This window comes from Carex rostrata, chromosome 27 (assembly GCF_964058835.1).
Source record: "Carex rostrata chromosome 27, lpCarRost1.2, whole genome shotgun sequence".
In the NCBI taxonomy this organism is placed as follows: Eukaryota; Viridiplantae; Streptophyta; class Magnoliopsida; order Poales; family Cyperaceae; genus Carex; species Carex rostrata.
Window position 1 is genome coordinate 3,718,995 of NC_135944.1, and position 72,089 is coordinate 3,791,083.

At 35.2% G+C, this 72,089-nt stretch overlaps 3 protein-coding genes, 1 long non-coding RNA gene and 1 pseudogene across 4 annotated transcripts; all 5 read right to left on the reverse strand.

Moving 5' to 3' along the window:
• Nucleotides 1–4,261: 4,261 nt before the first annotated feature.
• On the reverse strand, nucleotides 4,262–5,316 carry LOC144544976 (monoterpene synthase 8, chloroplastic pseudogene; annotated as a pseudogene).
• Nucleotides 5,317–8,681: 3,365 nt separating this feature from the next.
• Nucleotides 8,682–12,779, reverse strand: LOC144545066 (monoterpene synthase 8, chloroplastic-like). Its single transcript, XM_078293621.1, has 7 exons — nucleotides 12,509–12,779; nucleotides 12,065–12,335; nucleotides 11,138–11,519; nucleotides 10,523–10,741; nucleotides 10,291–10,429; nucleotides 9,392–9,640; nucleotides 8,682–9,134 (listed from the first exon to the last, which is right to left on the reverse strand). Exons 1-7 carry the CDS (start codon nucleotides 12,695–12,697, stop codon nucleotides 8,841–8,843), a joined length of 1,743 nt encoding a protein of 580 aa, XP_078149747.1. The 5' UTR covers nucleotides 12,698–12,779; the 3' UTR covers nucleotides 8,682–8,840.
• A 23,370-nt stretch (nucleotides 12,780–36,149) lies between these two features.
• LOC144545067 (monoterpene synthase 8, chloroplastic-like) lies at nucleotides 36,150–39,964 on the reverse strand. Its single transcript, XM_078293622.1, has 7 exons — nucleotides 39,811–39,964; nucleotides 39,373–39,643; nucleotides 38,438–38,819; nucleotides 37,799–38,017; nucleotides 37,560–37,698; nucleotides 36,831–37,079; nucleotides 36,150–36,568 (listed from the first exon to the last, which is right to left on the reverse strand). The coding sequence occupies exons 2-7, from the start codon at nucleotides 39,629–39,631 to the stop codon at nucleotides 36,275–36,277; spliced, it is 1,542 nt and encodes a 513-aa protein (XP_078149748.1). The 5' UTR covers nucleotides 39,632–39,643; nucleotides 39,811–39,964; the 3' UTR covers nucleotides 36,150–36,274.
• An 11,413-nt stretch (nucleotides 39,965–51,377) lies between these two features.
• On the reverse strand, nucleotides 51,378–53,908 carry LOC144544978 (transcription factor bHLH14-like). The gene is made up of 2 exons (XM_078293536.1): nucleotides 53,342–53,908; nucleotides 51,378–52,103 (listed from the first exon to the last, which is right to left on the reverse strand). The coding sequence occupies exons 1-2, from the start codon at nucleotides 53,906–53,908 to the stop codon at nucleotides 51,378–51,380; spliced, it is 1,293 nt and encodes a 430-aa protein (XP_078149662.1).
• Nucleotides 53,909–55,531: 1,623 nt separating this feature from the next.
• On the reverse strand, nucleotides 55,532–57,724 carry LOC144545219 (uncharacterized). The gene is made up of 6 exons (XR_013508430.1): nucleotides 57,482–57,724; nucleotides 57,208–57,342; nucleotides 56,837–56,897; nucleotides 56,627–56,721; nucleotides 56,004–56,106; nucleotides 55,532–55,911 (listed from the first exon to the last, which is right to left on the reverse strand). It is a non-coding gene; the product is annotated as an uncharacterized LOC144545219 (long non-coding RNA).
• Between the last annotated feature and the right edge of the window lie 14,365 nt (nucleotides 57,725–72,089).

Consider the following 72,089-nt stretch of genomic DNA (forward strand, 5'->3'; position numbering starts at 1 on the left):
TTAGAAATTACAACCGATTCGATAGACAAATATGTAATTTGGTAGGTCACTCGAGAGGAGACGGAAAGGGAGTTATGAAGGCGATTCGAATCTAGACCCGTTTAGAAAACAAGAATCCGAATCTGATTTCTACCTACCCCTGGCTCAAATCCTGGCTATGCCACTGTATGCAGTTGAGAAGAGTCTTAATGATTGTCATCTTCATATATTATGGAGAGAGCGATGCAATTAAATTTTTAGAGATAATTTTTGTTCTATTTTTCAGTTAGCTGATCATGTTGTACAAGAGATGCAATTTTTATTTTATCTTTGCTAAATACTCATTGAGCAATACCTTACTTTTAGACTCTAGAATGTATCTTATTTTTAATTAATCAATAAAATATAAGATTAGAGGCTTGACTCCTATCTTATTTAAAAAAAAAAAAAAGCTTAGCTGAACGTTGTGTGGAAATGACCAACCTAAAAACTATTTAAGTCTATATACATGCAAGGATTAGCCTTTAAATCACCGTGGGCAATAATTAAGTGAGGATCTTTTTTACTGAGTAGGGTTAAAATGTTATATTGGTTTTGTGCTCCATCATGCTCTAACATCATTATCTCTATTTTTAAAGTTTAAACAGTCGACTCAAACTGCTCAATATGATCTTTATATTAAAATGTGCTTGGATACAAAAATTTATATTTTTTGATTTTGTTGCTACGTTTTAAGATATGTATAAAATCATTATTTTTAGAAGATTTTGGATCATTCATAAATAGTAATTTTGTACCTCTCTAAACAATTACTATAAAATTATAAAATTTATATAATTTGTTATCCAAACACATGTTAGGATGAAGATCATGTTGAACGGTTCAGATCGATTATTTAGATTTTGGAAATAGAGATAATAATGTTGGAGTAATTAGATAAACAGTATTAGTAGTGGAAGGGTTGCCATTTGACGGCCAGTTTAATAAAAAGAAATGAATGGAAGGTGAAGAGAGAAGACAAAGAGTTCATCTTTTCTGCACTCTAAATGATGACACTCTAAAACACTTGCACAGAAGGTATGACTCACTCAATAACAAATAAAAGATAAAACTTATTTTTCCGGGGACGGAGTTAAGGGAACATATCCCGAAAAAGAACATAAACCGTTTTAGCGTTGTGTGCGTAACTCCATTGACAACACCAATTACTCTTATGATATATTTATTGGAAATTTCGGAAGGATACAATGAAACAAAGAGAAGAAATTTGCTGCTGAAATTAACTTCTATTGCTTGATCAAATTCGATTACAACATGCTGAATTTATAACACAACAAAAAAACTAAATTTGGAACATCTAAATTTAGTTCCTCACTACCTATCCTCCTATTACAAACATGACCTACATGACTAATTATAGAACCCACTAACCACCTGCATGCTCCATGACTAATTATAGCACTCCAAATATAAAGATATGAATTTAGACCAACTTTCAACAGAATTCTAAATGTGAAAAGCTAATTTTGGATCAACTTTCAACACTCCCCCTTGATTCAAAATTGGTTTACTCCAAGCTTCAATATCATCTTCTTCCTCAGTAGTCTTGATATTTGCATCCTTATTGGTTTGCAGATTTGAATCAGACGAACTGGGCATCATTTTTGGCCCTACATAGGTGACTATGCTAACAGGCAGGATTGTCACTTTCTCTTGTTGTGAGGGATGGCATCCTTCACTCCTGTCAATAACAGCTTGCTCTTGGTTTCTTTCATCAACCTCGATAGTTACCTTCTCTTGCTTGATAACAATATCTTCTGTGATCACCTTTTGAAAAATATCTCCCGTAATACTCTTCATCTCCAGAAAACCTCTTCCATTTCCAAAGGAACCAGACACTTGACTTGGCATATCACCTCCTCTTTTCATGATTACCTCTGCTTGGGTTAACAGGTCTGGAGTCAATCCACTGCCATCCGGTGCTGGAATTCTTACTTCTCTCTTCTTATCAATATTCCTTCCTTTTGTAAACTCTTTTTTTTCTTCGACTACATGATGTTCCTCCTCTGTGATTGTAGGCTCTTGCTCAGGATTGACTTCTACAATATGTAGTCTCATCATGGAAAATCTCTTTTCTTCTTTCTCTGCCTCCATCTGTACAGGCTGGTCGAAACATGATTATGCCATCCTCAGCACTTGTGTATCAGTAATGGTAACCAGATCCCTATCATAATCTTTGTACTTGATCAGCACAGATTTTAATGAAGGAAACATCTTCGTCACAATATCTCTCAACACCTTGAAACTACATTTTTCTGGCATCTGAGCCAGCCGTATATCTTGGTTGTACACTAGCTTCAACGGCCTCTGACGAATGAGCCCTACATTCTCCACCTTGAGGGCTTTTTCATCAAACAAAATATTTCTACTCACCATGATTTTGCTACTTTCTGGATTGCTGCCACCATTATCTCTTGTGTGCACTGCTACTATGCCCTTGTTGCTTGCATCAATCTTGCTCTTGGTGTATGCCATGAAGAGTGCCGGTTGCTCATTTTCTTTTACAGCATAGCTTGCTTGATTCTCCTCTCTTTGCTTCTTGTAGCACTCAGATTGGTAGTGCCCAAACTTGTTGCAGTAGTAGCATTGGATGTTCTTCTTAGCTTCATGGCACTCAGATTGATAGTGCCCAAACTTGTTGCAATAATAGCACTGGATGTCCTTCTTGGATTCATCATATGATTGACTATTTTCGGCAGTGTTGCTTCTGCCTCTTCCTCTTCCTCTGTTGAAATTGCCTCTGCCTCTGTTTCTTGACATCTCCCCCTGCATGTAGAATGCCTTGTCATTGCCTTTATCTTTTGCCTTTGACATCCTTGCTTCATGAGTCTGCAGTGATCCCATGAGTTCATCAAAGGTGTAGGTTGCTAGATCTTTGGACTCTTCGATTGCTGCAACTACATGATCAAACTTGGGTGTTAGGCTCCTTAACACTTTCGCCACCACCATCTTCTCTTCCATGGTGTCTCCAAATGCTCGAATTTGGTTGACCACCCCTTGTACTCTTGAGAGGAAAATATGCACGGATTCCTCCTTGTTCATCTGCAATGTTTCGAAGTCCCTGCGTAGGCCTTGAAGCTTTATTGCCATGACTCGAGTACTCCCTTGAAATGCTGTTTTTAGGGTTGTCCATGCCTCCTTTGCGTTGGTAGCTGCTGCAATTTTCGAGAAGATGGTGTCATGCACTGCTTGTTGGATGAAGAATAGTGCCTTCGCATCTCGCTTCGCTGTTTCTGTTGGTGTGGGATCTGCGTTCGGTGCTCCCATCTCCACCAATTCCCATAGACCTTGCGACTTGAGCAAAGTTCGTATCTTGATGCTCCAGAACTCGTAGTTGCCTCCCTTGAACAGCAGAATCGACGGATTCGAAATGCTCATGTTCTCTGCCATGGTCGGATCTGCCCTGATCTCTAACCTTCGGCTCTGATACCAATTTGATGGAAATTTCGGAAGGATACAATGAAACAAAGAGAAGAAATTTGCTGCTGAAATTAACTTCTATTGCTTGATCAAATTCGATTACAACATGCTGAATTTATAACACAACAAAAAGACTAAATCTAGAACATCTAAATTTAGTACCTCACTACCTATCCTCCTATTACAAACAGGACCTGCATGACTAATTATAGAACCCACTAACCACCTGCACGCTCCATGACAAATTATAGCACTCCAAATATAAAGAGATGAATTTAGACCAACTTTCAACATAATTCTAAATGTGAAAAGCTAATTTTGGATCAACTTTCAACAATTTTTTTGTTGACAAAGGTATAACCCAACCTATCAATAAGTTTCTCGTCACATGTAATGTTAGTTATTGGTTAACTTCATTTTTCTAAAAGGTAACAGTACAATGGAACAATTATATCTTCTTAGACGAGACCACTTGTAAACATGAATTTTAGTATTTTGATATATCATTTAGACAAAATCAAGTACTATCTTGCAAAATCTTTTTACATATGTTCTACTAAGAAAGTGAACAAGATCAACTTCACACATTTTTTTACAAAAGCCTATTATCATTCAAAAGGAAATTAAAACAACATGCCAACATGGGGATACACAAGTTGAAAGTAAATTACAGCAATGAAAGAAAGAAGAAAGAAGATATAACATGCACATTTTAATGAACTGGCTCAAGCAAGATTGAGATTATTAAATTCTTGGTATGAGTGTCGGCCTTGTCATATCGATCGCCATGTTGGTAAATCCGTTAATGTGACATGCGTGAAACATTGAAAGCAACATTATAAACAATGTACTTCTCAAAATCAGAATTGCCTACAACTTCACCATTAAGTGATGTCCAGTTTTTCGAAATCATTTCCTTTATTTCTTGGAGAGCAACAGATTCTGTCCTGCATATAACATTGAATGGATTTGTCGTTATCCCCTCGCTCTAGCTCATCCTAAAATTACATCAGTGACATATAATACAATTAAATTGTTTGAAATGTGGTGTATAATACAAGAAATTGTTAATATTGATTGCAACCTCATTTTCAAAAAAATTTTCAGGTTGTCTGAGTCATTTTGAAAGAATAGGAACTAATTAATCATCTAGTTGGGTATGTGACTCCAAATTAAATTTATATGGGCAACACCAAAAAAATTCATTATTATTTCCTTGTTCGTCTATCCATATTATTTTTAAATATATCTATGCACTTACAGTTGATGTTGCTAAGTCGTCATAAAGCCGTAGGTTCATGCATGAATATCGAACAATGTCAGGATAACCAGATGAGAAATGCTCCAGATCTTTGGCAGTAACATAATGGGTTATACAGTAGGCATAGGAAAAGGCTATATGGCCTGAATTTGAGACCCATGCGTTCTCTAGGTATTCCTTCAATGTTGGTGCATATCCATTGTGATACCACCTTGCTTCCACTATGTATGCTTTGCATAGATCTTTCCACTGCCAAATTTAATCCCACAATAATCAAATGTACAATAAAAACAAAAGATTTTACCACCACTGATGATTAATGCTGGTAAATATATGTCTTAGTCAACCACTACTACAGAATAAGAGATTGCACACGGACATAAACAGGGAAGCTACACAGATTTTCTATCATGTGGAGTGTGAGGGTGTACAAATTCCTGAATAAATACACACAGATATTTACCCGCATACGATTATTGAGAGCTACATGGATTATTACATAAACAACCATGCATGATTTCAATTTTTACACGGCTGCTTATATAATAATCCGTGTATAATTACTATTCTACACGGATTATTACATAAGAAGCCATGTACAAATCCTAGCCAGTGGCGCTCTCCATAACCGAGCTACACGTATTATTACATAAATAGCCGTGTATGATTACTCTCTCTACACGGATGTTTCGCTTAATATCCATGTACAATTACTATTTCTACACAGATTATTACATAAACAACCGTGTACAATTCCTGGAGAACTACATGGAGTTTTACATAAACAGTCGTATATGATCACTCTTTCTACACGTTCTTCTAGCTAAATATCTGTGTAGAATAACTATTTCTACACGGATTATTACATAAACAGCCGTGTAGCTCTCTTATATTTTTATTTGCTCTTTAAATACCTATCTACATGGACTTTTGTTAAATATCCGTGTATAATGGTCTTATTTTTTTTTTCAATTTTTATTTATTTTTGGCTAGCCTCCAGTTTGCTAGCCATTTAAAATCAGGTCAATTCAAAAATGGAGAATTTTCAAAATGAGAATACCAAAACCCCTAAACAAAATTATACAAAATTCATGTACACTAAATTATACAAAAATTATACAAAATTCATGTACACTAAATTATACAAAATTATACAAATCCATATTTTGGTTTACAAAAGTCATGTTGAAACCACATTGCCCATATACATCTAAAATAATCTATCTGCTCATTGGAGTAACTCCTTTGCTTTGATGTATACTACAAAAATTCAAAATATATAAGTTACAAAAATAAAATACAGCAACTACATCTCTGTTTTGCTTTATAAAAATAAATATTGTAATTATAACAATGCAACTAATAAAACAAATTTAGTAGAATAAAATATTAGAGGAAATCAATATTAATTATATGGACAAGTCAAGGCAAAATATTTATTTTTTTGGCTAGCCTCCATTTTTGCTAGCCAGTATTTCTATGTTTTCAGATAGTAAAATAGAGAATTTCCAAAACAGAGTAAGATGAAAATATCAATTGTTAACAATAAAATGAAAAGTGCCAGTAGGGTTTACAGAGGATAATATGAAGATACATGTTTACATAGGGTAATATGAAGATACATGTTTTAATAGTAAGGTTTGTCAAAATCTTCCTTGTTCTCCTCTAGATCTTGCTAAGTTTAGTTTAGTATCATCAGTAGGGAACTAACCAAAAGACTACTTAGGTTAATATAACTAAACAAAAGTCTGATTAATTAATTAGACTTTTGTTTAGTTACATTAACCTGAGTAGCTAGTCTTGTGTCGATCTGTTGATAATACTAAACTAAACACTTCCAAGATCTCAAATCCATCCTCCAAAAACATGTATCGTCATATTACCCTCCAAAAACACTTCTTGGCAGAAATCAGACCAATTAATTGGGGAAATGAAGCAATTCGCATGGGAATTCGAGATGTAGGTTATCAATTATAATGGACCACTCATCTTCAAAAACAGTAGCTCATCTTGATAGATTTGCGATCTGAAATAATTGATAAACCTAAATCTCCACCCAATTGTTAACTGTGAGAGAGAGAGTATAAATTGATCAAAACGGCGCTGGAAGGAGAAGGCATTTTATATAACCAAAACCATAAAATAACCTTTCTACACGGCTCTTTATTAAACGTCCGTGTAGCTCTCTCAAGACTTTCTACACTGTTAATTAAACAAAAAACCATATACAATTTCCACCTTTCTGCACGGCTCTTTATTAAACTTCCGTGTAGCTCTCACAACCTTTCTACACTGTTATTTAAATAAACATCTGTGTACAATTCCTACCTTTCTTCACGGTTCTTTAATTAAATATCCGTGTAGCTCTCTCAAGGCTTTCTACACTGTTATTTAAACAATAAGCCGTGTACATTTTCTACACTGATTCTTTAATAATTATCCATGTAAAGATCCCACAAATATTTCAAGCTTAAAAAAAAAAAAAAAATTCTACACGGTTTTTATATAAAATTGTCAAATCCATGTACAATATGCAGTGTACAATGACAATTTCTATAGTAGTGAACCTTAATTTTCATTATATATTTTGAGAGACTTAATTTCATGTACACCCTTAAAAAATACCGAAATTACATATCCCCTCCAAAACTCATAATATCATATTTACCCTTCAAAATGGTACAAGGTAACTGTAAAGCCATGTGAAGCCATGTGATGTAAAGCCATGTGAAGCACACGTGAAATGGTACATGGTAACTGTAAAGCCATGTGATCTATATGTGGACATGACTTATTAGCAGGACTAGATATGGACATGATTGATAACAGCTTTAGCAAGGATTAGCCTTTAAATCACCGTGACCAATGATTAAGTGAGCATCTTTTTATTGAGTAGGGTTAAAATGTCTTATTTGTTTTGTGCTGCATTATATATACTCCAACATCATTATCTCTATTTTAAAAGTTTAAACAGTCGATTCGAACAGCTCAATATGATCTTCATATTAAAATGTGATTTGATACAAAATTTTAAATTTTTGAACTTTTTTTCGGCTAGTTTTTAGATAGGTACAAAATCATTATGTTTATAAGATTCTGGTCCATTCAAAAATAGCAATTTTGTACCTCTCTAAAGAATTAGTAAAAATTTATAAAATTTATAAAAGATGTTATCCAAGCACATTTTAGTACAAAGATTATGTTGAACGGTTTGGTTCGATTATTTAGATTTTGAAAATGGAGATATTGATGTTGGAGCATGATAGGGCACAAAACTAACGGGGCATTTTAATCGTACTCCTTTTTATTTAAGATAAATGGTATTAGTGGTGGAAGGGTTGCCACTTAAGGGGAGTTAAAGCCGAGTCTGAAGTCTACAGTAACATATCTCTCCTTATTTAAGGACTTAATTTGGTGAGCATCTGGGTGGGTTAACGTTAGATTGCAGGCGAGGTTAAATCTTTTATGGCAGAATTAAGACTGTGCTTCAGAATTATCTCATTTAATAAAAAGAAATTAATGGAAAGTGAAGAGAAAAAACAAAAAGTTCATCTTCTATGCACTCTAAATGATGACACTCTAAATCACTTGTGCATAAGGTATGACTCACTCAATACAAGATAAAAGAGATAAACTTATTGTCTTCAAGATGCCCAAGTTTTTACTGTTTCCGGGGACGGAATTAAGGGAAGTTATCCCAAAGAGAACATAAGCCGTTTTAGGGTTGTGTGTAACCCCATTGAAAACACCAATTACTCCTATAATTTTTTTTTTTGTTGACAAAGAGGTAACCCAACCTATCAATAAGTTTGTGGTCACTTGTATTTTTAGTTATTGGTTAACTTCATTTTTCTAAAAGGTAACAGTACAATGGAATAATTATATCTTCTTAGACGAGATCACTTGTAAACATGAATTTTAGTAGTTTGATATATTATTTAAACAAAATCAAGTACTAGTTTGCAAAATCTTTATACATATACTCTAATAAGAAAGTGAACAAGATTGAGCTTCACACATTTTCTTACAAAAGCCTATTATCATTCTGAAGGAAATTAAAACAACATGCCAACATGGCAAAGAAGAAAGAAAGAAGAAACTAGATAAAACATGCATCATTTTAATGAACTGGCTCAAGCAAGATTGAGGTAATTAAATTCTTGGTATCAGTGCCGGCCTTGCCATATCCATCGCCATGTTGGTAAATCCGTTGTGACATGCGTGAAACATTGAAAGCAACATTATAAACAATGTACTTCTCAAAATCAGAATTGCCTACAACTTCACCATTAAGTGATGTCCAGTTTTTCAAAATCATTTCCTTTATTTCTTGGCGAGCAACAGATTCTGTAACACCATTGTCCCGCATATAACATTGAATGGATTTGTCGTTATCCCCTCGCTCTAGCTCATCCTAAAATTAGATCAGTGACATGTAATGCAATTAAATTGTTTGAAATGCGATGTATAATACAAGAAATTGTTAATATTGATTGCAACCTCATTTTCAAAAATCTTTTCAGGTTGTCTGAGTCATTTTGAAAGAATAGGAACTAATTAATCATCTAGTTGGGTATGTGACTCCAAATTAAATTTATATGGGCAACACCAAAAAAATTCATTATTATTTCCTTGTTCTATCCATATTGTTTTAAATATATATGCACTTACAGTTGATGTTGCTAAGTCGTCATAAAGCCGTAGGTTCATGCATGAATATCGAACAATGTCAGGATAACCAGATGAGAAGTGCTCCAGATCTTTGGCAGTAATATAATGGTTTATACAGTAGGCATAGGAAAAAGCTATATGGCCTGAAATTGAGACCCATGCGTTCTCTAGGTATTCCTCCAATGTTGGTGCATATCCATTGTGATACCACCTTGCTTCCACTATGTATGCTTTGCATAGATCTTTCCACTGCCAAATTTAATCCAACAATAATTAAATGTACAATAAAAACAAAATATTTTACCACCACTGATTCCATGATTAATGCTGGTATATATGTCTTAGTCAACCTTCATTTTCATTATATATTTAGGGAGACTTAATTTCATGTACACCCTTAAAAAATACCAAAATTACATATCCCCCCTCCACAACTCATAATATCATATTTACCCTTCAAAATTTCAAAAACTCACAAATCTAATCAATTGTTACCTTTTATATTAGAACTCATTTTAAATTTATGAAGTATCCATTTTATCTTTTAATAAAAAATAAAAATAGGCAGCATGTTTAAGAGGATTGTTCAATCTTCTAATTGGCGGGTGTGAGGGAAAATGGCTCATTTCCTTACTTGTGGCGTCAAACAAGGGTATGTCCAAATGCTACTGTGTATGCCTCCAAAGTATAGAAATAAATCATTTTCTCATAGAAACCAACCAATTCGAAGATTGAACATTTTTTTTTTACATGAACTACATATTTTTAAATTTGTGAGCTTTTGAAATTTAGAACGTTTTGTAAGGCATCATGAAGTTCCCCTTATTTTTTTGATGATTGGATGGTCATCAAATTATGCAAAAGAAACTGTGATTTGGATTAATTATTTAATTAATTACCGCTCGCCTAAGATACGGAATAACATTAAGCCCTTTTTCTTTCAAGACTTCACTACCGCGGTCTTCGACCATATTAAATAGAGCTAAAATGCACATCCGAAAGTTTTCGGGAAGCCCCTCTGCAGCAGTGACATCCCAACTTCAAAAGAAAATGATAATTAAGAATTGAAATATATATAGTCTATATATTACTCAGAATTAATCAAGATATATATACCCATAAATCACTTACTGTTGAATTGCGTTAGTAAAGATCTCAAGTTCATCCAATGACCCATAAACATCATAGATATCATCAATTGTTGTAATCATACAGTTTGCCTGTGTCACTGCTATTCTATAACTTGAATGCTCTGGCTCAAATGCGAAGCCTACACTCCAGATGTAGTTCTCAACGAGCCTGTCGCGAATAAATGGTAGTTTTTCGTGAAGCCCCAAGTCAGTCCACCATCTGAACAATTAAAAGAATATATAGAAGTGAGAAGAAATTTAAAAATATTCGTACAAAGAATTAAGTGATGACTATTACATAACACTATATAACCAAAGCCGAATTTCTAACGATTTTAGCTGTTATTGCTAAATAAGTTGGTAAATAAATCGATCTAATTTCTTACGGTTATGGAGTGTGAAATATTTTGTAGAAGATTGCTCCTCTTCTAGCGGTTTTTAAATTAAAAGATAATCATAGTTTCTCTATCGGCTCCATCACAAATGGTAGGAAAACTCTTATTGCTATCGCCCATTTTTTGACCGTTCTGTACTATATAGTGTAATAAATTTGAATAATCGAAATGTCATTTCCTTTATTGTTAAATTAATGTATTTATAATTAATTGATATTTACCTTGACACTTGCTTTAGCTCTTTCTTGTACAATTTTTGAGTTAAATTAAAATCCAAAACAGCCAGTTCCAACAGTGCAGGTCTAATCTGCTCATCTATCTTGTATTGCTCAATAAACCAGCGAGTGTGAAGACTTTGCATTCTCCAATTCAGAGGGAGCTCAAGTGCATGGGCAACTTGTTCTTTCATCCTTGAATTATCATACTTAGAGCTTTCCAAAAAAATTGTTAGGTGTTTAGTTGTCAAGTGCCGGGTCATCTCCAACACCTGTTCTCCTTCTTTTGCAAAAAAAGAAACTTGGTACAAACACATCATCTCTTTAATGTCTGAATATAGCTTTTCTTTGTAGTTTCCTTTGTCGTCCATGTAACTTTTGAATATATCTGCTCAAAGTTTTTGAAAAAAAAAAATACCGAGAACCAGCATTTAGTCAGTAACTAAGACAATACATATAGTACAGGAAATTCTAAGTTTGAAACCCGACTGCGAATCTATTGTGAATTTTTTAAATTAACAGACTTGACTTCCATATTAGTTTATCTTAATTAAAAAGATTTTTTTGAATACTAAAATTATGTAAAAAGAATTGACTTCCATCTTAGTTTATCTTAATTAAAAGTTTTTTTTTTTAAAACTGTTCACCTATCCTCAAGTATAAACTCATTTTGTTCCCAACTAATTTTCATTCTAGCCTTCAAACCTCTCCCATGAAGAATATTATTTTTTAGCCACTAGACCAAAGGTTGTTTCTCCATATTTTGCAACTGTAACAACAACTCGTATAATGAAAAAGTAACTAAAAACTTAATGTGTTTCCAAAGCTGATAATTCATTTGAAGTTGAATCACTAATTGTGAAAGTAAAATATACACCAGTTGACAACTAAATGTAATCTTTGGAATATATAAAGATACAAAAATTAATATACCTTCCTGTACACTAAATCCATGCATCCTCAACAATCTGAAAAGAAGTGATACTTCATAAAGATTATCAAGCATTGCAAATTGAGAAATTTGATCCATTGATTCATGTATGTTGGTAATCACGTAGTTTATCTCGTCCTTGAAATGATATGCCACTCCGAGCTGTTGCAAGGCATCAACAAGCTCTAATTTATCCCTGACCAACTCTTCCTTGTGTATCATTTGACTCACCTCTTTCTTGAGTTTAAATACTCTTTCCATGTTTTTGCCCTCCTTCATGAACATAAACAAAAACAAAAACAAATTAAAACAAACACAATGTGTGTGTCATTTATCTAGCTGATTAATGATTGTACATGTGTATTTGTGTGTGTGTGTCTGTGTATTGAGCTTAAGGAGTTTTCTTTAGGTACAACTAAACTTCATGATGATATGTATTTGCTTACATGTTCGTCTCCAATATTTAACGACTGTATGAAGTTATCATTCCATATGGTTGGTTGATAATTTCCTGACCGTCGCTCAATCCCTGAAGACTGTAAATTTGCGGAAATACGGAACCGACGACATAAAAGCACTCTCTTTTGAGTCCAGCGAACTGGGATGCAAGATGGAAATGTAAAGCATAGCGCCATTTATTCAAGGAGCTGTAATTAAATTTTAGGAGACAGTTGTGTTTGTGCATATATTAATTTCAGATTGCTAGACTCCTCTACCATTTATAGATATAGAGTCTGGTTACCGAACAACTCTCCTACATATGGTCCACCAGCATCTTATTGTATTAGAAAAGAAAACAAAATTACAGGAACCTGTTATTCCAATCTCAACCATCGATCGCCCCCGTCCGAAATTTTTTTGACAACTCAATTTTGACGCTCAACACGTGAGGGAGATTGTTACGGACTCTAAAACTTGATAGAAATTAAGACATGTCAGTGAATATGAAAATAATGCATTGCATATATCAAAGATCAAGTCACGTCCTATTTTGTTAATTATTCAAATTTCTTCAGATATTTTCACTAAGAAAATGTTGGAATATCTAAAGCCACAATATAACTAATTATTGGAAAAGATATTATTTTAACCAAGAGAATTACCGGTAACCTCACAGTTATATTTCCGAATATTATCTCACAGTTACCCTTTCAGCTGTTTACCCGAATAGTATCTCACAGTTATTGGCAAGATGCTTTTTAATTTTTTTTAATTTTTTAATTTTTCATGGTTCTCCAAATGGCACGTGTAACAGTGTAAGATGTGTCTAGAGGCCGGGCCTACCTTGTTCGGCTTTATTGGATCAGCTGTGATAAGAAAAGAGGAAGAACTAATTAACACTACTTCCATCATTTAATAAGAGGAAGAAACAAACTTCCATCCATTAATGCGAAATCTAATTTTTCAATTTCTATTAGGAGAAAATTGAGGGGTTGAATGAATAAGTTTTATGTAAATATATTTTACGTGGAATTTGATAAGCATAAATTATATACACATTTGATCTAGATTTTATCATAAAATAACCGCAAATATATTGTATTTATAATATAAAGTGATTAAAATACACATGGAATCAAGTTACTGCAGTTATTTGGCTTTTCATTGCAGGAAATGATGAAAAATGGCGAAAATACCTCTCAGTGCAGATCAGTGCAGCCACATTGGGTACTTAGCCGCATTTCCAACATCCAAGCTTTGAGCAGGAATTTTTCCCGAGCCTAGTGCGGGCGCAGTTCCACCCGCAGTGCGGATGAGCCCAGCCGCACTCAAGACTTGGCCGATTTCAGAAACTTCAGAAAAGGCAGTATCCACCCGTAGTGCGGGTCATCCATCCGCAGTTCCACCCGCACTCAAATAATTCGCAGAAGTTAAATAAAGGAACTTAGACTCGGTGCGGGTGAGACCATACGCAGTGCGAATCAGCCATCCGCACTAGACTTGCAGAAAGCCAAATTTACATAGTTTCAACACGGTTTCTATTTTTGGTGCTTCATGGACGTGTTTTACAGCTAAATATGGACAAGACAACCTGGGAAATAATCCAAATATAGCCCTCACTCACCTCACAACTATGCTTCTTAATTGGGCATAGTCCTTGGCTATAAAAGAGGAGGTTCATTCCCATTCAAAATGATTATCTCATTCTCTCTCTCTCCACACACACAATACTTAGCAATAAATTCTGAAGTAAGGAAAGCTTTCAAGCAAGGAGAAGAAGGGTTTCCTGAGCAAGATTCGGCAAGATAGAGGTTCTTGATTCAATAAAGGGTGTAATAATTTTTTATTTCATTTCTTCTTACTTTTGCCAACTTTTTGTAATGGATCTCTCTAAGAGAGAGTAGTTCTCTCTCTAGTGGTCTAGGTCAATGTATGAACTTGTTTAATTGTATCTTATTCGGTTATTTGTTTTTGTTATGATTGTTTTATGAGATTTGATGTTAATTTCTGTGATTTATCATTTGTGTTAATTACATAATTAGTACTTGAATTGTAGTATCCCGTTTTGGATTCAAAAGAACCAAAATTGACTGTGATCAATAGGATAGTACCAAATTATGAATGCAAATATCCTAGGTTTGGATTATGATCTAACCAATTTGTAATCTAAGCCGGAACTATAGAAATTAAGGTTAGGAACTTGGTGAAGGACCTAACCGTGAAACCAAACCCTAATTAGGACATCTCAAATCGAATCAGGTATTGGTATGATGGACTTAATCGTGAAGTACCAGTATTGGAGGAGAAGAGAGACTAACAAGAGCTCAAAGGGTCTAGGTAGCTAGGGTAAAGGACCTAATCGTGAAGTCCAAATTACTTAGACACGTCATTAATTCACGAAAGTGACTCTTAATGATACATTAGGTTAGAAACCTCATCAAATCATACATGAACTCGAACAAATACCGAATAGATAGAGTTAGCAAGGGATTGTAGACTGAATGCCCCTAGATCTTCTCAAACTAGAAAACAAACAAATCTTTATTTCCTCTATTTACTTTAATTGTTTTAAAATTTCTCTCTCTCGGGTATTGAACCTGTTATATTCCGAAATTTTAAAACGTGATTAATTGCTAAATTGATCTTTACACTAAATAAAATTTTCTAACTAAGTTAATGATCGATCAGATTTGTCGGATTTATTTTAAAATGAATCTAAAATTTCGAAATATAAACGAATTATGAGATTATATAAATTAGAATTTTGAATTTTAGAAATAAAATAAAATAAGGAGATTCAAACAAATAATATATAAATGAAGTTCATTAGTTTTAAAATTGATGTATATAAACTAAATTTCGTTGACTAGCTAGCTAAAATTGAAGCTTATAGATTTTTAAATTCACTACATGACAATCTGAAAATTATGAAATTTAGAAAGGGAAATAAATGAATTCATGCAAATAAATAAATATATTGAGTTCTAATTAAGAGAATAAAAATACAAACATTCGTACAAATAATATTATAAATAAAAGTTACAAATTTCGTTCAAAATAAATTATATATCCAATTTTATATGTATATATAAATTTTATATCGAATTTTTCGAAACAATTTCGTTGGAACCCAATTAATATATCCAATTCCTATCCATTAGGGGTTCCATTTGATTTCTGAATTTGTTTTAACCATTGGATGTTATCATAGCACAGATCTTGAAGTTATCTCAACTTTTGAATTTGAATTAAATGAGTTCATATTGAAATTATGAAATTGGTTGAACCTTTGAATTAAATCTAGCACCAATCCTGAAGTAATCTCATCCTTTAATCTTTGAATGGAATTGAAAATAGAGAATAAACTTCATTTCATCTAAATTTCGGGTCCATGACCCTTTCTCTCTTCTTCTCACTGACAGGGGACCCCATCCCCTCATCTTTCCCCGTCTCCCTCTCCTCTCCTGTTCGCGCAAGGCAGGGCTACGCCTCTTGTTCCCCTCTTCTGTCGCTGAGGCGACAATCCCACCACACTTAGCACGCTCTCCATTCCTCCTTGTTGGAGAAGAGAACGGCGAAGGCTCCCCTCCGTTCCTTCTTTCTCTCCCTCTCCGGTTACTACGCGAGAAGCCATATCCCGCCTCTCTCTTCTTTGAATGCGAAATGTCGCCCCTGTCGCTTCTTTGTCAGTATATTGGTACCTTACACGGCTTTGTCGCTCCGTGTCAGGAACCTAACCGGTGACCCGCTTTGTCACACCCCGCGGCCCAACGAGGCGCGACAGGTGCTCCTGCCGTAGACATACGGTTGCCCGTATGCCTACAAGGCAATTACGATATAATAGGAAATAAAAACACAAACAAACAACCAAACAAACAAATAACATAAATCCCAGTTGGTCAGGTAATATCATACAAACCCGTATCTCGATGGATACGCATCACAAAATGACATAGAGACTATATATATACACAATCAAAACATAACTATATACATAATCTCTAATGTCAAAATACCAGACAGTCTAAGCAGCGGTGAAACCAGGCCTACCGACCTCGTGCCTCTCTCGGATCTGCCGAACCGGAACCTGAAAAATTAACCCAAAAAGGGGATGAGAAATAAATTCTCAGTGCGATAAATTTGCCACATTTCATTCCTGGACTTGCAATCACAGATTATATTCAAAAATAAAACACAAATAAAGCTCAGATCAGTTTATAATAATATATAAACATGAACGCATAAATCCGACATCAATTAGCCAAATGAAATCACAAATCAGGATTTGTCAAAATGGAATTCAATCACACAATATTTGGTTTAACTCGAGCTCAAAATATCTGGTAGTAACTACAGATGTTCCACCAAACTGGACCTCATTTCGTTCCCACTCATCTGTAGTTACAGGCTTAACCGTTTAAGTAAAAGTCTGGTTCCATTTCATATCCGGAAAATCCATTTAAATCCAATTGAACGTCCAAACGCATTACCCCCTGGGTAATGCCTCCGATACACAAGTCACCCATAACCAAAATCATAATACAGAGTCACTTACCCCTCGTCCCAACCGGTACTGGGAACTGCCGAGGGCCAGACGATTTAAAGCTTTAAAACACTGGGCGTCAAACATCCATGCATAGACTTTGACAAATCCGAATTTACCCCCTGGGTAACGTCGCCACGATGGGAGACAATAATACCATATCCACCAACCGAGGGTGATATAAATCACGGTGACTTTTAATTCCAAATCAGATCATTCAGATCCATACACAATAATAACCATACCAGCATGCATATCAATCAGATAAAACAATTCGAGTTCCAATTATTTGGGCAATGCAATGCATATGCAACACAATTCGATAATGCAATTTAATGAATAATCAACATGTCAATTGAAACACAGTTTAATTATGAATATAAACTATCAAACAAGTCCAGAAACCCCGCACCTGATCGAGTCACGTATCCCTCGCCTATGAATCGGACGTCTCGAAGGATCCGGAAATCTCTTGCCTTACCAAGTTACCACCTATTTTACACGTTTAATTGATTTATTTTATAACCATTATAACCATTCCATGTTACAATTCTTTCTTAGCTTTAGAAAATATAATCATGCTTTACATGTAAAGTTATGTATTCATGTCATGCATTTAAAAGAAATACTTATGCATCCATATCATGCAAATGGGTCATTTAAATCAAACTCATGATTTAGCTAAGTTGCTTTGTACCATGTTGCATTTATAACAAGTGCATGGTTCATATAAAACGATGTATCATGCATGCAAGTATATCATGCAAAATTTGTGGTTCAACTCATCTCTTTATCTCATCTATGCATATGCCATGCAACCCACATTCTCAATGCAATTCAAGTCTTATTTTATGCATGCATATTACGTACTCATAACTAGAAAAAGAATTCAAACAATTTCATATAAAACTCTAAGAATCAATATAGCGAAAACACACAAGTATTTTAACATTATAGTGTACTATATGCCTATAGTTTGTCACCATACCAATACCAACCGATTTGGTTAACAAATTAGCAGATGTTATTACGAGGTCTACTAATTTTACCATTTATATCAATTTTAATGTAGTCCCTTTATAATTGGTCAATACCCTTATGTTAATTAATTAAGCATGCATTGCAAATTGGACCCGTTATCCAATAATTAAACTATTCATACTACCCACATAATAATCAAGCAACTATTAACAAAATTATCAAGTTTTAGGGTTTAAGGTTTCGAAAACACGATCGAATTGAAAACCTAGGGTTTCGAGAGAAAGGATAAGTAAAGGAAATACCACTCGATGAATCAGAAAGGATTTTCAGACGTCTGCTCGATTCTAACTTCGAATTTCTCGAATTTCCGATCGATTTCCCACAATCCCTCACTCTCTTCTCTCTTTCTTTCTTGGATTGGAGCACACACCCACACACGAAAGGGGCACAAATTAAGTCTCGGTGGAAAGAAATGAAGAGAGGAAGAAAGGTTTTCATGTGATTTTTGGAAATTTTGCATATTAGACCCTCCAACTTTTAATAATTACAACAAGGTTAAATGTGCATATTACCCTTATATATGGCATGGGTGCCACGTTGTCCTTTTCCCTTTTTTTTTTTTTTAAAGTTTTGTAATCTTTGCTTTTAAACCTTTAAAATATCTAATATTACAAAAAAAAAAAAAAGATCCAAAATAAATTTAGTAAAATCTATTAAATAAATCTATTAAATATTTTTATTGTAATAAAATTGTTATAACGTGACATTTCTCCCCCCCTTAAAATAAAGTTCAGTCCTCTGAACTTGATTTCGTACCTGAATCGTCGAATAACTCTGGATATTTTTCTCGGATGCTCTCCTCGAGTTCCCACGTCGCTTCCTTATCGGAATGACGTCCCCATTTTACCAACACGAGCCGGATCACTTTGCTTCGTAGCCGTTGCTCTTTTCGATCCAATATCCGCATCGGTTCCTCTTGATAGGTCAGATCGTCTTGCATGTGCAAATCAGAATGGTCAATACAATGTGACGGATCTCGCACATATCTGCGCAACTGTGATACATGAAACACCGGATGAACCCGGTCCAGCGCTGGTGGTAGCGCAAGCTCGTATGCTACCGGCCCAACTCGTCGCAAAATCTGAAACAGCCCAATATAACGAGGACTTAGCTTACCCGAAACACCAAATCTGTGTACGCCTCTGACAGGCGAAACTCGAAGCCATACGTGATCACTTTCTTGGAATTCCAACGGTCTTCGATGAATATCCGCGTATTTCCTTTGTCTTTCTTGAGCCGACTTGAGCCGACTCAGAACCATTTTCGTTTTCTTAGCAATTTCTTCTAACATTTGCGGCCCTGTAGGCGGATATGTACCCGCTGGTCCCCACCACAGCGGAGTACGGCACTGCTGCCCTGTCAGCGCCTCTTGCGGTGACATACCAATACTGGAGTGATAACTGTTGTTATATGCGAACTCCACCAGATACAAGTGATCAACCCACGAACCTTGTAAACTTAGCGCGCAGGAGCGCAACATGTCTTCCAATGTTTGGATAGTGCGCTCGGATTGACCGTCAGTCTGAGGATGATGCGCTGTACTAAATCGCAGCTTAGTACCCATTGTCTCTTGAAAGCTCTCCCAGAAATGAGAAGTAAACCGAGGATCTCGGTCCGAAATAATATTGCGCGAGCAACCGTGGTATTTGAATTGATATTTCAAGAATAAGTCCGCTAATTCTTGCCCCGATGTCTCAATTCGAAGCGGAATGAAATGAGCTATTTTCGTCAGCCGGTCCACAATAACCCAAATAGTGTTATATCTACCAACGGTTCTCGGAAATCCGGATACAAAATCCATTGTGATCGACTCAAATTTCCTCATAGGTATTTCCAGCGGTCTTAATAATCCCGCTTTTCTCCGCCGATCTGCCTTAACTTGCTGACATATCTGACATTTTTCAATGTACCTTTGCACGTCTTGCTTCATTTTCGGCCACCAGAAATATGTCTTCAAATCTTGGTACATTTTTACTTCTCTCGGGTGAATAGCGTAACCCGAATCGTGTGCCTCCGATAAAATCAGATCTTTCAGTTCAGATTTACTTGGTACACAAATGCGGTCGTGAAACCGCAGGATGTCATCTCCTTGAACTTTAAACGGGGAATCAGCATTTGACTCGTAGTGCAGTTTATATTTCTGACATCTTGGATCATTTTGTTGCGCTGCACGAATCTGTTCGTGTAATTCCGATCGGATCTCCACCGCTGCTAGCACAACCGACGCAATTGCAGTTGCGCTAATTCCAACCTCACTTCTATTACACTTAGACGCAACTTCCAACGCTAAATCACGTGATGCGCCAACATGAATTTCCAATCTGCGCATTTCCTCAAGAAGATGCGCTTCACTTGTAATTACCGACGCCAGGTTTACCTGACTCTTTCTGCTTAACGCATCTGCTACACTGTTCGCTTTTCCTGCGTGATACTGGATATCCAAATCGTAGTCTTTCATCAATTCCAACCACCTTCTTTGCCTCAAATTCAATTCTTTTTGCGTGAAGATGTATTTCAGACTTTGATGATCGGTAAATATACGGCATCTCACGCCATACAGATAATGCCGCCAAATCTTCAGCGCAAATATCACCGCCGCTAACTCCAAGTCATGAGTCGGGTAGTTTTGCTCGTGCGGTCGCAATTGCCGAGATGCATAGGCAATTACATGATCATCTTGCATCAATACGCAACCCAACCCTGATCGAGATGCATCGGTGTAAACCGTATACTCTTTATCAGCAGTCGGCATAGCAAGAATCGGCGCAGATACCAGCCGACTCTTTAATTCCTCAAAACTTTTATCTTGCGCGGTACCCCAATCGAATTTCACGCCTTTATGCAACAATTTTGTAAGTGGCGCAGCTAACCGCGAAAACCCGAGTACAAATCTCCTGTAGTACCCGGCTAACCCCAGAAAGCTGCGAATTTCAGTAACTGTCTCCGGCCTCTTCCATTCAGTAACAGCCCGAATCTTTTCGGGATCCACCGCTAACCCTTGTCCCGAAACAACATGCCCCAGAAAAGTAACTTCATTCAACCAAAACTCACATTTCGAAAACTTTGCGAATAACTGATGTTCGCGCAATCTTTGCAAAACAATTCTAAGATGTACCTCGTGTTCTTCTCGGGAGCGCGAATACACCAATATATCATCAATGAAAACCACAACTGTCGAATCCAATAGATCGTGAAACACGCGGTGCATCAAATCCATGAACGCTGCCGGTGCGTTCGTCAGCCCAAACGGCATAACAAGGTATTCATAATGCCCGTACCTTGTACGGAATGCTGTTTTGTCCACGTCGCTCGGCCGAATCCTCAACTGGTGATACCCTGTTCTCAGATCAATCTTTGAATATATCGAAGATCCCTGCAACTGTCATGACATTGGTCTGGCCGCCTCCCTGCTCAGTTGCAGCGTTGCGCGAAATTCCAGCGATGTTAAGTGCATGCGCCGCCACCCTGCCGTCGTTCCTGCCGACGCTGCCGGCACTGCCAGCGCCGCTAACCCTGCCGACGCTACCAGCGCTGCTAGCCCTGCTAGCGTTAGCCCCGCTAGCTTGAAATGCGCCACATCCGCGCCACGTCGGCGCGCCACGCCCAATGCTAGCCGACCCTCTCGTGCTACTAGCGCCTTGCATCCTCATAAGCGCATTCGGGCATTCCCTCGCCCAATGTCCCGCGCTACCACACACGAAACAAGTACTAGTCTTGCGCCTACACTCAACCTCATCGTGCGCTTGGTTGCACGATCGGCACCACTGCGAAGGCATCACCGGTTTAAAATCCGGCATAGAGGTCTGTCTGAATGGGGGTCTCGGCGCCATATTCGGCCGAGGGGGTCTAGCAACTGATGGTCCTCCCCTCGACTTCGACACTTGCCTGCTCTGATCTTCTCGCTGTTTCACATTTCTTTCAGCCACTTGCGTCTTTCTCCTCTTACCATGCATTTCAACCTGTTCAGCGTGATCCATCATTGCTTGTAACTCCGTCGCCATTGGAATATCCACGATCATAGAAATATGCCCATCCAACCCATCCAAGTATTGCCTATTATACCTTTCCACATCATTTCTTATATCCGTAGCATAGCGCGACAAGGCCAGAAATTCACTATTGTATTCCACCACCGGACGCCCATCTTGCCTCAACTCCAAAAATTTTCTCCGCAGCGCTTCACGCTGTATATTGCTCAGAAACCTCCTATTAAACTGCTGTTCGAACCATTCCCAAGGAATCCTCGCTTCAACCCCGTCATAATTGCGTCGGGCCCCGTCCCACCAGAATCTAGCATCACTCTCCAACTGCTGCTCAACTAACTCCACTTTATCTTCCTCGGGGGCACGGCATAAATTCAGCTTTGCATTTATCTGCGCCAGCCATTCCTCAGCTGCCGCATACCCGCCGGTTCCATCATAACGCGGCGGATTCAAGCGCAGAAATGCATCATATAACCTTCTGAAATCTTCGGGTGCCCCACCGTGAGCCACCGGTGCGGCATCCCGCATCTGTGCTTGACGACCTCTCTCATAGGCCGCAATTAACCGGTCATCCAAGTCCCGGTCTCTACACGGCGCTCTACCAGCTCCTCCCGCGCCACCAGCCCCTCCAGCACCTCCAGCACCAGCTGGACCAGCCCCAGCCTGATCCACAACTGGCTCGATAACTATTTCCGGATTAGGTTCGGGATTCCTCCGAGGTCTGCCTCTACCTCGGTGTGTTTCCATTTTCTGAATAAACAAAGTTAGTTTATAACATTCTATATTCCTTATTTATCATACGAAATTCGTATAGTCGTGCCGGCCCTAATTAATACGCATACCACTCTCGTATCCAAACAAGTCTGGTTCAGGTTCTAAACCATGCTCTGATACCACCCGGGGAAGACCTGTCACACCCCGCGGCCCAACGAGGCGCGACAGGTGCTCCTGCCGTAGACATACGGTTGCCCGTATGCCTACAAGGCAATTACGATATAATAGGAAATAAAAACACAAACAAACAACCAAACAAACAAATAACATAAATCCCAGTTGGTCAGGTAATATCATACAAACCCGTATCTCGATGGATACGCATCACAAAATGACATAGAGACTATATATATACACAATCAAAACATAACTATATACATAATCTCTAATGTCAAAATACCAGACAGTCTAAGCAGCGGTGAAACCAGGCCTACCGACCTCGTGCCTCTCTCGGATCTGCCGAACCGGAACCTGAAAAATTAACCCAAAAAGGGGATGAGAAATAAATTCTCAGTGCGATAAATTTGCCACATTTCATTCCTGGACTTGCAATCACAGATTATATTCAAAAATAAAACACAAATAAAGCTCAGATCAGTTTATAATAATATATAAACATGAACGCATAAATCCGACATCAATTAGCCAAATGAAATCACAAATCAGGATTTGTCAAAATGGAATTCAATCACACAATATTTGGTTTAACTCGAGCTCAAAATATCTGGTAGTAACTACAGATGTTCCACCAAACTGGACCTCATTTCGTTCCCACTCATCTGTAGTTACAGGCTTAACCGTTTAAGTAAAAGTCTGGTTCCATTTCATATCCGGAAAATCCATTTAAATCCAATTGAACGTCCAAACGCATTACCCCCTGGGTAATGCCTCCGATACACAAGTCACCCATAACCAAAATCATAATACAGAGTCACTTACCCCTCGTCCCAACCGGTACTGGGAACTGCCGAGGGCCAGACGATTTAAAGCTTTAAAACACTAGGCGTCAAACATCCATGCATAGACTTTGACAAATCCGAATTTACCCCCTGGGTAACGTCGCCACGATGGGAGACAATAATACCATATCCACCAACCGAGGGTGATATAAATCACGGTGACTTTTAATTCCAAATCAGATCATTCAGATCCATACACAATAATAACCATACCAGCATGCATATCAATCAGATAAAACAATTCGAGTTCCAATTATTTGGGCAATGCAATGCATATGCAACACAATTCGATAATGCAATTTAATGAATAATCAACATGTCAATTGAAACACAGTTTAATTATGAATATAAACTATCAAACAAGTCCAGAAACCCCGCACCTGATCGAGTCACGTATCCCTCGCCTATGAATCGGACGTCTCGAAGGATCCGGAAATCTCTTGCCTTACCAAGTTACCACCTATTTTACACGTTTAATTGATTTATTTTATAACCATTATAACCATTCCATGTTACAATTCTTTCTTAGCTTTAGAAAATATAATCATGCTTTACATGTAAAGTTATGTATTCATGTCATGCATTTAAAAGAAATACTTATGCATCCATATCATGCAAATGGGTCATTTAAATCAAACTCATGATTTAGCTAAGTTGCTTTGTACCATGTTGCATTTATAACAAGTGCATGGTTCATATAAAACGATGTATCATGCATGCAAGTATATCATGCAAAATTTGTGGTTCAACTCATCTCTTTATCTCATCTATGCATATGCCATGCAACCCACATTCTCAATGCAATTCAAGTCTTATTTTATGCATGCATATTACGTACTCATAACTAGAAAAAGAATTCAAACAATTTCATATAAAACTCTAAGAATCAATATAGCGAAAACACACAAGTATTTTAACATTATAGTGTACTATATGCCTATAGTTTGTCACCATACCAATACCAACCGATTTGGTTAACAAATTAGCAGATGTTATTACGAGGTCTACTAATTTTACCATTTATATCAATTTTAATGTAGTCCCTTTATAATTGGTCAATACCCTTATGTTAATTAATTAAGCATGCATTGCAAATTGGACCCGTTATCCAATAATTAAACTATTCATACTACCCACATAATAATCAAGCAACTATTAACAAAATTATCAAGTTTTAGGGTTTAAGGTTTCGAAAACACGATCGAATTGAAAACCTAGGGTTTCGAGAGAAAGGATAAGTAAAGGAAATACCACTCGATGAATCAGAAAGGATTTTCAGACGTCTGCTCGATTCTAACTTCGAATTTCTCGAATTTCCGATCGATTTCCCACAATCCCTCACTCTCTTCTCTCTTTCTTTCTTGGATTGGAGCACACACGCACACACGAAAGGGGCACAAATTAAGTCTCGGTGGAAAGAAATGAAGAGAGGAAGAAAGGTTTTCATGTGATTTTTGGAAATTTTGCATATTAGACCCTCCAACTTTTAATAATTACAACAAGGTTAAATGTGCATATTACCCTTATATATGGCATGGGTGCCACGTTGTCCTTTTCCCTTTTTTTTTTTTTTAAAGTTTTGTAATCTTTGCTTTTAAACCTTTAAAATATCTAATATTACAAAAAAAAAAAAAAGATCCAAAATAAATTTAGTAAAATCTATTAAATAAATCTATTAAATATTTTTATTGTAATAAAATTGTTATAACGTGACACGCTTGCTGTCCCGTCGGACCTGTCTGATTTCGCCTATTAGAGGGCTGTGCCCTCATTTGAACGGGTTTTTTTTCTCTCTCTCTCTCTACTCTCTACTCTCTCATGTGTTGAGATAAATCTCTCTCTCTCGTTGTTTATGTTTGCCTCTGATTTGGGATTTCGAAAACCCTAGAAATTTAGGGGTTTATTCTGTGAGCTTGTGTATATTTTCTGGTGTCTCGGTGGTGCTTCCTCTGTGCTATTTCGGTGCTCGGAGGTGCCCCTGTTCTTGCTGTCTGCTGTGTTGGATTTTTGCCAGAGGCGAGGAGTTGCACCTTGGAACCGGCTTTTTAAGAGAGGACACCTAACCACCGGTAATCTCCAAAATTCTTCCTATAATCCATCTCTAAGCACAGTCGTATGATTTCGTAAAAATTCGTACAGATTTGAGTGAATTTTATTCCATTGCGGGTTGTTGATTTTCCCGAATGGACTTGATCAATCGTTAAAATTGTTTCCATTTGAAGTTTGATTGTGCTTGCCTTTCCCTGTTGAGTGTGGCTGTGCCATTTTCTGGTTGACTTGTGCCTTCCTGTTTTGCTGCTTGTTGTTGTGTAATGTATGTTATTGCTGGTACCAGTGGTACCAGCCCAATCTAATCTCTGGTACCGAATTGAGGTGTGAGCAGTGGTTTGCTAACGGGTTACCCGTTAGGGGTAACGGGTAGGACGGGTAAAGGGGTAGGTCGGGTATGGGTAAAATCCGTAACGGGTAGACGGGTAATTTTTCCAAAACCTCTATCCAGTCCATTTATTACCCGTACCCGTTGCGCGTTGACGGGTACGGGTACCGCGGGTACGGATCCGGGTACGGGTCCGGTCCGCCCGGTTTTTTTTTTTTTTTTTTTTTCTGTTTTTTCCAAAAAAATCAAATTTTTTTGAAGTGAAACGGGTCGGGTACGGGTAACGGGTACGGGTATGCGGGTAGGCGGGTACGGGTAGGCGGGTAGACGGGTACAGGTATAACGGGTTTTTTTTCAAATTAGGTTGTCCGGTCCGTTTATTACCCGTACCTGTCTACCCGTCTACCCGTTTGTACCCGGGCAACGGGTACGGGTAGCTCGGGTAACGGGTACGGGCCGGGCAAAACGGGTTGAACCCGTTAGGGGTTTAGCAAACCACTAGCTGTGAGGGACCATATTGCAAAAATAATTCTTATTAAGGGGATGAACTGTAAAATATATAGTCTCATGTGATTTGTATAAATTAAAAAGGGGCCTAAGTGTAAGAAGGGATTTATTTTGAGATAGCGGCCGGCTATGCATGTAATGTTTGAAATGGGCCTTTGTATAAAAGAAAGTTAATATGGTTTTTTTTGGGCTTTGCTATTCTGCTGGGCTTAGATTGAATTTATTAATATATTCAAAAGGCTTGGGCCTTTAATTAATAGGCTTGGCAGAATTGAAAATAAAAAGGGTTATAATTTTGGTATTTGAAATTCCAAAAGCGTAATTTGTCAAATAAAAACGTGGCTTTAAAATTTAGGTTTTAATAAGGAATTGAATAAAATCGGGCGCTTAAGTAAATCTAAATAGCTCGGGAAATGATTATACCGTCCAGGGTCTTGATGCCTCGATGATAGCTCATAACATAATTTGAGCAGATACTAAAATAACCCGATTGGACACCTGTAGGATCCCGAAACAAACCAAATTAAAACACCCAACACATTAAACTAAAATAAAAGTTTTATAAAAAGTTTTAAAGTTAAAATAATTCTTTTAAACATTTTTCGAACTTGTACAAAAATTCGTTGCTAATTAATAAAGAACAATTAATTAGCAACGAAAAATATTCGTTATGGACCTAGATTCGAGACGGCTAATTAAACGTAGAAATTAAATTAGTTATAAAAATAACGAATTGCGCGACTTAGGAATAAATTAATTAGAAACACGTAAACTAATTAAGGGTTCGTTTTTAATTTTATAAAATGAATGATACATCTAAAATATAAAATAGCTTAACTATATTAAAATGGATTATAAATTTCTCAAAAATAATCATATAATTAATATATTTTATTAAATTATTTGCCTTAGGGATTTTAATTATAAATTAACTTTCGAAACCGAATTTCGACCCATTGAAAATCAACTATAGTCCGTTTAAAATAAATCGAGTAAGTAGGAAATTAAAATATATTAGTTAAGTAAAACATGTGAAATTTACCGTAGCTATCGAATAATTATTTATTTGCGAATAATTCAACATTGAAATTCTACAAGTAATATATCTTCAAATTAAAATTATTAAAAATATAAATTAATTTAGGATTAAATTAGATTAATTTAGATCAAAGTGAATGATCAATATCTGACGAACATATAAAGAAATTAAGATTAATTCTAAGCTCAATGACATGAAATTAACTAATTAATATATGCCTAATCGGATCAGTCAGACTGATTGAACCGGTAATTTTATAAAATCGAAATAATCGAGGATTTGACTTGCACATTAATTGGGATGAGGCTTAGAATAAAATTAGGGTAGATTTTAATTAGTTTAAATTACGTGATCACATATCAGTCAACTCCGTACGAGTCCGACCCGTGGGCCGATCCGACTGACCCGCAGATCGAAGCATACGCAGAGCACGCTGATTTTTAGCGACAGAGACTCCAGCCTCCTCAGGTGTGGGATATCTGAATTATTTTCTTTCGTGGGCATACTCTTATCAGTCGATCCATCTGACTTGACATCCGCACTTTATTTTAAGTAGTTGCATTAAAACTGTAGAGCATGTTTATCCTTTTCTGCACTGTAGGTAGAATTGCATAAATCCTGAAAAATCTGAATTTACTGTATTTTAGGAGTAGAATAGTTAAATAATATTATAAATATATTATTAGAATATTAGGTTATTAGTTGTCTCCCTCTCGTGGAAGACAATATATTATTATTATATTACGTGCATATGCATGCATTGGTGAGAGCTGAGCAGAGCCGAGTGACTTCGTTCCTTCTTGGTGTCACTTGGCATGGGACGGCCCGACAGCCACTGAGCTGAGGGTCACTTGATCCTTGGATGGCTTTAGGATTTATATTATATGTATAAACTTGATTATGTATCCTTTCGATCATTTTACTATTTGACGTGAGCAGTTCCGATCTCGAGTTATGTGGCACGATACGATTCGGGATTTATTCCTTCCCTACATTAGGAGCTACTTTGCCTAGAACGGAAGTTCCCAAGTCCAATGCAGGCCTTGAGGAATGATGTGCAAGTGCATAAGGTCGACGAGCCCCTGATCCTATTGGTCTGGCCGGACGGTAGAGTTCTCTCCTGCTCATGAGGGAAGAGATTAACTTTTTACGACTTGCATTGTATGATTTCTCTTATTGGATATGTTTGGGTGATGAATCGTTAGGCGAGATGACACATTGAAATTTTGATATAACCATCGGCTAGTGTGCTGTTCTTGTGGGGCAATGCTCGATGTCACTAGGCAACGTGTATCATTGCACTCTGATCACAGTCCTTGGATTATATTGTTTGGATCTTGATCCTATTGGCACGGCACGGGGTGATTTATTTTATTTTATTCTGTATTATTATTATATTTGGGCACACAGTGCGAGGTGTACTGGATTCCGACTTGATTTCTATCCGATATTATACTTTGATTTCACTTTGGGTTTATTTCGCATGTTGGCATAATAGAATAATCGCATCATGACATCACTGAAAATTACTATAAATTCTATTAGATATTATTATAGGTTCACACATGTGCATATTTTCAATTGCGTTTATTTTATAAATAATAAAAGTGCTTTGACCGTAGAGGATCCCTGAGAGGATAATTCTGGGTCACATACTGGGCGATAAATCGCTCACCCACAAGTTGTTTCGTGGGTTTTAGGTACAGGTTCTGGCGGTCCGCAGCAGGAGATGTCAGGAGCTGTCCCCGAGGGCCACACCATTTGACCTAGTTAGGGTTAGGCTTTTGATTAGGTTTACGAGTCCCGTATTTCCTGTGTTATATATACAGGCTCAATAGATCATGTATCCCCTTCTATAGATGGTGTTATTTGGATCCGAGATGGATCGAATTATATGTTATGTATGTGTATGTTTGTTTATTTACTATGTGACTGATGCTGATATTTTATATTATTATGCTTCCGCTGTTGCTTGATTTATTATTTGGTTTATTTTAGCCTTGCGTGCTTAATGATTAATTAAGCACGAGGTGAGGTTGATCACGCCTTAATCCAGAATTCCTGGTTTGGGGTGTGACAGAACCCAAATCTAGGAATTGTTAGAACAACCCCCCCCCCCCCCCCAATTTACTTTTATTGCACTTTACTTTATTTTATTTTCTGAAATCTATTACTAAAGTTTAAGCATAGTAATTAAACATACTCTCTGTGGATCGATACCCGACAATATACTATACGGTAGGATTGTATACTTGCAATATGAACCAAAAAGTGTATTTAGGGATAAAAGGTACATCTAATTGTACTAAAGCTTTTTACCATACTCTTTGGACGTATCAAGTTTTTGGCGCCGTTGTCGGGGATCGAACCCGGGTCACCCGCGTGATAGGCGGGAATACTCACCACTATACTACAACCACCAAATTGGGAGGTGCCATTCGAGATTATGTGTGATGCGAGCGATTTCGCCGTTGGGGCCGTGCTAGGACAAAGGATCGACAACAAGCCACATGTGATCTATTATGCGAGCAAGGTCCTAGATGAAGCACAAATGAATTACACAACCACAGAAAAAGAGTTCTTAGCCGTCATATTCGCTATTAACAAATTCCGGTCCTACTTGGTGGGATCCAAGGTGGTTGTATACACCGATCATGTGGCAATCCGATACCTTTTGAACAAGAAGGACGCCAAACCTCGCCTAATTCGATGGATCCTTCTACCCAAGAATTCGACCTAGAAATAAAGGATAAGAAGGGAGCCGGAAATTCAGTGGCGGACCATCTCTCATGCCTCACCATTGAATCGAAAGAGGAGGACATGCCCATTGACGATTCATTCCTAGACGAAAAACTATATGCAGTCGACAACCTCGAGGCGCCATGGTATGCGGATTTTGTCAACTATCTTACATGCGGTATAATACCTCCTTATCTAACTTATCAACAACGAAAAAAATTCTTTTCGGATGCGAAAAATTACTTTTGGGATGAACCGTTGTTGTTTAAGTTAGGGATGGATGGTATCCATAGAAGGTGTGTACCCCAAGAGGAAACCGAACAAATTCTTCATTGTTGCCACTCATCTGCTTATGGAGGACACGCTTCAACCGACAAAACTGCCGCCAAAGTTCTTCAAACCGGGTTCTTTTGGCCCACACTCTTTCAAGACGCAAGGAAGTATGTGCTTAGGTGCGACAAATGTCAAAGAACCGGGAACATATCAAGAAGACATGAGATGCCCCTAAACGCCATATTAGAAGTCAAATTATTTGATGTTTAGGGGATCGACTTTATGAGTCTCTTTCCGAGTTCTTGCAACAACAAATACATACTTGTGGCGGTAGATTACGTGTCAAAATGGGTTGAAGCCGTGGCAACACCAACCGCCGATTCTGTTGTGGTAAGAAAACTTTTTCAGAAAATTTTTCCTAGATTTGGCGCACCACGAGTAGTGATTAGCGATGGCGGCTCTCATTTCATCAACCGCCAATTCGACAATCTTCTATTCAAATACGGAGTCAAGCACAAGGTGGCCACGCCATACCATCCTCAAACAAGCGGGCAAGTGGAGGTGTCCAATCGTGAGATCAAGAACATCCTACAAAAAGTGGTCAACACATCGAGAAAAGATTGGTCTCTCAAATTAGATGAAGCTCTATGGGCGTATCGCACAACCTTCAAAACACCCATAGGTATGACTCCTTTTAAGCTAGTTTATGGAAAGCCGTGTCATTTGCCAGTTGAACTTGAGCACAAAGCCTATTGGGCCATTAGAGCCCTTAATTTTGACTTGAGGGCTGCTGGTGAGAAAAGGAACATTATATGGATTGTGTTTTGTGTCATTAATGTTTCCATTGTGTCTTTAGAATCTTAGATATGAGATGTGTAGGTTTTTCACATGAGAAACATATAATGTGATTGCTATTTAAATACTATCTTATGATAGGAATAAAATAACAGTTCGTTATGTACAACTTGTGCGGGAGAAATCTATATGTTAATATTATCATTGTCCCTCAATTTGATTTATGATATTACTGGGCCCCTTGGTAAAGTGGAATTATATCGCATACAATATAACTGATGTAGTTATAATTATAATTCACTTGAGAGACCAAGAAAACAAATATAATGCCAAAATGACACGATCATATTTTGCATATTATTCATAATATCAAGTGACAATGATAGACACAAAATTAGTGGATTGAGTAAATGATTATTATGTCGTTTGGATAACTATAATGTAATGATAGAACCTCTTATAGTCAATAATATAAAGTTTTATATTATGGCCAAGATGACATAGATCCTCTATACGGTCACACCAACTGAAGAAAAACAACAAGTATTTTACATTTCATAATGATGTATAAGATAAAATACTTGTGATGAAATGCTAAAATAAAATGTCATAATATGACATGCTTAGACCATAAATAAACTTATGAAGTTATGCAAACATTGTATAATAGAATAATATGAATAATATTATTTGTTCATAAATTAATTTATTGAACCAATCATAAGATGAGATTAAAGAGAGCATGAAATGACTAAACAAGGCTAGTGACATTTGTGTAATTGATTCAAACCTTACACAAAAATAAGCTAATTTTCTGCCTATAACCATTGCCTATTTAAGGGGGCTTATTTGGGAGAAAAATAAGCTAATTTTCTGCCTATAACACTTGCCAAAATCAGCCCCTTTGAGCAGCCACGTTTTTTGTCATTTCCCTTTAGCCGAAACTTTGAAGGGAGGCTCTCATCTTTCATCTCTTCTTGTTAGGTGGTTGGATCTAAGCTCTGAACTTCACATCCATCTATCTAAGTGGTGTGCTAGTTTGTTGTTTAGGTTCAAGGTGAACCAAGAGGTGGAGAGGCGCTTCAATCGAAGAGGTTGTTTCCAAGAGATCTAGAAGGGAAATCGACTTTCCTCTAATCAAGAGATTTGACAATCTCTTTAGGTATAAATTATTATCTCCTCTTGTATAAGAAATGAATAAATTTATTTATTTTTTATTTAGTACACATTAGGTGCTTAATGAAACTATTAAGAAGTTTCTTGTTTGCTATTGTCATATAAATAACGTTCTTTGCGTATTGAGTCAAGTGGTGATAGAAAAAATTTAAAATTCTCACTACATAGACATACACATGAAATCCTTACATTGACGTCATGGCATGGTGGAGGAGGCATCAAAGGGCCTTTCCAACGCTGGTGATGATGGCCCGCGACGTATTTGCCGTGCCCGTGTCAACCGTCCCTTCCGAAAGTTGTTTTAGTTCGACGAACAGGATCCTCTCCGATAAATGCAGTAAGTTGGGTGCAAATATTTTTGAGAGACTTGTGTGCTTGAAAGATTGGATTCAAGTTGAAGAGCGCAAACAACATGTGCCTGAACCATCATCATCCGAAGTCGACACTGAAGAAAGCGGTACCGAGGCGCGGCATGAGGCTAATTTGGATTCAGACGGTGCGGAAGAGAGCGAAGAATGGTATAGGAATGAGAACTTCTAGATAGGTAGTGTCGGTATAAATTTCTAACCTCTTTTAATCTTTATGGTTATTTTTTAAATTATAAATTTCTAAACATTTCAATTAGTTTTGAAATTATTCATTTTAAAGAAGAATTACTCACAAAAGAAAAAGTTAGAACTCCACCTATGTTATTTTACATAGCCCCAAGGCCGGAATAAAGGAGGAGGGTAACTTTTATTTTTTAATTTATTGTTTCAAAATAATTCATAATTATTTTTAAAGTAATTGATTTAAGAAATTTTTTATTTATATTTTATTGTTTTAAAGTAATTAATTTAAGATATTTTTTATTTATATTTTATTTAACCTATTGAAAAAAAATGAACGTTTACAAAATATATTATCAATTTAAAATAAACGTTTAGAAAATATATTATCAATTTAAAATGTAAACTAAAAATTTCGAGATATAAATAAATTATGAAACTATATAATTAGAATGAGAATTTGAAAATAAAATAAAATGACTTGTTTAAAGAAATAAATAAATACATTTGTACTTAGCCGAATAAACATACCAATTTTTGCAAGAATAATTTTTATATATAAGTTACAAATTTTATTTATTTAGGAATTATAAAGATGTGACTTGATAATTTTATGTATATATATACACTATTTGATATCGAACTATTCAAATTTTAAAAGTCGAATTATAAACACGTAATAATATTTATACAACACTGTTGAAAAAAAACAGAAAAAAAAACCGGACCGGACCGCTCTCCTACCCGGACCGCCCGCCCCCCTACTCGGACCGCCCTGCCCCTCAAGGATACAACGGGCACGGATATAGTACGGGCAGGGCACGGTTTTTGAAAAAAAAAACCCGGGATGCCCGACCAAAGGTACCTGTCTACCCGTGATACCTGTGCCCGATCTTTACCCGTGCCCGTGCTCGATCTTTACCCGTGCCCGTGCCCGATCTTTACCCGTGCCCGTGTCCGGGTTTGCTCTGCCCGCCCGGCCCCTATCCGACAGCATAACACTAGTCTCCACAAAAGATCCGTGTATATCTTTTGGAAACCATACATGCTTGTTAATACGAACCTTGTTGGTTTTCTCTTTGTACACGGTTGGTTGTTAATAACCGTAAATGATTTCCATCTTTTTATTTAATAATCCATTTATAATTGGCTAGCATTCATAATTACTGGCCATGAAACATACCATATAAAACATACATAATTCAATAAAGTTCTGGAATTCTTGAAATTCTTGAAGATGCTAGAAAGTTCTGGAATTCTCATGGTTGCTTGTGGTATGGGGCCAACCGCATGCGTTTTCCGTTGTCCGGCATGGACTTCCTAACTATGTCATTTTTCAGTTCATCACTCCAAATGCATGGTTGTCAGTTTGAAGATGCTAGTTTATTAGATTGTGCTGTTTTTGCTTTAATTCTGTCCTGAAATCACAAAAAATCTCCAAATTTGCAAAAGTACTCATTTTCAAAGTCAAAACATAGTCTTTTTTGTATACTTTTGGACCCTATCAAATCCTACCAAGCTTGAATTTTTGTTCATCTACGAACGAAGTTAAGGAGAATCATTCAAACTCAGTGTGTAGCTTGATTTTGGACCTTATCAAAATCACTATTTTCAGAACATCGGGGACCATTAAAAATAAGTGATTTTAAAAAATTCAAAAATATTGTAAAAAATTTCTAAAATTTGTACAATTTGGAGATCAATTTGAATGGTTCGGGATCAACGTTTTGAACTTTGAAATTGAAGATATAGACGTGAAGTAAAATACTCGCTTTACTTCGCGAAATACCATAGCCCAACTCTCTCTCTCTCTCTCTATATATATATATATATATATTTATAGAGCGAGATTGGCTACTCTACTTATATAAGTATATGATGGCATATATTTATAAGTTATTTTTGTGTTTCAAAGTTCAAATAGTCGATCTGAAGCGCTTAACATGTTCTCCATATTAAAATGAGCTTGGAGACCAAATTTTCAATATTTTGGAATTTTTTTACTATTTTTTTTTTATTTTTCAAAAAAGTGCTTCAATATGGTATAAAAATAATAAAAAATTCTGAAAACCTGTTTTAAAAAATTCTTAAATGTAAAATATGTCGATAAAAATCGTTTTCTTCGAGAATGAATCTTTTACGGAATATGAACATTTTTTCCATTCATTCAATTTCTAAGGACAGGTGACATGTACAAGGTAACATTAAAACGTACCATGTGATGTATATGTTGAGCGTGATACATTAATTAATTAATTGATGACCAACCGACAACTATTTGGACATGATTTACACATGTACAAGAGATAAAAAGTATTTAAGAGGTGAGAATGCCATCTAGGATGCAAATTTTTGATTGGTTGACAATTCAAAATAAAATTCTAACAACCAATAGCTTAATGAAACGAGGATGGTCCCTTCCAAGCATCTGCTACCTCTGCAAACAAAGTGTAGAGACAGTGACACACTTATTCAATGAATGCTCCTTCTCCTTATCTCTCTACCAATTCTTACAAACTGTACCATTGCCCTCACATATATATGGGGAAATTAACGGCAGTAAAAGAACATAAAGTTTGTTGCTAATTGACCAGGAATAGATCAAAACAGAAAAAAATCAGTAAACTGTGCTGCTATGCCAATATTTTCAGAGACAGAATTTTTCAAAATAGAAACACAATCTATTTCATAGTTCTACATAATTTAAAGTACAAGAGATAACTGAATATAACTACCCACTCATAATCATCCACTATAGAACCCACTAATAACTATCCACCATAGAATAACCATAATGAAAATAACACTACAACACTACAGCAGCTTCACATATCTGAAAAACTGCTATCTAACCAACTCATCAATTCCTACAGAAAGTTTTCAGAACCAATATTTAATTAATTTTCAACATATCATTCAGAAGGAAATTAAAACAACATGCCAACATGGGGATACACAAGTTGAAAGTAAATTACAGCAATGAAAGAAAGAAGAGAGAAGATAAAACGTGCATCATTTTAATGAACTGGCTCAAGCAAGATTGAGGTTATTAAATTCTTTGTATGCGTGTCGGGCTTGCCAAATCCATCGCCATGTTGGTAAATCCGTTGTGACATGCGTGAAACATTGAAAGCAACATTATAAACAATGTACTTCTCAAAATCAGAATTGCCTACAACTTCACCATTAAGTGATGTCCAGTTTTTCAAAATCATTTCCTTTATTTCTTGGCGAGCAACAGATTCTGTAACACCATTGTCCCGCATATAACATTGAATGGATTTGTCGTTATCCCCTCGCTCTATCTCATCCTAAAATTAGATCAGTGACATGTAATGCATGAAATTTTTTTGAAATGCGGTGTATAATACAAGAAGTTCTTAATATTGATTGCAACCTCATTTTCAAAAATCTTTTCAGGTTGTCTGAGTCATTTTGAAAGAATAGGAACTAATTAATCATCTAGTTGGGTATGTGACTCCAAATTAAATTTATACGGGCAACACCAAAAAAATTCATTATTATTTCCTTGTTCTATATATCCATATTATTTTTTAATATATACACACTTACAGTTGATGTTGCTAAGTCGTCATAAAGCCGTAGGTTCATGCATGAATATCGAACAATGTCAGGATAACCAGATGAGAAGTGCTCCAGATCTTTGGCAGTAACATAATGGTTTATACAGTAGGCATAGGAAAAAGCTATATGGCCTGAAATTGAGACCCATGCGTTCTCTAGATATTCCTCCAATGTTGGTGCATATCCATTGTGATACCACCTTGCTTCCACTATGAATGCTTTGCATAGATCTTTCCACTGCCAAATTTAATCCAACAACAATTAAATGTACAATAAAAACAAAAGATTTTACCACCACTGATTCCATGATTAATGCTGGTATATATGTCTTAGTCAACCTTCATTTTCATTATATATTTAGGGAGACTTAATTTCATGTACACCCTTAAAAAATACCAAAATTACATATCCCCCCTCCAAAACTCATAATATCATATTTACCCATCAAAATTTCAAAAACTCACAAATCTAATCAATTAAAACCAAACAAATGCCACTGTGTATGCCTCCATCTCATAGAAACCAACCAATTCGAAGACTGAACATTTTTTTTTTACATGAACTACATATTTTTAAATTTGTGAGTTTTTGAAATTTAGAACGTTATATAAGACATTTCAAGATGTTTATGAAGTTCCCCCTATTTTTTTGATGATTGGATGGTCACCAAACTATGCAAAAGAAACTGTGATTTGGATTAATTATTTAATTAATTACCGCTCGCCTAAGATACGGAATAACATTAAGCCCTTTTTCTTTCAAGACTTCACTACCGCGGTCTTCGACCATATTAAATAGAGCTAAAATGCACATCCGAAAGTTTTCGGGAAGCCCCTCTGCAGCAGTGACATCCCAACTTCAAAAGAAAATGATAATTAAGAATTGAAATATATATAGCCTATATATTACTCAGAAATCAGAATGAATCAAGATATATATACCCAAAAATCACTTACTGTTGAATGGCGTTAGTAAAGATCTCAAGTTCATCCAATGACCCATAAACATCATAGATATCATCAATTGTTGTAATCATACAGTTTGCCTGTGTCATTGCTATTCTATAACTTGAATGCTCTGGCTCAAATGCATAGCCTAGACTCCAGATGTAGTTCTCAACAAGCCTGTCGCGAATAAATGGTAGTTTTTCGTAAAGCGCCAAGTCAGTCCACCATCTGAACAATTAAAAGAATATATAGAAGTGAAAAGAAATTTAAAAAGATTCGTACAAAAAATTAAGTGATCACTATTACATAACAGTATATAACCAATGCCTAATTTTTAAAGATTTGAGATGTTATTGCTAAATAAGTTAGTGAATAAGTCGACCAAATTTCTAACGGTTATAGAGTGAAAAATACGTAGTAGAAGATTGCTCCTCTTCTACCAGTTTGTAACCGTTAAAAGATAAACATAGTTTCTCTAATGGCTCCATCTCAAATGGTAGAAAACCCTTATTGCTAGAGCCCATTTTTGACAGTTAGAAGATAGACTATATAGTTCTGTACGTAGTATATAGTCTGATAAATTTGAATAATTGAAATGTCATTTTATTTTTTATTAAATTAATGTATTTATAATTAATTGATATTTACCTTGACACCTTCTTTAGTTCTTTCTTGTACAAGTTTTGAATCAAATTAAAATCCAAAACAGCCAGTTCCAACAGTGCAGGTCTGATCTGCTCATCTATCTTGTATTGCTCAATAAACCAGCGAGTGTGAAGACTTTGCATTCTCCAATTCAGAGGGAGCTCAAGTGCATGGGCAACTTGTTCTTTCATCCTTGAATTATCATACTTAGAGCTTTCCAAAAAAATTGTTAGGTGTTTAGTTGTCAAGTGCCGGGTCATCTCCAACACCTGTTCTCCTTCTTTTGCAAAAAAAGAAGCTTGGTACAAACTCATCATCTCTTTAATGTCTGAATATAGCTTTTCTTTGTAGTTTCCTTTGTCGTCCATGTAACTTTTGAATATATCTGCTCAAAGTTTTTGAAAAAAAAAAATACCGAGAACCAGCATTTAGTCAGTAACTAAGACAATACATATAGTACAGGGAATTCTAAGTTTGAAACCCGACTGCGAATCTATTGTGAATTTTTTAAATTTACAGACTTGACTTCCAATTAGTTTATCTTAATTAAAAAGATTTTTTTTAAATACTAACATTATGTAAAAAGAATTGACTTCCATCTTAGTTTATCTTAATTAAAAGATATATATATTTTTAAAAACTGTTCACCTATATATCCTCAAGTATAAACTCATTTTCTTCCCAACTAATTTTCATTCTAGCCTTCAAACCTCTCACATGAAGAATATTGATTTTTAGCCACTAGACCAAAGGTTGTTTCTCCATATTTTGCAACTGTAACAACAACTCGTATAATGAAAAAGTAACTAAAAACTAAATGTGTTTCCAAAGCTGATAATTCATTTGAAGTTGAATCACTAATTGTGAAAGTAAAATATACACCAGTTGACAACTAAATGTAATCTTTGGAATATATAAAGATACAAAAATTAATATACCTTCCTGTACACTTAATCCATGCATCCTCAACAATCTGAAAAGAAGTGATACTTCATAAAGATTATCAAGCATTGCAAATAGAGAAATTTGATCCATTGATTCATGGATGTTGGTAATCACGTTGTTAATCTCGTCCTTGAAGTGATATGCCACTCCGAGCTGTTGTAAGGCATCAACAAGCTCTAATTTATCCCTGAGCAACTCTTTCTTGTATATCATTTGACTCACCTCTTTCTTGAGCTTAAATACTCTTTCCATGTTTTTGCCCTCCTTCATGAACATAAACAAAAACAAAAACAAACACAATGTGTGTGTCATTTATCTAGCTGATTAATGATTGTACATGTGTATTTGTGTGTGTGTGTGTGTCTGTGTATTGAGCTTAAGGAGTTTTCTTTAGGTACAACTAAACTTCATGATGATATGTATTTGCTTACATGTTCGTCTCCAATATTTAACGACTGTATGAAGTTATCATTCCATATGGTCGGTTGATAATTTCCTGACCGTCGCTCAATCCCTGAAGACTGTAAATTTGCGGAAATACGGAACTGACGACATGAAAGCACTCTCTTTCGAGTCCAGCGAACTGGGATGATTGTTGGCTGATTTGCTTAAGACCGAGGTTAAGAAAGTGGTTCTAAAGATCGATAATCAGTCTGCGATTGCTTTAAGCAAGAATTCAGTTCATCACGAAAGGAGTAAACATATCGATACTCGATTCCACTATATCAGAGACAGTGTTGAGTCGGGTTTGATTGAAGTTCGGCATGTTTGCACAGAAGACCAGCGTGCTGATATTTTAACAAAGTCACTAGCAAGGATAAAGTTTCAAGAAATGAGAGTTAAGATTGGTGTGAAAAACGTCAATAAAGAACAACAAGCTTAAGGAGGAGAATGATAGAGTTAATCTTGTTGTAAATGGTTTATTATGTTTATTTCAGCAAAGTTTATTTTGTTTCTGGTATCGGTTCAGTCAAGGTAGGCTGACAGAGTAATCCTAGCGGATGGCTAAGAATAGAGTAGAGGTTATTTTTAGTGGGCAGTTATTTAGATTCCAGTTTTTTATTTAGTGGATGTAACCTTTCATATAGCAGTTATCATTTTGTATTTTGCTTCTATATATATATAAGAAAACCAGAAAATGATGCAGTGAGTTGAGCATCGCAAAATCCTGTGTATCTGTGCAGTTTCAATTATTTTACTTTCTTTAGTAAAACCATCAATTGGTATCAGAGCCGTGTTGAAAAAACAATGGCCAGTGATACAGAAGATCAATCAAAGACAATTGCAGTGGTCAAGCCGACGGCAAGAGGAGCCTCAATCCCGATCCATTATCCAACGCTAAGCGAAACGAACTACGGCATATGGGCTGTCAAGATGAAGATAATCTTGCGTTCGCTAGGAGTATGGTCAGTGATTGAAGGTAAAGACACAGACGATGACAAAGATCAAGGCGCCATGGTAGCCATTTCGCAAGCCGTGCCAGATGACGTGATGATGGCAATCGCGGAGAAGCAGACGGCAAAGGAGGCTTGGGACGCACTCAGGGAGATGCGAATTGGCGAAGATCGTGTCAAGAAGGCACGTGTACAAGTACTGAAACGACAATTGTACAAGGTGCATATGCAAGATTCAGAAACCGTAAATGAGTATTCGATGAAGTTGACTGCCTTGGTTGGTGAGATCCGATCACTTGGCGCGAAACTTGAAGAAAGCGAAGTTGTTGAAAAGCTGTTCAGTTCGGTTCCAGATCGATTTCTTCAAATCATTGGGACAATTGAGCAGTTTGGAGATGTAGACACGATGTCGGTTTCAGAAGCTATTGGGCGTTTGAGAACATTTGAAGAGGGATTGAAGGGGCGATCTCATACAAAGAGTACAGGAGAGCAGTTGCTATTCACCCAAGCCGAATGGGAGGCTAAATACTCAAAAGGGAAGAAGGATGAAGGCTCGGGCAGTACCAAAAGAGGAGGACGTCACGGGAGAGGACGTGGTCGTGGGCGTGGTTATGGTGGAGGTCGAGGAAATGTTGAACGCAATAACGAAGACCGAAAGCCACGTAACTTTGACAAATCCAGGGTTAAGTGTTTCAATTGCAATGAATATGGTCACTTTGCAAAAGAATGCCCCAAACCAAACCGAAGAGAGAGAGCTAACCTTGTCACAACGCAAACCGAAGATGAACCGGCACTGTTGATGACTGAGATTTGTGAAATTTTCCACTCGGCAACAAGTGAGGAAGTGCTGCACAAAAACGAAGTGGTAGTCAAACCTGATGACACACAAAACAATGATTGGTATCTTGATACGGGAGCAAGTAACCACATGACAGGTTCGGTTCAGAAATTTGCTAAGATTGATACTACAGTCAGAGGCTCTGTGAAATTTGGTGATGGTTCAATGATTGAAATACAAGGGAAGGGGTCTGTAATGTTTGAGTGCTTTACTGGTGAGCACCGAATACTAACAAATGTCTATTACATCCCTATGTTGAAGAGCAACATAATTAGTCTTGGCCAATTAGATGAAAATGGATGTAAGGTTGAGATTGAGAAAGGAGTAATGTCAATACTGGACACATCAAGAAGACTGCTAGCAAAGGCCAGCCGTTCAAGAAACAAATTATACATGTTGCGCATCACCCCTGTTTTTCCTGAATGTCTACTAGCAAAAGGCAAAGAAGTAGCATGGCGCTGGCATGCAAGGTACGGGCATGTTAATTTTCATGCGCTGAGGCAGTTGGCTAAAAGGGAAATGGTGCATGGAATGCCGATGATCGAGCAAGAAGACCGTATCTGTGACGGGTGTTTGATTGGAAAACAGCATCGAATACCTTTCCCAGCAGAAGCACAATACAGAGCCGAGTTACCACTTGAACTGTGGCACATAGATTTGTGTGGGCCGATTACACCTATTACAAATGGAGGGAAGCGTTATTTTATGTTGATCGTTGATGATTGCACGAGGTTTATGTGGCAGGTGCTGATTCGAAATAAGGACGAGACATTCGAAGCCTTCAAGAAGATTAAAGTTGCAGCCGAAATGGAGAAGGGTTGCAAGCTGAAAGCTTTTCGAAGTGATCGTGGTGGTGAATTCACATCGAAGGAGTTCAGGAGTTTTTGTGAATTGCAGGGAATCAAGCACTACCTCACAGCACCCTATTCCCCTCAACAGAACGGTGTAGTTGAACGAAGGAATCAAACGGTGGTCGGCATGGCAAGAAGTTTATTAAAGAGCAAGGGGGTTCCTGGTGAATTTTGGGGAGAGGCAGTGTCAACTGCAATTTATCTGTTGAATAGAGCACCAACAAAGAGCCTTGTCGATAAAACTCCCTATGAAGCTTATTACAATCGAAAACCAAGAGTAGGACATCTGCGGGTTTTCGGATGTATTGCTCATGTGAAGATTGTTACCTCCCATCTTCCAAAACTAGCAGACCGAAGTAAGCCTATGGTTTTTATTGGATATGATGTGAACACTAAAGGCTACCGGATGTTTGATCCTAAATCAAAACAAGTGGTGGTGACACGAGATGCCGTGTTTGATGAAGAAAATAAGTGGAATTGGTCTGAAACATCTGCTGTAGAAACAAGAGCAAGAAGTGACATTTTCTCTGTGATGTATTTTCCTATCACTGGTTCAACTGAAGTAACAAGGCAGCGGGTTGTAGAAGAGAGACAACATACTGACATGGTATCACCACAACCCGAGTTTGATCAAGAAATCACCCCTGCAGGCAGTGGGAGAGCAAGAGTGTCCGATTCTGGTGTAGCACAAACTCCAGTTCCCTTTTCTGTTGAACAGATGTCAACTGAAAATCTGCAACCTGAGGCATCGGAAATAGGGCCAAGAGGAAAACGAGATATCAAAAGTCTGTATGATGAAACTTCCCCTGTTGAACTGGAATACTCGGGGCTGTGCTTCTTGGGAGAGGAGGAGCCATCGAGTTATGAAGAAGCCAAGACAGATTCGGCTTGGAGAAAAGCTATGGAGGAAGAAATATCCAGTATACAGAAAAACAGAACTTGGAGGCCTGTTGCATTACCAGAAAATCAAAAGCCAGTGGGTTTGAAGTGGATTTATAAATTGAAGAAAGATACTCAAGGCAGAATAGTGAAACACAAGGCGAGATTGGTAGCGAAGGGGTATGTTCAAAAGCAAGGCATAGATTTTGACGAAGTATTTGCTCCTGTTGCACGGTTAGAAACTGTAAGGCTGCTGATTTCAATTGCTGCGCAGAAAGGATGGGAAGTGCATCATATGGATGTAAAATCAGCGTTTCTTAACGGTGATCTGGAAGAGGATGTTTATGTAATTCAACCACCGGGTTTTGAGATAAAGGGGGAAGAACATAAGGTGCTGAAATTGCACAAAGCTCTGTATGGTTTACGGCAAGCACCAAGAGCGTGGAATTCAAAACTGGATAAAACATTAAAAACAATCGGTTTTGAGAGGTGCAGTTTAGAGCATGCTGTATACTGCAAATATCAAGGAAGAAGGATAATTGTTGGGGTATACGTGGATGATTTAATCATCACCGGAGAAAGCAATCAAGACATTGACGAGTTTAAATCTCAGATGAAAGGGTTGTTTAGCATGAGTGATATTGGACCACTCAGTTATTATCTGGGAATCGAAGTGTTTCAATCTCCTACAAGAACTACACTAAACCAAGCAGCATACGCAAAGAAGGTGTTAGAGAAGTGTGGGATGAAGGACTGCAATCCAACGCACATTCCGATGGAGCCTCGTCTGAAATTGAACAAGGAAAGCATCAATCCTCCTGTTGATGTAACTCTGTACCGAAGTGTGGTGGGTAGTTTGAGATATCTACTGCACACACGTCCAGACTTGGCATTTTCTGTTGGTATGGTGAGCAGATTTATGGAGAAACCCACGACGGAACATATGGCCGCAGTAAAACACATACTAAGGTACGTGAAAGGAACATTGAACTTCGGTTGTGTGTATGAGAAGAAAGAAGAAAATCCGGAGCTGATTGGTTATTCTGATAGCGATTTAGCTGGTGATGCTAATGACAGGAAAAGCACCTCAGGTTTGATGTTTTTCTTTGGGTCAAATCCTATTAGTTGGTGTTCACAGAAACAGAAAGTGGTTGCACTGTCTTCATGTGAAGCAGAGTACATCGCTGCATGTGCAGCAGCGTGTCAAGGAGTATGGTTGGGACGATTGTTGGCTGATTTGCTTAAGACCGAGGTTAAGAAAGTGGTTCTAAAGATCGATAATCAGTCTGCGATTGCTTTAAGCAAGAATTCAGTTCATCACGAAAGGAGTAAACATATCGATACTCGATTCCACTATATCAGAGACAGTGTTGAGTCGGGTTTGATTGAAGTTCGGCATGTTTGCACAGAAGACCAGCGTGCTGATATTTTAACAAAGTCACTAGCAAGGATAAAGTTTCAAGAAATGAGAGGAAAGATTGGTGTGAAAAACGTCAATAAAGAACAACAAGCTTAAGGAGGAGAATGATAGAGTTAATCTTGTTGTAAATGGTTTATTATGTTTATTTCAGCAAAGTTTATTTTGTTTCTGGTATCGGTTCAGTCAAGGTAGGCTGACAGAGTAATCCTAGCGGATGGCTAAGAATAGAGTAGAGGTTATTTTTAGTGGGCAGTTATTTAGATTCCAGTTTTTTATTTAGTGGATGTAACCTTTCATATAGCAGTTATCATTTTGTATTTTGCTTCTATATATATATAAGAAAACCAGAAAATGATGCAGTGAGTTGAGCATCGCAAAATCCTGTGTATCTGTGCAGTTTCAATTATTTTACTTTCTTTAGTAAAACCATCAGATGGAAGTGTAAAGCATAGCGCCATTTATTCAAGGACCTGTAATTAAATTATAGGAGACAGTTGTGTTTGTGCATATATTAATTTCAGATTGCTAGACTCGTCTTCCATTTATTCTGAGAGGATAACACGAGGATCATATGATCGCCCCCGTCCGAAATTTTTTTGACAACTCCATTTTGACGCTCAACACGTGAGGGAGATTGTTACGGACTCTAAAACATGATAGAAATTAAGACATGTCAGTGAATACGAAAATAATGCATTGCATATATGAAAGATCAAGTCCCGTGCTATTTTGTTAATTATTCAAATTTCTTCAGATATTTTCACTAAGAAAATGTTGGAATATCTAAAGCCACAATATAACTAATTATTGGAAAAGATATTATTTTAACCAAGAGAATTACCGGTAACCTCACAGTTATATATCCGAATATTATCTCACAGTTATTGGCAAGATGCTTTTGATTAGTAGTGTCAATAATACCCTTTCAGCTGTTTACCCGAATAGTATCTCACAGTTATTGGCAAGATGCTTTTTAATTTTTTTTAATTTTTTAATTTTTTAATTTTTCATGGTTCTCCAAATGGCACGTGTAATATGTGTAAGATGTGTCTAGAGGCCGGGCCTACCTTGTTTGGCTTTATTGGATCAGCTGTGATAAGAAAAGAGGAAGAACTAATTAACAATACTTCCATCATTTAATAAGAGGAAGAAACGAACTTCCATCCATCAATGAAAAATCTAATTTTTCAATTTCTTTTAGGAGAAAATTGAGGGGTTGAATGAATAAGTTTTATGTAAATATATTTTACGTGGAATTTAAACTGTAATATATTTGTTGTAAAATTTAAAAATTTTAAAGAATAAAATTAAAAATAAAAATTCAAAGAGAGGCTTAGTGTCTATTTTTCCGCCCATAAACTGTACTAAAGGAAAATGCATAATTTTCATAAGATTATGGCATATGATCAAAAATGGTGAAATTTCACCTATAAATATTTTTAATTACATTTTCCAAAAAGAAATTTTTAAAAGCAATATAAAATAATAATAATCGTTTTTTGCATAATTTTTAATTAAATTCAATTGTGGTTAACTTGCCTCAACTCTTTTAACAATTTATGTATCTTGTATATATGTATAATAATGTAGGAAGGCATATTTTAATAATTGTGTTTTATGCATAAAATATTTTTGTTTCTACAATTTTAGTTTTAAACTTGTCGGCAACGTTTAATCATCATAGCTAATCAATAAAGCCGAAAAAAGATAGGCCCGGCCTAGAGACACATGTTAATTACACTGTTGCTAAAAAATACAAACCTAGACACATCAAAGGGGTTAATGCTAAAAAATAGATAAAAGATTCAAGACTGTCATAATTTTTGGAGGTCCAAGAGAAATAAACCGTCAAAAATTCTGGTGGTTTGAACATTCTTAAAAATATAAAAAAACTATGAATTCAGTTCAGGCTATGTGTATATACACATTAATTTCAGAATGCTACGTACTATGCTAGATTCTTCTTCCTTTTATTAGATAAATAATCGGATTACGTAACAACTATACATGTAATTGATTGCAGTGTTTTCGGAAAATGACATCGCACCTACCTTTCTTTCTCCAGTTAAACTTCTCCGTAGTACATTACCTTCTTCTGGAAATGGGAATTAAATCTGCTGAAATTAAAATTCTGGAGATTTCAGGACCCTGAAATTTTAAATCCAACCATCTAAGTTTTTTCATACACGAATCTCAAAGTAGACGAATTTTTATGCGCAAATCTCGAAACATATATATGGTTGACTTGTGAATTTTAGGGTTCCTGAAATCCCTGAGAATTTCAGCAGATTTGTTTCTCTGGATATTATATCGCACCTACACGAGAATCATACTAATACATTATATTTTTACCTTTCTTGCTGCAGTTAACAACGCTCCTACAGTGAGCTCTAACTGGCATTTAATAAAAGAGGAGAACGTGCAAAACAATTTTATGGCATTGCACACTTTCATTTTTTCAAATCTTTGGTAGATTCGTTCTCAGATCTACATTCATCTGTTTAATAAAAGGGAAGTACGTGCAAATCAATTTTATGGCATTGCACACTCTAATTTTTTTCAAATCTTTGGTAGATTCGTTCTCAGATCTACATTCATCAGTACAGGTGCTAAGTTACTCTATGAGTTTAAAATTTTAGTCATGTATATTGAATTTGAATTGAATTTTATTTTTTTAGAACTTTTATATCGACTAGTCTCCCTCATTAAAGATCATATTTATACTTGTTGTTTAGTGGTTTGAGTATATTTTATAGTTGTGAAGAGCTTGAGTTTCAATTTCTACTAACAACATATTATTTTTTTTAAATTTTAGCGACTCCTATCATAAATTTCTAGTTCCATCCCTGTTCGTTCTGTACTTGAATATATAAATCTGATGGTCGGAAAAAATAATTATGTTCTTAAATTGATAAAGAAGATGGAGTGAGTCCTGCTAATATATAAAATTTTGAAATGTCAAAATAAAACAGAGGTGTCTTTAATTTGTTTTACTAAAAACTCGTAGCATCATAATCTACTTTAATTGAAAGAAATTAAAGAACTCAAAGAAATCATAATACTTAATTAAAATATAATAATTTTATTAACTAGGACCTGCCAACGTAATACAAACATTAATAATTTATGATGGAGGCTAGCCTGTAATACAAGCATTAATAATAAAACATAATAATTACATATATATCATCATGGGTTCAAAAATTAATGGCCGATAGAAAACTAGGACCTGCCAACGCTAACTCAACAAAACAGATGGTGTAAGACACTTTTGCAATCGTCTATTAAAATCCATTAGACATCATTAATTAGATTTTTTGTTGGTTGCAAAACGAAAGAGATGACGTTGGATAGTGAACATCGGCCAGCCGATCGTGCGCTGCTGATGGCATATTGATTAATGCCATATGTTTTGAGCCGATGACATATGTGTATACCTTTCCTATTAGAACGATAGGCAACGGTTCGGAACCCAATTGCAGATTGCGACTTCAACCGATGGTGAAGTGTTTTCCTGTAGTACTCATTAATCATACATTATTTAATTTTTATAACATTACTAATGGCTAGTAGTTTTACACAATCATGACTTGGGTTTTAGGCTTCCCCAAAGAAAATTAGAAGGATTGATTGAGCTTTTTAGTTAGCTTGCATTTTAAATTAAATACTTAACTTCGGATCAATTCATGTAGGTAATCAAATAGAGACTTGCTTGAATTGTTTAAAATGAAGATTTCAACAATGAAATTTGGGACCATCCAACAAAATAAGGACTTGCTTGAAAAAATAGCAGTCAAGTCTAAAAATCTTTGGGCTTATCACAAAATCTCTTACATCTATCAAGACAAGTCTTATCCGGACCTCTGGGCAAAAATTATTGCAAACCTTCGCCAAATTATGAAAGCTAAAATTGAAAAAGAGAGTAATTGTATATTTCCAATCCCAAAAGTCTGTATTAACACATCCTTCAAGAAAACTAAATTCATCCAATTCAATAATCATGGAAGCATATAAACAATTAGAAATTAATTTTACGGCCGGTTTGCCTCGACATATTCATATATATCCTTTGTATAACAATTTTACAAAATCCTATTCCAAAATTAACAAAACCTAACCCTAAGACCTAGCTCATATCGAATATTTTTATTTTGACATTTAAGTTCTAAATTTTAAGTTATTGTAATTATAAAAATAGAGACATTTGAGTGAATTCTAATACCTGATCAAATGAAATATACTTCCGGTTATTCCGGATGATGTTCCTACATCTTTTAGTGATTAACAAGATATTTAATTCGTCAAGGTTTACCTTGAGCATATATTGTAGTTTACCCTTAATTAAACACTTAATTAATTAGCACCAAGTTATAAAATATGGATGAAAATTATTTTCTCCGAGAATGAAATGTTTGACTTCTCATCAGAATATGAACCATTTTCCAATGAATCAATGTCTAAGCACAGGTGACATAGTACGAAGTAACAGAAACCACATGATAGTACGATGTATGTGTTTTTTGTACATGGTCGACCAATTACATATATATAGGAGCCACTTAATTAGGTGATTTCCACGTGATTGTTAGTAAGCAGGACCAGGACAGCACCCTTAATTAATTAATTGATGTGGTCATGACTGTTAATAATCAGGACAACGATAAGACCCTAAACTGATGTACGGCCATGATTGTTGGTTTTAATTATGTGATAAAAACAGTTGTTGGTTTTATTTTGAATTTTAAGATTTAAATTTTGAGTTATTAAAGTTTTTAAAAATAGCGGTATGATGGAGGCACAAAAAATGGAGGCATTGGAACCCTCCTTATGTTTCATTGGCAAACTAAAATTTAAAACTTAAAAATTTAAACGTTTTTTGTTGATAAGAAAAGAGGAAGAACTAATTAACACTACTTCCATCATTTAATAAAAGGAAGAAACAAACTTCCATCCATTAATGCAAAATCTAATTTTTCAATTTCTTTTTTAGGAGAAAATTGAGGGGTTGAATGAATAAGTTTTATCTAAATTTATTTTACATGGAATTTAAACTGTAATATATTTGTTGTAAAATTTAAAAATTTTAAAGAATAAAATTAAAATTAAAAATTCAAAGAGAGGCTTAGTGTGTATTTTTCCGCCTATAAGCTGTACTAAAGGAAAATGCATAAATTTCATAAGATTATGGCATATGAATTAATAATGGTAAAATTTCACCTATAAATATTTTTAATTACATTTTGCAAAAAGAAATTTTTAAAAGCAATATAGAATAATAATAATCTTTTTTTGCATAATTTTTAATTAAATTCAATTGTTGTTAACTAGCCTCAAATCTTTTAACAATTTGTGTATCTTGTATATATGTATAATAATGTAGGAAGGCATATTTTAATAATTGTGCTTTATGTATAAAATATTTTTGTTTCTACAAGACTGTCATAATTTTTGAAGGTCCTCAAGAGAAATAAACCATCAAAAATTCTGGTGGTTTGAACATTCTTAAAAATATAAAAAAACTATGAATTCAGTTGTGGCTGTGTGTATATACACATTAATTTCAGAATGCTACGTACGTACTATGCAAGACTCTTCTTCCTTTTTTTAGATAAATAGTCGGATTACGTAACAACTATACATGTAATTGATTGCAGTGTTTTCTGAAAATGACATCGCACCTACCTTTCTTTCTCCAGTTAACTTCTCCCGTAGTACATTACCTTCTTCTGGAAATGGGAATTAAATCTGCTGAAACTAAAATTCTGGAGATTTCAGGACCCTGAAATTTCAAATCCAACCATCTAAGTTTTTCATACACGAATCTCAAAGTAGACAGATTTTTATGCACAAATCTCGAAACATATATATGGTTGACTTGTGAATTTCAGGGTTTCTGAAATCCCTGAGAATTTCAGCACATTTGTTTCTCTGAAAATTATATCGCACCTACACGAGAATCATGCTTAAACATTATCTTTTTACCTTTCTTGCTGCAGTTAACAGCGCTCCTACAGTGAGCTCTACCTGGCATTTAATAAAAGAGGAGCACGTGCAAAACAATTTTATGGCATTGCACACTTTCATTTTTTCAAATCCTTGGTAGATTCGTTCTCAGATCTACATTCATCCGTACGGGTGCTAAGTTATCCTATGAGTTTAAAATTTTAGTCATGTATATTGAATTTGAATTGAATTTTATTTTTTTAGAACTTTTATATAGACTAGTCTCCCTCATTAAAGATCACATTTCTACTTGTCGTTTAATGGTTAGAGTTCATTTTATAGTTGTGAAGAGCTTGAATTTCAATTTCTACTAACAACATATTATTCTTTTTAAATTTTTTGAAACATACTATTTTTTTTAGAATAATTCAAAATAGTGTTTCAATATGGTATAAAAAATCTGACAAAACTGTTTTGAAAGACTGTTTTAAAAAATAGAAAAAGATGTATTTTGAGAAATTCTTCCTCTGGATATAGCTACAAAACAAACAGGAATTAACAATGCCGACCAACATTATTTACACACATTTAAGGTAAAAGTAATTCACCATTTATCAAACAACACAACCTCTTTATCTTACAGACATACAATCGAGAATTTGATTTTAAGTTTTCAAATACTATAATAATTCTGCTCAATAATACTATTTCCTAGTTTTGCCAGCAGTGTTGATCGAATGCTTTCTTCTCTTTGTATCTCACCAAATGGCAAACTCACCACTACATCTTGCACCATCACATCTTTTATGGTAGTCATACATGCATTGTGCACCGGCATCCTCATGTCGCTCAATACACCCATCAACCTTGCAGGTGCATGGGTCCTGCTCCCTCCATCAGACTGCACCCGAATCAGTGCCTCGGTCCCAAACACGCGCACTTCCGCCTCAAAATGCACAGGTGATGAGATAGCACTAGTGCATCTTGTCCCCATAAAAGGAGGAATAACAGCAGAATCTACCACAGCCTCGCTTTTGTCACGTTTTGCCTCAGCCTCTAATGCATCAATACGAGCACGTAACTCATGTATGTATTCCACAGCATCAGCTAGAACAGATGCCTTGTCCATTCGGGACACGTTTGGTACAATTGAGCGGAGCTTAAAAAACCGGTGGTTGAGTTTCTCTCGACGCTGCCTTTCTGCCTCGACGTGGCTAATGGGTGGGTGCTGCATAATATGAGACTTTCTTCCATATTCTTTAGTCTTGGGCTGCTCTAATAATAGATTTGGTTCTTCAGACAATGAATGCTCCGAGTCTAAATATGATAATAGAACCGGGCCATTACTGAACCCAGTGCCATGGGTTGGTCCGGTACCGTTGTTTAAGATAGCAACTGCCTGGATATATTGTCACTATTTTGTGAGACGTATTGAAACATGAGTGATGTCAAATATTAAAGAAACACCTATAATTTGTGGTTTTATTTGATAATGTCAAGCATACATATATAGGTGTTTGAACATTCCGGATCAGGAGTATTGCCAGGCACAGACGGCCTAAAAGTGTTTGTATCGAAATGGTTTAATATGATTTGTAAATTATATTGTCAAAATATTATAATAAGTAATATTTCTGAAAATATCAATATATATTAGAGCAAATTTTGTTAGTATATTATTTGAAATAAGTTTGAACAAAGTACAGATTTCCATTAATTCTGTACAATTAGGAGTAGAACTAGGGTGCAGCTCTTAAGCTCACCAAAGTTTTGGTGAGCTTAACTCTAAAATTAGGAGTAGAACTAGGAGTAGAACTAGGGTGCTCTAAAATTCATCAAATTAATTTCAAATGACGAATCCGAACCATTGAAACCCGCCTACCTTACGTGTGATGCATCTACATGTGAAATTTTTAAACATTCGAATTAATTTAGTATAAAGTCAAACGGTCAAAAAACATTAAAAAATGAATGCACTAAAATTAATTTATTAACCTTCTAATTTTGACAGCTTGACTTTATACTAAATTAATTCGAATATTTAAAAATTTCACATGTAGATGCATCACACGTAAGGTAGGCGGGTTTCAACGGTTCGGATTCGTCATTTGAAATTGATTTGATGAGTTTTAGAGTTAAGCTCACCAAAACTTTGGTGAGCTTAAGAGCACCCTAGCTCTACCCTACAATTAGTAAGAAATAACATCTTAAGCAATATATTAGCATCACAAAAAGACAGATGCAATAGAACAAACATAAGGAAACTATAAAAAGAAAGAAAGAAGATCATATTTCAAAATAAAGAAACAGAAAAAGAAAAAAGAAAAAAAGAGAAGCAAAAAGAATCAGTGATAAGATCACCATGGTCTCTATATCAAGTTGTGGATCCTTTTATCTTCACTTTGGAAAATTCTTTTGTAATTTTCTTGTTATTGACTATTTTCTTATTTGACGCTGTACATGGAAATGTCAATTTAATTAGTTACAAAGAATAAATTAAGAAACAATCATTCCCAGGAAAAGAAAAAGAAAATACAACAGTGATGTATCTGATTGGATAGTTCAGAAACAACGATATGACAAATTAAATTTAAACAATTTCCTTCAAAATTTTCCTGACTTGTAAGAAAATGATACCTGCTGAATAAGAACCCTATCTTGCGAGATCCAGTCCCAAGATCCAAGCTCAAGAACCCCTTCTGATACAGGGACCCACACTATTGTATTAATCCCATGTATCTGTGCCTCACGCGACCTCTCGCACCCACTAGTCCCGACAAGTGCATCAGCTCCAGCTAACCAGATTGGCATCTGTGACAAATACGCTCGCACTGGTGACACCCTTGCCTCACTTGTACTAAATGAGTATGTCAGTGACACAATATAGAATCCCTCCCCTTCGTCACTGATGTCTATACCTGTATTAGTCATCGTACTAGCACTGGTGACGTCGTCAGTGATTAGAAAGGCTAAAGGGTTGTTCATTGTTGTTTTCTGGTCAAGTTTCTGCTTTCCACGAAAATGGCCATTGCCAAAGGATAAGAGATGGGCTTCATCATTTTGGGATAAACGCCAAAGAATGGCATATACCCACCACTCTGGCCGGTTACAAAAGAGAAATTCAAGCTTATCTTCAAATGCAGTTGTAGGTTTGAGATAAGAAGCCCTGACTGTATTAGCACCAGCGAATGAGAGATCCTTCATTTGGGGTCAAAGATAGCAGTATAGATTATAGAAATTGTGAAACAGTAATTTCTTCCAACTGGGGGTAGGTTGCTCTCAGGTTTATTCGGCTCATAACTTTTGGATCTAAGAGCCAAAGTTGGCAGTACAAAGGGTTATGTTTATGTCCATCATCGGGGCAAGAAAATGATGGATATATAATGAAAAAACACAACAGTAGTCTATCTATAGTATCCACCTTTGGGGTCATCATTAGATATGTTCACCAGCATTCGCTTTAATTCGACAATATATTTCTGTAGAATTAAAATTATTCTGCAATATATGATTGGTGCGATTTGATAAAATTAGTGTCTTAAACTTGTTTTTTGCTTTTTGATATTGATCATAGAATGATTGACTTGTTCAATTTGTTGCATTGAGAAGCACTATTGTGAAGCACCATTCACCAAAGCAAACTCTCTTTCTACTCTCACTCTACATCACTCTCTCTCTCTTCCCTTGGCCGAACCCGCCACCACCACGGGCCACAGCTGCCCTTCGCCACTCCACCTAAAGCCAAGCCACCTCGGCTCCGCCCTACGTCGGTCACCACCTCGCCTCCTCAGCCCGATCCGCCTAGGTGCTGGTCCCCGATGAGCCGAGGTGAACCATTAATATTCAATACGAGCAAACAAATCATCCTAAAGTTTGTAATTTTTCTCTACCAAGTATCAAAAAAAGTACCACTTGTACCATGGGATAATACCTTCAAAACTTGACCACAACTATCTCGAAATTCTTGAAGATGCTAGAAAGTTCTGGAATTCTCATGGTTGCTTGTGGTATGGAGCCAACCGCATGCGTTTTCCGTTGTCCAGCATGGACTTCCTAACTATGTCATTTTTCAATTCATCACTCCAAATGCATGGTTTGTCAGTTTGAAGATGCCAGTTTATTAGATTGTGCTGTTTTTGCTTTAATTCTGTCCTGAAATCACAAAAAATATCCAAATTTGCAAAAGTACTCGTTTTCAAAGTCAAAACATAGTCTTTTTTGTATACTTTTGGACCCTATCAAATCCTACCAAGCTTGAATTTTTGTTCATCTACGAACAAAGTTAAGGAGAATCATTCAAACTCAGTGTGTAGCTTGATTTTGGACCTTATCAAAATCACTATTTTCAGAACATCGGGGACCATAAAAAATAAGTTATTTTAAAAAATTCAAAAGAATTATAAAAAATTTCTAAAATTTGTACAATTTGGAGATCAACTTGAATGGTTTGGGATCAACGTTTGAACTTTGAAATTGAAGATATAGACGTGAAGTAAAATACTCGCTTTACTTTGCGAAATACCATAGCCCAACTCTCTCTCTCTCTCTCTATATATATATATATATATATACTAGTAATCGTGCCCGTGCACAGCAACGGGAGGAAATTATGTAGTAGAAAATATAATTTACTAAATTTTTTTTTTATAAAAATATAGAGAAAATAAATATAGCTGAATGTAAACCAAAGATATTATTTCTGAATTGAATATAGAAATAAAAAAACATAGCATTCTCTAATAAAAACCATAAACATACAAGCTAAAACAAAACAAACAACCTATTTCATGTATACCCTTCTAGTATCGTGCCCGTGCATTACAACGGGGACATTATATAAAAAACAAGCCTCTAAAATAATAGGAAAGATAAACTGAAACTAAAATTACATCTAACTGGGTCTATCCATCATTTCACAAGGAGAAAATCCAAGGGGTTCCTTGTAAGTTTGCCATTTCAATTCTGACAGGTTATTCGCTTGGTACCAGCATATTCAATTGGCGCCATCTTCACAATTTTAAAACCTGAAATGATCTATGTTTACCAATAATGCTCCTATCTCATACCAGTTGTGTTACATGTACCAGTCCCTTCTTGCTCCAACTGAAATATTGTAGGCCAGTTCTGGTACCGTGGTTGTACTGTTCCCGCAGTCCAGTTAGCAGGTACGCCTTCAAAGGTCGTTCTATTCCTCCTCGAGAGATTAGCTATAAGTGAAGAGTGTAAATATCAATTTATACTTCTCTTGTAATGGAAAATTAAGAACGAACAAAATTAGAAGCAAACAAATGGTTGGTACCTTAAAATTATCAATTCAGTAGGTTGTTAGTTAAACCACACTGGTAAAGGCCCATGATCCATACGGCATGGATGGTGATTTTTTCCTATCTCGGAAAGCATCCCTACAATATGAGATAAAAATTTCAAATAGCTCAAATACATTTAGGCAAAAAAAACGAAACAGTAAAAACATGAAAATATAAGCAGATTATTGAAATCAACAAAGTAAAAAAAAAAACAGGAAAAAAAAATCAAATTAGAAAAATCAAAATACGTTGGTCTTGCTCTCCAGCGTCTTCTCCAACTTCAAATAATGTACCACATGGACATTATATCGTGAGAAACTTTTAAAATATGAACCTTCAAAGCACACAAATAAAAAATATATATATATTTGAGTACTGGAGGAAAACTAAAAGGATTTTCAAGAATTATAATGACACTTGTGCCCTTTAACTTATATTAAAATTAGAATGGTTGAATTTCCTCCTCCCGGTATACTATATTTTTTGTATACACTCCTAGGGCATGAATTTCCTTTTTCCGTTTCAACACGACTTTTGTTGTACGCCGTGACGTACCTCTTTCTAGAACAAAATGCAAAAGAGAATATATGAGAGAGTTGGAATAAATCAAACTTACTGAGATATAACATGTGCAATTGCAGTACCACTTGAACCGAAGCACATGGTCAGAAAGAGTGGAGCCCAGGAAAACATCACCACCAATAGCAATACCTAGTTAAGTTAATGCTCTCGTTATTTAACTGGAACAAAAGGTCATAAAAAAGAGTACAATTCTTTCCTCTCTCTTGGTCCTTTATAATATGGGTTTGGGTGTTTCTAAGGTTACCTTCATAAATTCCATTACTCACACGTGCAATGGTGTTGTACATCTCACTTGACATGCCACCCTGTCATTAATGCTATTACAATGCTGTAATTATTAATTCAACGTACTTTGCACCAGCAAGTTTCTTGATTTTTTTCAAATATGGCACCAGCAACATAATTTTTCTATATTTTTATTGTTAATCTATGCTTTCTATGTTTGAGCCATTACCATATTTGATAATTTAGTGTTCTAAATTATATTTTTTTTTCTGCCAAGGAGCTTTCTATGTATGTTAACATAGTCATATAAAAGAAGGTCAACATGCCAATTGAACACTGAGAATTTCAATGAGAAAAATTGTTTTTGCATCCTTTTAAGTATAAAATTACCGATTTGAAGACAAATCCGACAGAGCCAGGCCGGTAAAGCTTGCAGGCAATAATGTTGTCAATGGTTCTAGCAGTGGCACCAATCTTTAAAGCACCAGCTTGGATTCCTCCAATTGTTGCCAGGACAAGAATCACCTGTTCTGACCAAAAAAATCTTTTCCATTATTGCTTGTATTTAGATAAAAACATCATGTTAGCTACTGGGAATCGCAGTACCGGAAAATCAGTAATATAATAAAAAAGAGCATCCCACCATACATACAGATCATATTACCTTGTTGTTGGACCTGACATAAGCAATGGGCTGCTTTGTGTCTGATTCAGGGACACCCTCAGCAATAATAGCCACCACTCTGATTGTTGGCTATTTCAAAGCAGACATAGAGGAGGCTGCAGCACTGTAGATTAAAAAAAAGAGTTGATGGGTAAGTGAAATTTACCATATTTATCTTTTAAGACCATGTAAAGGGAAATTGAGGTGATCAAACATGAACATCCTATCTATGATAATAGGCAACTTTAGAGACATGTATCACACCCCTCAAATAGCAGTATTGACCAAACGAATTGTTAACCAAATGGCAAAATTGACCAAACGAATTGTTAACTTCGTGTGCATGTAAAAAATTAGTAATAAAATAATCAATAATAAAAGATCTAAAACTCAAATGGCAAAATCGACAAAACGAATTGTTAACTTCGTGTGCATGTAAAAAATTGCAACACTGGTTCCATTTTGTAGCTTCATGCAGAGGAAAAAGGAATGGCCATAAATCGTCCCACCAGTCCATTTTGCAAATTAGCCCATTAAAATGAAACATAGAGTTTAACCGAGATCTGAAAGGACCAAGAGAGAGGAAACTCACGCCTTTCATTTTGCGGATCTGGCCTCTGAGGCCACAAATCTGACAACTGAGTTCAGCATGCATAGGATCGATTTGCACCTGGATCTCGTTTGAGAACTCCGACGGTCTTCCCATGATGAGAACTGCAAAAAAACCGATCAAATCAGAGAAAAGTTGACAAAATTTGCAAAAAAAAACGAAAAAAAAAAATCAAACGAAAATAGAGGTAGAGAGGAGGCGGTGCGAACGGGGAGCGGCTTGGGGGCGACTGAATCGACTGAGGCAGGAAGAGAACGGCTCGGCGGAGGCAAAGGGGAATGGGAAAGTGAAGGTGCGGGTGACCGCGGAGGAGAGGCTGTGCGGGGGAGGACTTGAAGAAAAAAACCGTCTAATATGAGAGAGGATTTAGAAAAGAAAAGGGAGACGATATGAGGGAAATGAGAGAGGTTAACCGTCTTCGAAGGCGAGGTGGAGGGGTCAGTAACCTAAGTTAGCTGGCTGGGCATGAAACCCTTCCCAGCAAACATAGAAGCGGAGTTCTGAGGCAAAAGAGCGAGAGAGAGACATGGCGGAGAGTTTTAGGGGCTGGGAGAGAGATATGGTTGGGCGGCGCGGATCTGAGGCGATTAGGGTTTTATTTTTATTTTTTTTTTGGGGAAGAAGGGGTCGGGGAGGGACACTGCCGGCTGGCAACAAAAAATAATTCGCTGGGAGAGGCGCCTCCCCAGCGCTCAAGCGAAAAAATTTACATCGTAGATTAATTTGCACGATTTTTGATTAAATCGGACGGTGCAGAATCAAAATATCTGTGATAATACATGTAGCGGTACGTGTAGCGGGTACAATTTTAACTAATTTTGAACTTCTACACGTATAAAGGATGTATTTAATCAATGAAAGGTTTAGATGGCTCAGATTCAATCAACAAAAAAAACAGTAAATCAGGACCCTTGCAGGATCTAGACATCAAGCTCCTTAATAAGGTAGGGAGATATATATATATATATATATATATATATATATTTATAGAGCGAGATTGGCTACTCTACTTATATAAGTATATGATGGCATATATTTATAAGTTATTTTTGTGTTTCAAAGTTCAAATAGTCGATCTGAAGCGCTTAACATGTTCTCCGTATTAATATGAGCTTGGAGACCAAATTTTCAATATTTTGGAATTTTTTTACTATTTTTTTAAATTTTTCAAAAAAGTGTTTCAATATGGTATAAAAATAATAAATAAAATTCTGAAAACCTATTTTAAAAAATTCTTAAATGTATATGTCGATAAAAATCGTTTTCTTCGAAAATGAATCTTTTACGGAATATGAACCTTTTTCCATTCATTCAATTTCTAAGGACAAGTGACATGTACAAGGTAACATTAAAACGTACCATGTAATGTATATGTTGAGCGTGATACATTAATTAATTGATGTGGACTTGATGGCTAATAAGAGTACCTGCAAAATGGACATGATTGATGACCAACCGACAACTATTTGGATTTAAGAGGTGAGAATGCCATCTAGGATGCAAATTTTTGATTGGTTGACAATTTAAAATAAAATTCTAACAACCAATAGTTTAATGAAACGAGGATGGTCCCTTCCAAGCATCTGCTACCTCTGCAAACAAAGTGTAGAGACAATGACACACCTATTCAATGAATGCTCCTCTTTATCTCTCTACCAATCCTTACAAACTGTACCATTGCCCTCACATATATATGGGGAAATTAACGGCAGTAAAAGAACACAGTTTGTTGCTAATTGACCAGGAATAGATCAAAACAGAAAAAAATCAGTAAACTGTGGTGCTGTGCCAGTATTTTCAGAGACAATTTTTCAAAATAGAAACACAATCTATTTCATACGCTTAAGAAAATTACATAGTTCTACAGAATTTAAAGTACAAGAGATAACTGAATATAACTACCAACTAATAACTACCAACTATAGAATAACCATATTGAAAATAACACTACAACACTACAGCAGTTTCACATATCTGAAAAACTGCTATCTAAACAGTAAAAAGTTCTAAGTAATTACAGCGCTGCCACTCGTGACGTACATCATCTGTGCGGAAGTGCATCCGATGGTAAAGAGGTGATGGCAAAAGGTTTTTTTGTAGTAGTGAATAATTTGTACAATTTGAAAAAAATTCGTAAAATTCGCGAATAATTCGGTCAAAGTTCGGTTACCCGAATAATTTGACATTCGGTGTGCCATCACAAAAAAACGAATTATTCTCGAATAATTCGCAAATAATTCGAGAATCTTGTGACTATTATGACGATCAGACAATGGCCACCAATTGATGTGTTTGACCCGCTATATTTAGAAATGTTGAATTAGCGTCACAGAAGATCATAAAAGAAATGCAAGCAAATTCACACAAAAAAAAGACAGAAGAGAGACGATTGCGTATTTGTATAGGATGCCGATACGATATCCATATCGTCGAATCTGTATCTTTTTGGAAATTGTCTTATCGTTAATTGTATGTATGCAATGAGTAAACCATATATAAAAGATTAAAACTCAAATTGTGCATTACCTCATAAAATAAATATTAACATAAAGCAAATTAAATAATCATATTCTTATTTCTTCCGAGATTTTTTTTTTTACCCAAAAAATAAATAATTTTATTATAAATAACCACGTTTTTGGAAAAAAAATTATTTCTACCCAAACCGCATATATTCTGTGCGGCCCAAATTAAAAATTCGGACAGTATAGAATATATGTTGCCCGAAATTTTTTTTTTTTTTTTTGGATTTAAAAATTCATACTGCATAGAATATTTGCGGTCCGAATTTTTTATTTTTTTTTTGCTTTTTTCAAATGGCCTAGGCAATTTTTGAGTGATAATATCTCACGATCTGTTTAGAGATTTTGGATGAAACTTCACAGTCTTGTTCTAAGATGTCAAGACTACATGTCGGTCAATTTTCATGAATTTTGAATATGTTTTCCTATGTTAACCAGAGATGCAAAATTGAACTCATAAGCACTCCTTTAGCAGTTTGGGTAATTTTTGAGTGATGATATCTCACGATCTGTTTAGAGATTTTTAATAACACTTCACAGACTTGTTTTACGATGTCAAGACTACATGTCGGTCAATTTTCATGAATTTTGAAGATGTTTTTCTATGTTAACCAGAGTTGCAAATTTGGACACAGAAGCACTCCTTTAGCAGTTCAGGCAATTTTTGAGAGATGATATCTCACGATCTGTTTAGAGATTTTAATAAAACTTCACAGTCTTGTTTTACGATGTCAAGACTACATGTCGGTCAATTTTTATGAATTTTGAAGATGTTTTCCTATGTTAACCAGACATGCAAATTTTGGGCCACATATATTCTATACGGTCCGAATTTTTAATTCGGGCCGCACATAATATATGCGGTTTGGGTAGAAATAAATTTTTTCGAAAAACATAGTTATTTATAATAAAATTATTTATTTTGTGGGTAAAAATAAAAATCTCGGTTATTTCTTAGTCTTACAAGTTTAATCCAAGTAATTATTATTATTAACATATGTTTAATTTATTTTTTGAGTAAAAGTTAGAGGTCAAGCCACCCAACTATTTAATACCTTTGTTATTATAATAAATGATTTCCTCCATCCAACGTTTGGTCCCAATAATTTTCAGTTTTTTATATGGCAAAAGACACATTGCAAGTTATGTAAAAGTACCCCATGGGATAAAAAAACAAATGTAATTCATCTCGTAATTATATGATAATTTCTAAGAAAATAAATTGGTGGGTGTCAGATAGGTGGGCAAGCAAATTATATAAAATAAAACATAGATAGTGTTAGGGTGGGTCTTTAATTAAGCATACTGGACTTTGAAACAATTTTTAGAACAAAAAATGTCATTGGATTACCTTTTTTCTAAATGAACTTTAGAACAAAAAAATGTTTTTTTTATTAAATGACTTTTAGTACCAGGTTGAAGAAAAAATGTCATTGGATTACCTTTTTTTTTAAATGACTTTTTTCGTCCCAGTTAACATTGCCACGTGGGACAAGCAAACTTCACATCATTACAGGTTGAATCATGCACCGACTGTTTTGCTCTAGTTAACATCGCCCTGTATAATTAATTACATTCCCTTTTGTTTTTCTAAATGAGGACTTCCTGTGTTGAAGGAAAATGTAATGTGACTAATACGTTATGATTTAATTATATGTAATAAAAATTTATTTTTACGTAACGTGATTGGATAAGTTTGTATGACCTTACATAACGTGATTAAAATGATGAAAAAGTTAAATTATGTGACACGCAAATCATATTACGTGACCAACATACATATAAACGTAACATGACGGAAGTGATAACAGCGTGACTAATTTTCTTTACTTCCCTCCATCGGACAATACACAGTGAACTTTACCTAGCGAGCAAATAAACGCGCACGTGCAAATCAATTTTAGAGCATTGCACTCAAGCTGCAACACGTACGAGTACACTTAACTTTTCATATGCATGGTAGATTCGTTCCCTACGTGAATATATAAATCTAATGGTCTGGGATGTTAATTCTTTTCTTAAATTGATAAAGAAGGATGGATCGTCACAACAACAGAGTAGACATTTTTCGCGAGGAAAAAAGCGCATTTATGACAATACTCCGTCATGAATAGAAAAAGCAGAACAATGACGGTACTCTGTCGCGAAAAGTCACTTTTTTATCCTCGCAAAAAGTGTCTCATTCTTGTCGCGAAAATCCTGCTGATATATAAAATTATGAATGTTATAAATAAAAGAGAGGTGTATGTAATTTGTTGTACTAAAAACTCATAGCATCAGAATCTTCTCTAATTAATTGAAAGAAATTAACACTACTACATAGAACACAACTATACACAGTCATAAAAGCTAATGACATAAAGTTCTGCTACCGTGTCCGCACACATCATGTATGAAAATGTGGATACATTATACACGGTTGCCAAACATACACGATTCCTAAAAAAAACCATATCCGATCACCAAAAACCATGATTAGTACATAGATCCACAAAAGACCCGTGTATGTCTTTTGGAAACCATACATGGCATGTTAATACAAACCGTGGTGGTTTCCTCTTTGTACACGGTTGGTTGTTAATAACTGTGTATGATTTCCATCTTTTTTTTAATAATCCATTTGTAATTAACTAGGATCCATATTTACTAGCCATAAAACATACAAAATAAAACATACATAATTCAATAAATATTTACAATTAATATACAATAAACAATATTTCAACATTTCAACAAACAAAAAATAAAAATAAAGTAACAAAATGCAAATGAAAACAGGGCATTATATATATATAATATAAAATACATTTCAAGAAACGAACTAGCAAAACCAACACAGACTTATATACATTGAAATTAGAAAAACTATAAAGTCTTAACATCGAAATAAATTCTTGAATATGTACATTAAAAGTCTAGACATAAAAAATGGTCCTCATCATAACCATTAATATTCAATATGAGCAATTTCTTGAATATGTACATTAAAGTTTTGCAATTTTCCTTTCTACCAAGTATCAGAAAAAAGTACCACTTGTACCATGGGATAATACCTCCAAAATTTGACCTCAACCATCTTGAAATTCTTGAAGATGCTAGAAAGTTCTGGAATCCTCATGATTGCTTGTGGTATGGAGCCAACCGCATGCATTTTCCTCTGTGCGGCATGGACTTCCTAACTATGTCCTTTGTCAATTCATCACTTCAAATGCATGGTTTGTGCCCAAACTGTATGAAAATGCTATTTTATTAGATTGTGTTGTTTTTGCTTAATTCTGTCCTGAAACCACAAAACTTCTCCAAATTTGAAAAAATACTTATTTTCAAAGTCAAAACATAGTCTTTTTTTATACTTTTGGACCCTATCAAATACTACCAAGCTTGAATTTTTGTTCATCTTCGAACAAAGTTAAGGAAAATCATTCAAACTCAGTGTGTAGCTTGATTTTGGACCTTATCAAAATCACTATTTTTAGAAAATCATGGACCATAAAAAATAAGTGATTTTAAAAAATTCAAAAAAATAGTAAAAAAATTCTAAAAATTATACAATTTGGTGTTCAAGCACAATTTAATATGGAGATCAACTTGAATGGTTTGGGATCAACATTTTGAACTTTAAAATTGAAGATATAGACGTGAAGTAAAACACTCGCTTTACTTCACGAAATACCATAGCCGAACTCTCTCTCTCTACATGTATATGTTTATGGAGGTTGGCTAGTGTACTTATATAAGTATATGATGGCATATACTTATAAGTTTTTTTTGTGTTTTCAAAGTTCAAATAGTCTATCTGAAGTGCTTAACATGTTCTTCATATTAACATGAGCTTGGAGACCAAATTTTAAATTTTTTAAATTTTTTTACTATTTTTTTTTTATTTTTCAAAAAAGTATTTCAATATGGTATAAAAATAATAAAAAAAATTCTGAAAACCTGTTCTAAAAAATTATAAAAAGTAAAATATGTCGATAAAAATCGTATTCTTCGAAAATGAAATCTTAACGGAATATGAACATTTTTTCCATTCATTCAATTTCTAAGGACAGGTGACATGGTACAAGATAACATTAAAACGTACCATGTCATGTATATGTTGCGTGATACATTAATTAATTGATGTGGACATGATGGCTAATAAGCAGGACCTGAAAATGGACATGATTGATAACAGCCTTAGCTGATCACCAACCGATAACTATTTGGACATGATTTACACATGTACTAGAGATAAACAAATATTTAAAAGTTGAGAATACCAGATGCAAATTTTTATTTGGTTAGCAATTCAAAATAAAAATCTAACAACCAACAACCTAATGGATGATATCTTTCAAACATCTGCTACATCTGCAAATAAAGTGTAGAGAAGGTGACACACCTATTTAATAAATATCCCTTTTCCTTATCTCTCTACGTACTAATCCTAGCAAACTGTACCATTGCCCTCCCATATATATGGTGAAATGATAAATGCCAAATTATTGTGTGCTAGTTTTCAAAATAACTATCCTGAATGATATATCATGGTCGTACATCCTGCTTACAATCAATTAAGTGGCTCCTATTTAATTGGTCGACCATCTACAAAAAATATATACATCGTACTATGTCCACATGCGTGGTTTCTGTTACTTCGTACTATGTCACCTGTGCTTAGAAATTGATTCATTGGAAAATGGTTCATATTCTGATGAGAAGTCAAACATTTCATTCAAAAAACATATACATCGTACTATGTCCACATGCGTGGTTTCTATTACTTCGTACTATGTCACCTGTGCTTAGAAATTGATTCATTGAAAAATGGTTCATATTCTGATGAGAAGTCTAACATTTCATTCTCGGAGAAAACAATTTTCATCCATATTTTCCAACTTGATGCTAATTAATTAAGTGTTTAAGGGTACACTACAATATATGCTCAAAGAAAAGCTTGACGAATTAAATATCTTGTTAATCACTAAAAGATGTAGGAACATCATCCGGAATAACCGGAAGTATATTTCATTTGATCAGGTATTAGAATTCACTCAAATGCTTCTATTTTTATAACTACAATAACTTAAAATTTAGAACTTAAATGTCAAAATAAAAATATTCGATATGAGCTAGGTTTTAGGGTTAGTTTTTGTTAATTTTGGAATAGGATTTTGTAAAATTGTTAAATAAAGGATATATATGAATATGTCGAGGCAAACCGTAAAATTAATTTCTAATTGTTTATATGCTTCTATGATTATTGAATTGGATGAATTTAGTTTTGTTGAAGGATGTGTTAATACAGACTTTTGGGATTGGAAATATCCAATTACTCTCTTTTTCAATTTTAACTTTGATAATTTGGCGAAGGTTTGCAATAATTTTTGCCCAGAGGTCCGAATAAGACTTGTCTTGATAGATGTAAGAGATTTTGTGATAAGCCCAAAGATTTTTATACTTTACTGCTATTTTTTCAAGCAAGTCCTTATTTTGTTGGATGGTCCCAAATTTCATTGTTGAAATTTTCATTTTAAACAATTCAAGCAAGTCTCTATTTGATTACCTACATGAATTGATCCGAAGTTAAGTATTTAATTTAAAATGCAAGCTAACTAAAAAGCTCAATCAATCCTTCTAATTTTTTTTGGGGAAGCCTAAAACCCAAGTCATGATTGAGTAAAACTACTAGCCATTAGTAATGTTATTAAAATTAAATAATGTATGATTAATGGCTACTACAGAAAAACACTTCACCATCGGTTGAAGTCGCAATCCGCAATTGGGTTCCGAACTGTTGCCTATCGTTCCAATAGGAAAGGTATACACATATGTCATCGGCTCAAAACATATGGTGTTAATCAATATGCCATCGGTAGCGCACGATCGACTAGCCGATGTTCACTATCCAACGTCATCTCTTTTGTTTTGCAACCGACGAAAAATATAATTAATGATGTCTAATGGATTTTAATAACCGATTGCAAAAGTGACTTGCACCATCTGTTTTGTTGAGTTGGCGTTGGCAGGTCCTAGTTTTCTATCGGTCATTAATTTTTGAGCCCATGATGATATATATGTAATTATTATGTTTTATTATTAATGCTTGTATTACGGGCTATCTAGCCTCCATCATAAATTATTAATGCTTGTATTACGTTGGCAAGTCCTAGTTAATAAAATTATTATATTTTAATTAAGTATTATGATTTCTTTGAGTTCTTTAATTCTTTTAATTAAAGTAGATTATGATGCTACGAGTTTTTAGTAAAACAAATTAAAGACACCTCTGTTTTATTTTCTCATTTCAAAATTTTATATATTAGCAGGATTCACTCCATCTTTATCAATTTAAGAACATAATTATATTTTCCGACCATCAGATTTATATATTCAAGTACGGAATGAACACGGATGGAACTAGAAATTTATGATAGGAGTCGCTAAAATTTAAAAAGAATAATATGTTGTTAGTAGAAATTGAAACCCAAGCTCTTCACAACTATAAAATAAACTCTAACCACTAAACGATAAGTAGAAATGTGATCTTTAATGAGGGAGATTAGTCGATATAAAAGTTCTAAAAAAATAAAATTCAATTCAAATTCAATATACATGACTAAAATTTTAAATTCATAGGGTAACTTAGCGCCCGTACGGATGAATGTAGATTCGAGAACGAATCTAGCAAAGATTTGAAAAAAGGAAAGTGTGCAATGCCATAAAATTGTTTTGCACGTGCTCCTCTTTTATTAAATGCCAGGTAGAGCTCACTGTAGGAGCGCTGTTAACTGCAGCAAGAAAGGAAAAAAGATAATGTATTAGCATGATTCTCGTGTAGGTGCGATATAATTTCCAGAGAAACAAATCTGCTGAAATTCTCAGGGATTTCAGGAAGTCTGAAATTCACAAGTCAACCATATATATGTTTCGAGATTTGTGCATAAAAATCTGTCTACTTTGAGATTCGTGTATAAAAAAACTTAGATGGTTGGATTTGAAATTTCAGGGTCCTGAAATCTCCAGAATTTTGATTTCAGAAGATTTAATTCCCATTTCCAGAAGAAGGTAATGTGCTACGGGAGAAGTTAACTGGAGAAAGAAAGGCAGGTGCGATGTCATTTTCCGAAAACACTGCAATGAATTACATGTATAGTTCTTACGTAATCCGACTATTTATCTGAAAAAAGGAATTAGAAGAATCTAGCATAGTACGTAGCATTCTGAAATTAGTGTGTATATACACACAGCCACAACTGAATCCATAGTTGTTTTATATTTTTAAGAATGTTCAAACCACCAGAATTTTTGATGGTTTATTTCTCTTGAGGACCTCCCAAAATTATGACGGTCTTGGATGTTTTATCTATTTTTTAGCATTAACCCCTTTGATGTGTCTAGGTTTGTATTTTTTAGCAACAGTGTAATTAACATGTGTCTCTAGGCCGGGCCTATCTTGTTCGGCTTTATTGATTAGCTATGATGATTAAACGTTGCCGACAAGTTTAAAACTAAAATTGTAGAAACAAAAATATTTTATGCATAAAACACAATTATTAAAATATGCCTTCCTACATTATTATACGAGGAGGGTTCCAATGCCTCATTTTTTTCATACTTCATCATACCTCATATTTTATATTTTTGTTTTCAAAGTCCAAATTGTCGATCCGAACTGTTCAACAAAAGATTTATACTAAAATATGCATAGAGATGAAATTTTATATTTTTTGGAAATTTTTTTGCTATTTTTTAAGATAGGTACAAAATCACTGTTTTTGAACCGTTAAAAAAACTGTGATTTTCTACCCATCTTAAAAAATAGTAAAAAGTATCCAAAAATTATAAAATTTTATCCCTAACCATATTTTAGTATGGATATCATGTTGAACGGTTCGGATCGACAATTTAGACTTTGAATATGAAGAAAATGAAGATATAAAATATGAGGTATGATGAGGTATAAAAAAAAATGAGGCATTGGAACCCTGCTCATTATATATATATATATATAGAGAGAGAGAGAGAGAGAGAGAGAGAGAGAGGTTGGCTAAGTTCAAATCGTTTGTTCCTAGACTCAGGAACGAACGGCTTGGTTCTCCGATTTCCGAATTTCAAACGGCCGATTCAAACCGTTAGATGTTTAATCTATATTAAAATGTACTTGGAGACAAAATTTTATAGTTTTTGGAATTTTTTTACTATTTATTAAGATAGTTTGAAAGTCGCTGTTTTTTTATGGTGCAGAATTTTAATAAAAACAACGATTTTCAAACCATCTTAATAAATAGTAAAAAAAATTCAAAAAATGTAAAATTTGATCTGCAAGCACATTTTAACATATCAAACAAGTTGAACGGTTTGGATCGACTGTTTGGACTTTGAAAACTTTAAAAATGGAGAGTGTAATTCGGTGTCACCAAAAGGGGGACGAGACGGATCCGAATATCATCCGGGGGTAACCCCGGGTATCCAAAGCACCAGAATTTAAAAAAAAGTCGTTTAGTGCCTCAGAAATTCAGTTTAAGTTTTCGTTCAACGGTGGACATACAACGATCGGTATTTTATTTATAAACATCGTTTGGTTTTTTTTTTTATAATATATGTATATGTATATATGTAAATGAGTTTAAAAAAAATGGAAATCCCATTTCTGGAATTTTTTTTTCCAATTTTGGGACTAAATTTGGGAAAAAAATTTCCGGAATTGAATACCGGAATTTTTTTCTCCGGTTTTAGATATGAATTTCCGAAATTTTTTTTTTGGAAATTGGTGGTAAAACCGGAAAAAAATGGGGATGGCGTTGGGTATTTGTAAATTTCTTTTTGAAAATACAGCTGACGTTTGGTTATTTGTAATTTTTTTTTTTGGATATAAATAAAAAAATCAGGATGACGTTGGGTAGTCAACACTGTCAGGCCGATCGTGCGTTGCCGATCGTATATTGATTAATGCCATATGTATTGAGCCGATGACATATGTATACCTTTCTTACCGGGGCTTGCAGTTTGTGATTTCAACCAATGGTGAAATATTTTATTTAGTAGTTAATAATCATACATTATTTATTTTTTATAGTATTACTAATGGCTGGTTGTTTTACTCAATCATGACTAGGGTTTTAGGCTTCACCATAAATTTCTAGAAGAAGTGATTGAGCTTTTTAGTTAGCGTGAATTTTAAATCAAATAATTAACTTCGAATCAATCCATGTAGGTAATCAAAAAGAGACTTGGTTGAATTGTTTAAAATGAAGATTTAAACAATGAATTTTGGGACCATCCAACAAAATAGGTCCATGCTTGAAAAACATAGCAGTACGTGAAGTCTAAAAATTATTGGGCTAATCACAAAACCGCTTACCAGGACCCTTGTTAGATAGGGCGAAAATTATTGAAAAACTTCGCCAAATTATCATGATAAAATTTAAAAAGAGAGTAATTTGATATTTCCAATCGCAAAAGTCTTTATTAACACATCCTTCAGCAAAACTAAATTCATCCAATTCAATAATCATGGAAGCATATAAACAATTAGAAATTAATTTTACGGTTTGCCTCGACAATTTTACAAAATCCTATTCCAAAATTAACAAAACCTAACCCTAAGACCTAGCTCATGATATCGAATATTTTTATTTTTACGTTTAATTTCTAAATTCTAAGTTATTGTAGTTATAAAAGAGAGGCATTTGAGTGAATTCTAATACCTGATCAAATGAAATATACTTCCGGTTATTCCGGTTGATGTTCCTACGTCTTTTAGTGTTTAACAAGATATTTAATTCGTCAAGCTTTACCTTGAGCATATATTGTAGTGTACCCTTAAACACTTAATTAATAAGCACAAAGTTTGAAAATCGCCGATCCGGTGGTCTAGAAATTTTTATTGTTTTTACTGTTCACCCAGATTTTCAGATATTCAAAGTGGCTTAATAAATAGTAAAAATTTTCCAAAAAATATAAAATTTGGTCTCCAAGCACATTTCAATATAGATTAAACATCTAACGGTTTGGATCGGCTATTTGAACTTTGAAAATGAAGATATTGTGTGAAGTATAAATGTGTTTTACTTCGCAACTCACCGTAGCCCATCTCCATAACCGATCCTGATTCTATATTTTCCACTAGTGATAATTTGAAATTGTGGGACTATTTCCCAACGGACAAACGTCACAAACCGGATTCGAGACAGCTGGTTTGTAGCTTTGGGCTTTACTGCTGCTTTGTCAAGTAGTTCTTTGATTTGACCCTCGTTTAATAATACTGCTTTGAACACATGGATTAAGTCATAATTATTAATGAATTTAACTGCTTTGAACACATGGATTAAGTCATAATTATTACTGAACTAATGTGTTTAAAAATTAGTTCATATATCTTAATTATCCGACTATTATTCGTTTTATATCTGTATTCGAATCCGTATCCGTGGACTATTTGTTTCGTATCCGTATCCGTTTAAGACGGATTTGGTTTTGAATTTTGATATCCGTTTACTATCCGTATCTGTATTCGTATCCGCTCATTATCCGACAGATGCGGATATGGTATCAGCATCTGCTCCGTTTTCACCCCTATTTATAACACATCATCCAAGAGAACTACCCAAAATATTCTTTTTTTAATCAAATTGTTATTGCCCTAAATTTTTGTCCACTTAAAAAATCGTTGAAGCATACATACAATTAGAAATCAATTTTAGGGTTTGTCTCAACATATTCATCTAAATTATTTTCTTAAACAATTTTACAAAATCCAATTTAGTTAACCAAATTTATCATAAATTAACAAAAGTTAACCTTAAAACATAGCTCATATCTAACGGTATTATTTTAACGTTTAAGTTCTAAATTTTAAGTTATTGTATTTCTAAAAAGAGAAACATAATGGAGGTACATAAAATGGAGTCATTGAATTGTAATACCTGATCAAATGAAATATTTCAAGTAATTCAGTATAATGATCCTACATATTTTAGTGTTTAGCGGAAATATTTAATTCGTGAAGCTTTTACCTTCAGCAAACATTGTAGTCCCTTAAACACTTAATTAGAATGAAAAGAGTAACAGATGTGACAATAGAAGAGAGAAATAGAGTTGTATTTGATTAAACTGAGTTATTACATTTGTGTTGTTTATATAGGCTAAGCCTAGTGTCTAATCTGTCTAATTTCCTATTCCAAAAGTCTAACAGTATGTCTAACAGAATGATTAACAGCCTAACAATCTAGAATGTAATAACTGCCTAACTGTATTGATTAGTTCTAACTACATCTTCTATGATATTTCCATTCTCCTAATCCTTTGACCAGTCAACATATCAACTCATACCTATTACGCCCTCTCAAGCGAAACATGGTGCGGTAGCAATGTTGAGCTTGCTCCGAAAAGAAGAAGGTCGATACCAATATCTCAATGCCGTTCTTATGATTTGAATTGTCACTTGGGTCTCCTTCAAGGTAGAAGAGAAGAAGGAGCTCTTTTGTCTCAA

Excerpts from the sequence above, each read along its gene's own strand:
- LOC144545067 (XM_078293622.1), bottom strand. The coding sequence starts at position 39,631 with ATGGAAAGAGTATTTAAGCTCAAGAAAGAGGTGAGTCAAATGATATAC. Across the intron at positions 38,820-39,372 it reads TGGATTAAGTGTACAGGAAG|ATATATTCAAAAGTTACATG; the intron begins GTATATTAATTT and ends AACTTTGAGCAG. Across the intron at positions 37,699-37,798 it reads TTTACTAACGCCATTCAACA|TTGGGATGTCACTGCTGCAG; the intron begins GTAAGTGATTTT and ends TTTCTTTTGAAG.
- LOC144544978 (XM_078293536.1), bottom strand. The coding sequence starts at position 53,908 with ATGAAGGATCTCTCATTCGCTGGTGCTAATACAGTCAGGGCTTCTTAT. Across the intron at positions 52,104-53,341 it reads ATAGGGTTCTTATTCAGCAG|GCAGTTGCTATCTTAAACAA; the intron begins GTATCATTTTCT and ends CAATATATCCAG.
- LOC144545066 (XM_078293621.1), bottom strand. The coding sequence starts at position 12,697 with ATGGCGCTATGCTTTACATTTCCATCTTGCATCCCAGTTCGCTGGACT. Across the intron at positions 10,742-11,137 it reads GAGCTAAAGCAAGTGTCAAG|ATGGTGGACTGACTTGGGGC; the intron begins GTAAATATCAAT and ends TTAATTGTTCAG. Across the intron at positions 10,430-10,522 it reads TTTACTAACGCAATTCAACA|TTGGGATGTCACTGCTGCAG; the intron begins GTAAGTGATTTA and ends TTTCTTTTGAAG.